At 39.8% G+C, this 70,358-nt stretch overlaps 8 protein-coding genes across 10 annotated transcripts; 7 read left to right on the forward strand and 1 right to left on the reverse strand.

The window, feature by feature from the left end:
- Positions 1–3,006: 3,006 nt before the first annotated feature.
- On the forward strand, positions 3,007–19,509 carry zgc:153184 (uncharacterized protein LOC751652 homolog). The gene is made up of 8 exons (XM_054606469.1): positions 3,007–3,036; positions 3,678–3,718; positions 4,104–4,224; positions 14,494–14,577; positions 14,737–14,805; positions 15,352–15,420; positions 16,407–16,622; positions 17,205–19,509. The coding sequence occupies exons 1-8, from the start codon at positions 3,007–3,009 to the stop codon at positions 17,586–17,588; spliced, it is 1,014 nt and encodes a 337-aa protein (XP_054462444.1). The 3' UTR covers positions 17,589–19,509.
- Positions 19,510–19,587: 78 nt separating this feature from the next.
- Positions 19,588–23,458, forward strand: LOC129092525 (TPA-induced transmembrane protein). Of its 2 annotated transcripts, XM_054600505.1 has the most exons (7): positions 19,588–19,940; positions 20,134–20,208; positions 20,479–20,565; positions 20,772–20,883; positions 21,197–21,357; positions 22,016–22,086; positions 22,207–23,458. In XM_054600505.1, exons 1-7 carry the CDS (start codon positions 19,872–19,874, stop codon positions 22,400–22,402), a joined length of 771 nt encoding a protein of 256 aa, XP_054456480.1. In that variant the 5' UTR covers positions 19,588–19,871; the 3' UTR covers positions 22,403–23,458. The 2 variants fall into 2 exon arrangements, with proteins under 2 accessions (XP_054456480.1, XP_054456489.1); XM_054600514.1 differs by lacking the exon at positions 20,479–20,565.
- A 3,403-nt stretch (positions 23,459–26,861) lies between these two features.
- Positions 26,862–28,637, forward strand: guca1c (guanylate cyclase activator 1C). Its single transcript, XM_054603517.1, has 4 exons — positions 26,862–27,056; positions 27,535–27,684; positions 28,175–28,262; positions 28,501–28,637. Exons 1-4 carry the CDS (start codon positions 26,862–26,864, stop codon positions 28,635–28,637), a joined length of 570 nt encoding a protein of 189 aa, XP_054459492.1.
- A 1,724-nt stretch (positions 28,638–30,361) lies between these two features.
- Positions 30,362–31,130, forward strand: thrsp (thyroid hormone responsive). Its single transcript, XM_054605355.1, has one exon. It carries the CDS (start codon positions 30,442–30,444, stop codon positions 30,859–30,861), a length of 420 nt encoding a protein of 139 aa, XP_054461330.1. The 5' UTR covers positions 30,362–30,441; the 3' UTR covers positions 30,862–31,130.
- A 50-nt stretch (positions 31,131–31,180) lies between these two features.
- ndufc2 (NADH:ubiquinone oxidoreductase subunit C2) lies at positions 31,181–32,919 on the reverse strand. Its single transcript, XM_054605357.1, has 3 exons — positions 32,671–32,919; positions 31,941–32,084; positions 31,181–31,379 (listed from the first exon to the last, which is right to left on the reverse strand). The coding sequence occupies exons 1-3, from the start codon at positions 32,807–32,809 to the stop codon at positions 31,330–31,332; spliced, it is 333 nt and encodes a 110-aa protein (XP_054461332.1). The 5' UTR covers positions 32,810–32,919; the 3' UTR covers positions 31,181–31,329.
- Positions 32,920–33,393: 474 nt separating this feature from the next.
- On the forward strand, positions 33,394–37,315 carry rab30 (RAB30, member RAS oncogene family). 2 transcript variants are annotated; one of them, XM_054605354.1, is made up of 5 exons: positions 33,394–33,520; positions 34,671–34,770; positions 34,862–34,945; positions 35,052–35,235; positions 35,659–37,315. In XM_054605354.1, the coding sequence occupies exons 2-5, from the start codon at positions 34,678–34,680 to the stop codon at positions 35,907–35,909; spliced, it is 612 nt and encodes a 203-aa protein (XP_054461329.1). In that variant the 5' UTR covers positions 33,394–33,520; positions 34,671–34,677; the 3' UTR covers positions 35,910–37,315. The 2 variants fall into 2 exon arrangements, with proteins under 2 accessions (XP_054461329.1, XP_054461328.1); XM_054605353.1 differs by having other exon boundaries at positions 33,394–33,467.
- Positions 37,316–38,025: 710 nt separating this feature from the next.
- Positions 38,026–49,071, forward strand: prcp (prolylcarboxypeptidase (angiotensinase C)). Its single transcript, XM_054605352.1, has 9 exons — positions 38,026–38,478; positions 41,541–41,681; positions 41,766–41,867; positions 42,108–42,289; positions 42,567–42,724; positions 44,359–44,531; positions 46,369–46,536; positions 46,644–46,831; positions 47,484–49,071. Exons 1-9 carry the CDS (start codon positions 38,314–38,316, stop codon positions 47,695–47,697), a joined length of 1,491 nt encoding a protein of 496 aa, XP_054461327.1. The 5' UTR covers positions 38,026–38,313; the 3' UTR covers positions 47,698–49,071.
- A 3,075-nt stretch (positions 49,072–52,146) lies between these two features.
- Positions 52,147–53,097, forward strand: LOC129096495 (protein FAM181B). The gene has a single exon (XM_054605300.1). The coding sequence runs from the start codon at positions 52,147–52,149 to the stop codon at positions 53,095–53,097; it is 951 nt and encodes a 316-aa protein (XP_054461275.1).
- Positions 53,098–70,358: the final 17,261 nt, after the last annotated feature.

The raw sequence follows: 70,358 nt of genomic DNA on the forward strand, positions 1-70,358 counted from the left end.
TGCCCATGAATCATCAGGCCTTGGTTTGCACAAATACAAAGAGACAAAGTTGCACTAGGCTGACTCATCCTCATGACACATTTTTTTTTCACTAAGTCATTCATCTCTGTTTGAAGCAGCGGGTAAAGGCTTATACAGACCATCCTGCCATCACCTGGGGAAAGATCAGCGAGCATCACAACTCCTCTGATGGTTATTTTCCTTACTGATAATGAAGAGAGGGTCTGTGAGCGGCTCTTCCAGAGCTGTCAACACCCCCTCAGGCCCTCTTCACACCACCTCAAATCATTCATCATTAGAAACATAGTTTGTTTGTTTGGATTCAACTTTTCAGGTCATGACTTCTTCTCCATCAGCAAACCTCTAACACAATGCACACTCCTCTTCCTCTTATCTTTAAGATCTGTAATATTTAGACAGTGATTTATTTGAAGAACAGAAATAATTGGGAATAATGGATCAAATGTGAATATATTTCCTGAGAAATGTATTACGTTCATGATGAGAAAAACACTGTTATTTCCAAACTGACAAGTAATCAAACAATTACTATAATGATATTATATTACTGCTGCTGTTTACTGTGTAATCAGTTTTGCCTTCAGTCCTGAGGCTGTTATTAAGCAAACGAAATTAAAGTATATTTGATTTTTATTCACAAACAAAACATATTTAAATTGATTTGCAAGCACATATTTCAGATGGCTTTATCTGCCCCAATTTAACATGCGGACAGTGTTTTATAATTGTTTTGGTATTATTAAAGAAAAATGCCAACCAGAGCCGGCCCTGACCAATTTGTGCGCTATAGGTATGATTTGAGCTAGGGCCCCTCGTGTTGCAGCCTTTTCCACTACCAATCATTGTGTTCAAGCACTCACACAAAAACTGCATAGCTTTATTTCTTTGAGATTAAGCTATGCAGCTCACACTGCACTGAAAAGCTGTGTTTCTCAAAGTTATATTGTAAAAACTTAATAGTCTTTCCAACTTCCCCTAATGAATTTAAGGTGGGAGCTATTAAATAAATTAGCAAAGGTTTCTATCATCCAGAGACCACAAACTCTAGTCTGCGCCAACAGTATCTACTATGTAGCACACTTAAAAGAAAAAGTGCATTTTTCAGGATTTAGTTGATATGGCAGTGATTCAGCAAAAAAAGTATTTTGTAGTAGTATTTTGAGATGCTAGTATTTAAATAGTATAAAAAAACATAAATTAGATTAATACAGACTTTTTTCCTGTCTCATTTGGTGGGCAACAATGGATGGATGAACCCCCCATAGCCTTCAGAGATAAAGAATCTTATCTAATACTAAACCAAAAACATCACAGGGGATTTGGGGATTTACTGAATCAGCAGCAACTACTGGAATGACATGCCACACTGCTTTGCAGTCTGTTTTTTTCTCATTTACGTTCATCTCCAAATTAAACGTGATGGTTTTCTGATACATTTGCACAGGCCAACATTACAGTGTAATGATCTTTTCCACCAGAGGGGGGAGCCAAAGGCTTCTGCTGTCAGGGGAGACAAACTGTATATGTACTATACAGTGGAAATGACTAATAACATCAATATCAAACATATTCTGGGATTAAGATCAGTCAAACATTGTTGTCAAACCACATCAACACTGCCCTTTAAGTTTAAAGTTTCTGGTTTTCTCTTCCCGCTGTAAGAAATCTTTATCAGTTTACCCTCTCAGCCCATTTCCACAAATTATCAGCCACACATATTCACTTCCTGTCTGGCTCCCTGTGCATGCTGGTCCATGCATGTGGCCTCAGGAAGCTGCACTAAAATGGAGTCTATTAAGGAGAAGGGTCTGCACGACAACTCTTTCTATAAAGTCTGCAGGGCTTCACTATCTTCCCTGCTGGTTTCTGTTCTCTTCATGGCCTCTGGTGTCATCGCTCTCTCTCTCTCCTCGACAAACCCAAAAGCTTTTCCCATCTAGGCCCGATTGTGCCAAATGTTTGCTGTGAAAGGATAATCCAGTTCATCCCTTTGGCAATCATGTCTCTCTGCCACAAAGAGCCAGGCGTGTGCCGGTGCCACCTTACTTTCATTCTGCGCTCTTGTTGTCACAGCTGGATGACATTAGGACAACAAACACAAACATGTCTTCAGCTTGTACAAACCATCAGGCACTCAGGCAGTGCATTCAAATGCCTTTAATGGCAGTAACAATGATAATAAGCTTAATTTATAAAGCACTAATCACCTCGTCTTCTAAAGCTTTTAGTAAACAGTTTCCGTTGTCTAATGAACCATGTCACACACAGAGGAGCCACTACTCTGTTTCCTTCTCTGAATTATAAGTAGACTTCCCTGCAATTTGGAGGCTAATTTGTGAAGTGTTTTCATGAACAGTGTTTGACATTAGGCCTAAGGAGAGACAAATGTAAACTCTAAACAACAGAACCTGTCTGTCTGAGAATTTCAAACCTGTGAAACCAGATCACAGCTTGCTTTTGACTATTTGAGTTACAAGTAAACAAAAAAACATGTCAAATAAACATTTTAGTCTTAGATGAGGATCAGAATACATTTTTCATGTGAGCAGATACAGAAGCTAATTCACCAAACTTAAGGACTGTAATGTTATTTCTCTCCATTATAACATATTGTAAAGAATATTATATACCAGCAGCAGGAGGAACGGTCTCTCCTGCAGCTGTGTGTCGTGTTGTTGGTGAGTTAGAAACCGATCCATTAGCTTAGATGGCTTCTCTACATTTCCACACCACAAACCGCTTAAGTGACTGACTGCCTTCCTCCTGGCCCCATGCAGGACAGCAGAGCTGCTCTCAGATATTTCATCCTTTCATGAAAACTCTAAATGAGAATAATTAACTAAAAAGCACCTGATAGTTATTTTCACATGCTTGCCAGCTGTAACTTGCATCATAGGAAACGCAGAGAGAACATGCAGATAGCAGTACATTCAGAGGAGAACAAGCAACATTAGAAATGTGCAACAGTGAAGACTAAATCTTGCAATGCACAGGATAAAGTTGTTACAGGTGGAGGTGAGACTTAAACTGAAGGCATTTTAGATATGCACATTTAGTAAGAAAAAACTCCTTTATATACAGATCTATTGTCAAAGCTGAGCGTCTGAACTTTGGTCTCCTGTTTTTTGCTTGTAGATGTTGAAGATTATATATTTTTTAAATTGGTGGATGTTTCTAATTCAATTTAAGATAAACCAAAGGAATGGTAAGGAAGTAATGAAAAACAGTCCAACCATTAGGTGCCACAAGAGCCTGAAGGAACAATAAAATAAATGTTTTATGTTTTATCAGGGTGAATGTACTGTGGGTAGAGGAACAGCTAAATAGTTACCCAATAGGTGACTTATGCACAGCAAAATGTCAAGACAGAGATAAACAGTTAGAAAATACTGCTTTCAAATTGCATGTATAAATATCTAAAAGCATGGAGGGTAATTCTAGCTATAAAATAGGTATCGTACATATACTATTTAGGTGAGTTTAAGGTTTGAAAGGGGTAAATAGAGAAGTTTGTTTGTTATCCACAAGTGACATTCGGTTGGAAAGCTGGTGGTGCACTGCTGCTCACCTGGCCACATTTCAGTGAATGATGTCACAGCAGGTGTTTTCCATCAGCTGGAAACCTGGCCACCAGTAAAAACGTACATGCTTGAAAGTTTTGGCTCTTAAAAAGCAGGCCTGTGGCTTGGATTGTTAGGTAAATTGATTGAAAACAAAGTTGTCGCCCCATTTGTCATGCAATTCTGTTTTCTGGTGTGCGCTGAACACTAAATATGGACTTTTAAAGTGTATGTACTGTCACTGTATCTAATGGTGAAATAATACCAATTGATCATTTACACTGTTTGGTTAAAAATGCCATCTCATTTCTAATTCAAGTTTGCATCAGCCTACCAACCTACCAACATTAAAAAAAAAAAAGAAATGTAGGCTATATGAAGGCAACAGTTCCAGTTTTCTTTTCATTTTATTTTGAAAGTCTGTTGCAGAAGTCGTGTTTTTCTTTAATCCTGACCGACTTGACAGCTCTGACGGAGCCAGCTGCGCGTAAAAGTTGTGCACTCCTCTTCCTCATGCATCAGATACAAACACAGAGCTGCTCTCCGTCTCCTCTCCACCAGCAGACACTTTGCTCCAACAGACCGAAAAACAGCAACCAAAGAGCAGGAGACAACGATCCCTGGCCCTTTCCTCAGGATGGAGGTAACACACCCTATGACTCTGTTCTAGCCTGCTCTTTTAGGCCACTTGAACAGATGTTTTTAAACATTTAATGTGGTTTTGTGCAGCCATGTGTGGAATTAAAACATTACATCACAGGAGCTCAGTGAGTAACTGAAGTATATTTAATGGTCTGAGTATTTACTGTGATATTTCTATAGGGACAGCCATCTAACAAATAATAATATTGCATTTGCCTTTAAGGTACTATGCACGTGTAGTTGTGTTTGCTACTCATTACTATAAAAGTTCCTAATCATTTTTTATTTTTTTTGACAGTATTTACCTTTTAACTCTGGCATTATATGTGATACTATGTTTTACTGATGACAAATATTTTATGTGAAAAGATGACTGCACTTTGCTTTCCTGAGGGTATAGCTGTTCTGTTAATAGTACACACACACACACACACACACACACACACACACACACACACACACACACACACACACACACACACACACCACCTCAACATAAACATGTATGTTTGAGCTTCAGGCTGATGGGGTTCAAAAGTAGGTTTGTGGTCAGGACTTCATAACACGTAACCACAAGGAGAGTGGAGGGGAAATGGAGCTGACCGAACAGAACATTTGTCTTGAGCCAGTGTTTGTGCGCTGTGATGAATGTGTGAAGTAAATTCCGTCTTCACCGCAAGTCTGCATTTAAGTCTGAACATCAGCAATTTCCCTCCCATCGAAGCCACAGCTTCTCTTCTCAAACCACCCTTCAACTGGAGCTAAAAAGGTGTTCTTCTTCATGGTTCAGGAGGACCGTCTAAGTCTGGTTTTTTTTCATGCAGGGTTTGCTTGCAGGTTTGAGGCCTCCTCCCTGCAAAACAAGCTGTTTCCTCTGACTTTTAACATCTTTCTCAAGTATTTAATGTCATGTGGCAAATAGGAAGAGAAACGCCCATTTTTTTCCCCCCACCAGCATGTGACGGAGCACATTAGTAATCTGCCACAGAAATACTCTCACATACTTGCACCACCCAACGTTGGGACTCAGATATGCTTTAGGCCAGTTCAGATTGGATCTAAAAAACGTTTGTGAAAATTGAGAGACAAGAATTTTAACTGGGAAAGAATGAAAAGTATTCAGATGGAGGGGAACATTTTTTCTGATATAGTTAAACTTTCTGTGAGATAACGCTGCACTGAGACAAAAAAAACCTTGTGCAAGCAGCGATCTGAACACTGAGATGAAGAAAGAAGGTTCAACTATTAGTGGTGAATCTCACAAGCTCAGTTTTAATAGTTGATGGTTTGGGTATAATGTAACACTTTCATGGTAGCCACTGGGATTTTAAACCTTGAAGTAAAAGCTGTGGACAGCCTACTGAGTCCTGTCATGTTAAGGTGTTAAATGTATTCAGACACGCATCTGTCACTGATGACACCCAAGCAATGCCTACTGAGTCTTGCCACAGTCATGAGTAAAGTGAAATCAGTCAGCTGGTTGTGTAATGGTATGTTGCTGCTGTTGATGATAAAATTGATGTGACTGAATTGATTTCTGTCACTTCTTCTTCTAGAATTCCAGCACAATAAACATTCGGAAAACCGGAAATGAGGGCTGGGCAATATGTCATTGCTATGCGACTAGATATCATCTTAGATTTTGGATATAGTAGTATGGCATAAGTGTTGTCGTTTCCTGCTTTACAGGGAAGAGATGTATTTTTCTTAACTTGCCACACTGTTCTATTATTTGCCTTTACCCACTATGTCCACATCACTGATGATTATTTATCTTAAATGTCATTGTGTTGATATTTTGTAAAAGCACCAATAGTCAACCCTACAATATGGTCACACAATCAATATTGAGGTGTTTGGTCCAAACTGTCGTGATATTGGATTTTCTCCATATTGCCTAGCTCGACCTGAAACTGAATCAGTTCTCTCAGATGTTAGCTGTTGGGAATAAGAAGCCTTCGTCTGCAGCAGCGTCTGTTTATGAGTCTTATAGGATTGTAGCCAGCTAGAGCTGTCCTTGACCAAAGAAATTCTTAGTCGACTAACAATCATACGATTTTGATGACTTTAAATCAAAATATCTTTAAACAAAAAAGAATCTTACAAAAGCAACACTGTAAACTTGTGTTTACTTGACTAGGGCTAGTGCTCATAAGTTTCTTGGAAATAAGTCATTCAGAATAAAAAAGCATAAAAAATGACGAATTGGCGAATAAAGTCTTAGTCGATGACGACAAAACCCCTAAAACAAGCGCCAAACTAGCCTGTAAAGTCAGTCTCACGCTCGCCTTCATTTTAACTGCTCAGCTCTTTGATGACATCACCTCTAAGTCTAAATTCTGCTGTGAGTTTCTAGCTTTAACTGCCTCGAGCAAGCCTTAAGGTGATTGACGCATGGAAATTCTTAAATTTTGTGTTTACAATGTTTCACAACCTATGAACAGGACAAACTGGAAGTTTTGTGCATTTGTGTGTGTTTGTGCATGCACCTGAGTATTTACTGCATGTGTGTGTCAGCTTTAGGCTAGGGATGGGTGGGGGGGTGGAGGTTTTCCTTTGATGGAAAAACAACACCACTGCTAGTGGAGTGAGTATTTGGGATTGCATTGCCAACCATATGGTGAGCACATTTATTATGTAATCCATAGTAAAGTTAAGAGTCCAGTAACAGAGGAGCTCAGTCTGTACCAGCCAGACGTTTGCTAATGAGTCCGTATTTTCCCTATTTTGCTTTACAACACTATGTCATTTACTTACTTAGTGTCACACTTTTATTACTGTTTTTCATGGACTGATACTTCTATGCCTACTTCATAATACTACAACTACTTCTAGAACCACAAAAAGCAGTCCAGTGTCACAGTAAATAAAACCTCCTTTTAAAGTTATTAAGTTCAGAGCTTGTCAGAACAGGACATTATCGTGACAGATGCAGCCTGAGGTGTGTATTAAGCTGTGTGTTTCAGGCCAGTATGATCGGTTCTGCATCAAGGAACCGCTACAAAACTTTACCACGTTCTCTACTTCAAGGTCTAGTTATGGTTGGATGTGTGTTCAGAGGATGTATAACATTTTCAGATGTAATCTGAGTTTATTAGCGTACACAATTAATTAAAGCACTTCAAAGCCATGATAAGTAGGATGATACAGTAGGTCAAACCTCCAGAATATCATGTGATTTCCTCTTTTTGAAACATCATGCAAAACACATCAGCTTTCTCTGAAATTGTCTCTCTAGCATGTTTTCTACCTTACGTCCACATGTTTTAACCCAATCGTCTTTTGAAACCAGCACTTTGCAAAGACAAATATATTACAATTGCAAAATCAGTTGGAAGAGAGAAGCAAACTGCAGAAGTGCAACGTTTCTGCAGGATATTCCTGTTTTTGTTGTAATTACTGCAGTTTGTCGTCACTGTTTCACAACATATTTAGTTTCCCTGGTGATAAAATTGAACTAGTTTTATGCAAAATGAACTTTCCATGTGAGCTAAGCTGCACTCAGCATAAAAGCAACTTAATACTGCACTGTGTGATACAACATTTCTGTTGACTGCTTTGTATACTCTGAAGGCAATAACATATGGTAAAGGCTGGAACTTTTCTAGCACGCTATTACAAACAGCAGATATAATTGCTTGAAAAAAGTAAGCATCTCTCTGTCTTTAGAGATCACAGTGTGCACAGACTTGTTGCCTGAAGTGTTTTAATTGTTTCCAGTAAATGTGTGATCGCCTGAAGTTAGTCCTAAATATCATTCTGAAAGGTCAAATTGGTTGTGATGTCATATGGGCAGGTTTCACCATCTGGTTTGATGCCTGTATTTTACATCTCCTTGCTGACTTGTCTTGTGGAAGCTTGGCTAGTTGGAGGATATGTGCACCTTTACGACCACTCAAATGCTCCATAAAGCCCCAAAATTCCAAAGCTGCTTTTTTATTGCAGAGCGGTTGTTGTTGTTATTATCTTAGACATTGTTATAATGTGTTGCCCTCACACTATACATGGTGCAGTGTGATTCCTGCTATCAGAGATGAGGTTGTGTCAGACCCTGCCCCTCCAGTGTGTGGGGCAGAGAGATAGACTGGGTGGGAACTACAGACAAGATAGCGAGTAGGAAACTGTGATCTGTAAAAGAATAACACACATGCTGTTGGCTTGCAAGGAAGTTACATCATGGATGGATACATGTAGACTGGGGTAGAGAGGCAGCCTGATTCAGGCTTTGAGCTGTCTCAGACATCTGCAGATTCTCAAATATGTAGAATTTTGTCAGTATCAAGTCTAAAAAATGTGTGATTAGTGCAGATGGGATTTGAGAGCAGTGAGCCAGACAGGAAGTGGAAACTGCAGAAAAAAACAAAACAGTATCATCATGACTTTATAACTTACTTTCAAATCTAGCCATGCTCTTTATTTCCTTTTTTGGGAGAAAGGAGTGCAAACACAGTGAGTGCTGCAAGCTGCTTGTACTTTGGAAGCGCCATTTTTTTGTTTCAAACCCAGATTTTGCATTTTGTGAAATATTGAGATTTGTAGGTTGGGTTTTCAGGTTTAGACCGCAGGTGCAGGTGCACGCTGCAAGTTTGAGCATAAACATTTGCTGCTGGCTGAGACCAAAGCAACTCAATATCAGAACAGAGACTATAGAGACCACAGTGTCAGAAAAGTGGCTTGGAAAGTGGACCTGACCTGTGACCTGTGATCTTTGCATAGGAAAGCCAAACTAACCACATACTTTACTCAAAGTTACTGCGATGAACTTTTAACGGATGCCTCATTATTACCTACATCAGTAAACAAACCATCAGCAAGAAGATTGTCTTTCTATATAGTTATTCTTAATGCTTGTCATCGGTGCCACCGGGTTGGATTCAGCAAAAATCAGATGAAATCATGTAGGTTTACCAGAAACTCCTTTTGGCTTAGACTCCAGCAGGGCCTCCAATCAGACCCAGATCCGGCTTTGCTACCGCACTCACCCTGCGGCCGGAATATTCGGCGAAAGGATGAGAGTGCGCTGGCGGTCCAACACCGACACCACGCTGATGGAGGCCCAGTCCGTATTATTAGGCCTGCTGGAGGGAAGGGAGAACCAGAACCAGAACCAGGACTGAGCAGAGCAGACTGTGAGACCCTGCTACAATAAAATTAGTTTTTTTTTCAAATTTAGGACTTCCACAACATTGTAGAGGAGAAGGTGCAGGGCTTCACTGAATGAAGTCATCCCAAGTCTGTTCTTCTCAGCCGCCCTCCACGACAACTATCTGATCCAATGTCCAGATGTTTTTTGTCTTTGTGATTGCTGGATCAGAGAGGATCAGAATACCAGAATACCATGTAGAATCCCCGACAGACGCTTGTATCACAGTTTTCTTGCTTAGCTTCAAACATGTGGAGGCTGACCGGCTGCTGTGAGCTGTTTACATTTGTTGATATCTTTTCTTACTCGGCATTCATTTTTCATAACCCTGCCCTTCTCGAGCAGGCTACTGTAGTTATCACATTGAAATATCACGGTGCATTCCACGAGCAAGCCCAGCTCTCTCATCTGTTCTCACATCTTCATAATTTTCCAGTCAAATTACAGTTAAACAGCATATCTCTAAATGGTTTCTTGTTGCATTTGTCACACTGAAGAAAAATACATATTTTCGTCTTTGGAATTATAATTTTGTCAGCAGGTTTCTGTACCCAGGTCATCTGGATTTATTTTCCCTCTCATTGGATGCTTATTATTTTATTACATATTTGTTTCCCCACCCTACAGTACTAGTCTGTGTCTGCAGCACCTCCCATTTCTTTTGAGGAAGGGGCAGCAATCTCTCGTAGATGAGGGTGTCCATTTACCTCATCCCTCTGATTGAGGGTTCTTTCTAGTGTACTTCTACACACACAACACATGAGAAAACATGGTTCCAGCGAGGGCAGCGGAAAAGTGAGATATTCAGTTGAGGTCCGGTCCAAAAACACATCATGTTTTCCTGGAAAGGCAGCGAGCAAGAAGGTGCCTTTCTGCTCTCTTACCACTTAACAAGTGCAGGCAGAAGGGAGGTGCACACTACGGTGTTTTTTTTTTTCCCCCCATGGCAGAACACGCTGACTTGTCAAAACAACGTCTGCAGACTCAAACCAAAGCCATTACGCTAGGTGATCTTATTGAACAAGTGCTTGCTCAACAGCTGCGCTTTGGTGGGCTTTATTTATCTTCACTTTCACAGATTCCCTCACCGCTGGTGCGCTTATGAGGATTAAGAGTTCCTAGAGAAGGGTTAAAGATCCCGAGCCAGACATCATCTTCATCAGCTCCGCGGTGGATTACGTGGCCTGTTGCTCTCTGACCACCGCTGTTATATCAAGCAGATATGTTTGGATTTACAGAGACTGCTATCATGTGCTTCTTCTCCCCTGCCTCTGGAAATAGGAATAACAGGAGCAGACAATAGCAGGCTTTGTGTGATCTGTTTGTCTCTGTGTTCTCTTTCCACATCTGCCGGTCATTCAGTAAACCTCGTGTCTCCATCCACAGCCTGGAAACTAAGACGCTGGTTGGGATTAACCTTTACTCGTCCAGATACTGGTCGCTGAGGATGCACGCAATTTTCACTCTGCTTCACATTCACACAGAAAACAACAGTCTTCTTTTCCGGTGTGGTCTTGTGCACTGTCAGCCATATTGAAATAAACCTTCTTCTTTTTTTACACAAATGGCTAAAAACGGCTGATCACATCTTTAAACCGTACTATTCAGTAGGGCTTGTTGGTATGGTTTTATACAGCATACCACATGAGATTTGTCCACCTGTTCCAAGGGGTCTATCCATGTAATATTTCTTATTGTATAAGGTCGGCAGCTTTGCTAATTAAACAGGTATTTAGACACTTCCTGTTTGAATTCCTGAAGGCAGCATTATTTTGTGATATTGTTGGGAATGATGCATGCACTGCTTTCTTCCACATTTTCCTTTTTGCAATGTATCCTCATAACAAAGAATCATATGAGATACCACCACCACAGGGCCACTCAGCATCTCCACTGCATTTGCAAATTCAATAGTATGAATGTGGTGGTAACATTGTCCACAGGGCTGGAGACTGTCCATGGCAACTACAGGGGCTTCATGAGATTCCATGGAGAGAAAACAAGCCAAGAAAAAGATCTATATAGACATAGGCATTGACAGAATAAATCAACTTTTTTGCATGCCATTAAATAACAGAAAAGCTCCTGATTATTCAAACTAAAAATGTTTTTAAGAACAGTCCATTAAGTGTTGTACTGTATGTGTAACTGTAAGGAAGCAACATCTGAAGGATCTATTTCCATGAAAGTCAGAGTTCAGAAATGGCTTGTTTCTTTTTAGTGACACAGGCCTGTTATTGGAAAACTTGAATCACATGGGTAAGGCACTGCTTTTAAGAAGCCTTTTTTCTTCTCTAGTAGTTCCTTGTTTAGACATGCTCAATTTCTCTGTACGCTAGATTACAGCATGTTTTATATGTGGCCTAGCATATCCAGGGACGCTCTCTCTTAGGAGCTGAGGGGGTTACAGAGCAGAGCTGTGATCCAGGCTGCCTGCACAGCTCTGGGGTTTTTCCCAGGCCTCGAGGCCCTGAAATAGAGCTCGCCCTGCTCTCTCCTGCAGTGAACCAAAGTTTCCCACTCTTTCACAGAGCTCGGGGTCCCAGCTGAGTTAAACATGTGCAATACTGATAACCAGCCGAAGGCCTTGTATGGCTCATTGGAATAATGTGTCTCTTTTATCATCTCAGGGAATTAATATTAATATGGTTTATTTTGCATAAGGCTGCTGACAATGCCTCTCTAGAAGTTATATTTAAATCATAGGAGATAAAAAGCTTGCAACAAACTATGCTAGACTGAATTTCTGAACTAACAGTATAAGTTTTGATACTTGTAATACATTCCTTCAATATTTGCATATATCATCTTTCTATATTGTAAGCGTGGTCAGTGTATTTTAAGTCAACGAGGTATTTGCATTTAGTCTGACATTGGGTTTTTTTACGCATGAAGAAGCTCATTAAAGATAGGGCTGGCTTTGAAAAGACGTATGGAAGGATATTAATGGATCTCAAATGACTTCCTCTAAGACTAGAGAGTTGTTAAATATAGTTATAAACGGCAGAATTCTTTTTCATTTCCATATAGCTCTCCAATTTCAATCTAGTCACTTTTGCAAGTAACAGATCATTTCTAAAATAATCCAAAAAATACATATGCTATATCTTGCTGTATATGACCAAATCGCGTTCCCAAAATTAAAAGTAAAATGATGTAGAAATTACATTTCCCCATTGAAAATTACTTTACTATTAAATCATATGACTGCATATGAATTAACTCAAAGTAAATATTGATGGTATGTTTGAGGGGCTGGTAGACCTCCTGTGTGTCATTTAAATAAAGTAAGTAACCATAATTTTTCTTATCGCCCAAAACACCTGAGCAGCGTTTTAAACAAAGGCCCCGCTTCCTTTGCGTGCACTGTTGTGTTTTTCGCTCTGAAGGAGGCATTCGTTTTTGAAGGACAGGAAAGGGTTAAACAATTGGAGGTTACAAAATACTGGTGCGGTGGGTGGGTGGTCCCTGGTGATTACTATTTATCACGGATGAGAAAAGGGAGAACTCAGGAAAAGGGCTGGGATGTGGATTAGGACACAGAGAAGCCACAACAGAGGCGCTGCGAGGCTAGCTGATGCTGTAATACGTTTGGGTGGAGCGAGCAAGGTGGTGAGGTCATGTTGAGAAAAAGAGGGAGAAGGAAAACAAATCTCGTGATTAAAATGTGGAATGTGTGAATCTGTGAAGCTTTGGAGATCCATGGGCTTACGGCTCAAACTGTGCAGGGAGGGAGGGAACCCAGAGTGCACACACCCAGGAAATGTGACAGAATTGGCAGCTATGAGGAGAGGCATGAGCTTTTTAGTGGTCAATTAAAGTAGGATGGAAATGTGATGTGGCATCAAAGCAGGAAAGAGAAAGGGAAAAGCACCACAAGCAGTGACTGTGCAATGCAAATCATGACATGGCAACATGATGCATGAGAATCTGCACAGTCCTGGCACACCTCGGGCTGCTATTCACCTGCCATTCACAGTCCAAATCCAACTAGAACTTGGAAAACAGAGTTGTTTTCAAGGCTCACGTCGGTGCACGTTACAGCATGCAGCCTTCGCCGACTTATCACTTAGGCCACAGATATGTGGAGTGAGTCAATGGTCATGAAAGGGCAGCGCGGAGGAGGGAAGTTTAGCAATCAGCTGGGGAATAGTGGGGGAGGCGGAGAGTAAAGGGACCGAGAAGTGATAAGAGTGTGAGACTTCAAGGACAGGACCCTGCTGTCACAGGCTGCGGCCTGATGTTGAACAGCTGTGCAGAGAGAGAGAGAGAGAGAGGGGCTCACTTCCTGTGTCCAAAACTACAAAAAAAGTAGAGGAGAGGAGACGAGTTCCCTGAAGGACAGCGTTGAACCCAGCACTCTGATGGAGTTTGCAAGTTCACCCTCTCTTCTGTTTTTTTCCTGCCGAGAAGACGGAAGTGAGACTTGTTCTTTATCTTAGAACATCTCTTTGTTCAGCTGAAAAATGGCTCACTGCACATGACCTGCTTATAGAGGCGCGGCACATTTAAACATGTTTGTTTATGACTGTACTTTGATAAAACTCATCAGTGCTGGTGTTAATGCTGACATTTCTTATCAAAGTTTTAAAATTGGCATTTCATGGGTTGTAAATTGGATCAAATTGTCATCTACTGTTTCAAATCAGCCCTGAATCTTGCAAGGCCAATCCTGAAAGAGAGTCGATTTGGACTTATCTATTTCATGTTTATATTTAAGAAAAAGAATGTTAATGCTGTCTAATCAGTCACTGTGCAACTCCAGTCTCAAACACCCCCCGCCCCCCTCTTTTTTGCGTTTTTTCAAGATGATGCAGTGGTTGGAGTTAGGCTCAGACCTGGGGGTAAACTTACACTTTAAGAGAATGTATTGTTTTTTGTTTTTTTTTACCTGTCTTTGTTCAGAAAGTCTCTGCCCAAAAAGGGTTTGTTGTGCCTCTTCTTACAGGGCAAAGACATGCTATGCATATATTCTTAACATTCATTGAAACCAGTATTTGATTGAAAGTGATAACCTTTACTCTCAACTCATGGGAGGCAGTACCTCATTTTAAAATGTAACAAACAATATGTCAAAACATAAAGTGTTGTTCAGTTGTTAGATTGAATGTTTTTATTTTCCAATAGGATTCTCCATCCAAGCCATCTGTGGCTGAGCTGGCTGGAAGGTTCAAAGGTCACATTCTACCCATGCCCACCTCAAATGGCGAGGTACTGTATTCATGTATTGTAGGTTACAGCATCCATGCAAAAATCTACAAAAAAAATGCCCAGGAACTTAAATAGAGTACTTGGTGAATGCTTATGGTCTGCTTGTGATTATAGATTTATTTATTTATATTTACAATTCCTCCTCCTTTTTGTTTATAGTTGCCGTTTCGAAGAAGACCCCCATGTTCCCTAAAGTTGCAGAACCAAAAAGATGATAATGAATCAGATGTAAGTAATTTGATTATTTTACTGACCAATGTGCAACAAATGTTACTTCTTGATATACAAAGAAAGTGTCCAAAAAACAGGCTTGGATTTGTTTACTGTACATTTTCATTCCAACACAGTAGCCTGAGAACTGTTGCCAAATGGACATTTTATCTATTTTCTTTTTTTTTTCTGCTGTCCAAACATTGGGAAATTTGTGCTGCTGTTTTTCTTTCAAGTGAAATAACAAAACAAACATTGACATGACCAAACAAACCATACAAACTCATCTTTGCATTATAACAGTCAAAAGCACAATAGTGCAAACATGTATAATTCACAAGCATGTACAGCAGAAAACATTTGTATTGATTTCATACTAGTCCGTCTTACTTATCTGGACGTGCTTGTATGGCCCAATATATTCTACAATGACAGTACACATTCTAAGCAAAGTGGAAGTATCACAAAAGATATTGGCATTCCATGTTTTTAAATGGGGGTAGGGATGATTTTGCGCATTTTTTTCCTTTTAATTAATTCTGGTCTGACTCTGTTCTCTTGCAGAAAGCTATCGTCTCACCAAACCCCTTTAAAATCAAGATGAAGAACTCCCCCATCATTGAGAAACTCCAGGTAGATGCTTCATTCAACATTTTAATATTTTGTGAGGGAAGTAGGAAACAAAACCAATGCTAGCCTCACCACTGATGTGTTGAGGCGTAGTGGAGCAAGGTTGTCCCCAACCACAAGGTTGGTGGTTCAAACCCCTCTACGGCAACATGCCGAGGTGTCCTTGAGCAAGACACCCCCCAAGTTGCTCCCCACTGTCAGAAGGCTTTGCAGCCCACTCGGTGTGGACTGATGAATGTTAGTTAGAGTCTGATGGTGGCACCTTGCATGGTAGACCTTGTCATAACAGTGGTCAAATGCAGAACATGATATGTAATATCACCCATTGTGTAAGTCCACTTTGGGATAAATGCAGAGACTGCCCATATCTGACTGTAATGTATTATTATTATTATTATCACAGGATGTAGTAAACAGGCAGAAGTAGTCAGGGTGTATCTTCAGGAGATGTGAAGCATTACTGCCACCTAGTGTTCAGTTGACACTGGTGCCTGAGCTGTGAGCATGCTGAGAAAAAGGGGAGGGCTTGTCCCTGATGCCACAATCGGCTCAGATTAATGAGCTAATTGGATCACTGGCCTCTCAGCCTCGTTCAAACTCTCCACCATCGTTCCTTTAGTTAGCGATTCACACGGTGGGCAGCCATGGGACAAAAGGGCTGCCGCTTCTCCCTCTTCCTCTTCTCCCCTGTGCAGGTAGGATACTCTGCTCTAAACCTGAACAGTGGTTTGGGTATTTACTCCAGATTTGAGCTGCTTTAGTTGTTAGACTGAATATGACCGGTGTTTGTGACACGTAAAGGGGAATTTCTGGCTGTGCTTTTAGCAGACGAGTTTTCAAAGTAGGAGGCAGAGCCATGTTCTTTGTAAAAAAAAAAAAAAAGTGCTGTTTAAATACATTTAATGAAAGCCATTGTTTTACAATTAGGTTTTATCATAACACGATGCACTAAGGAGATTATAGTTTCCGGATCTTCCTTTCCCCTGTAGGCCAATCTCTCTCTGTCACCCACTGCTCTGCTGCCTTCACCCAACAAGAGTCCTGAGGTGAAGCTCCAGCCAGCTCCGTTGTCCCCGATCACACCCTGCAGCCCGCAGAGGCCCCTGAGCCCCACCCTGAGGCCCTCGCGCCTGTCCAGTGAAGAGGAGGATGCCGTCAGCTTCGACAGCCCTCCTGAAGGCACCCCGCTGCCGAGCATCAACAAGGTAATCACATGGAGCAGTTTTGAGGTATTACTGTAGGTATTATGTTGAAGAAGACCCTATATGAAATCCAAAGCGTTTTTGAGTAGTTTGTACTCATGTGTTTCTTATGTTTGCATGGGTTTTTGCACAAGTTCTGAGTCACTAAAAGGCAAATGTGAGCTACTCTCACATTGAGGCCCCTGAAGTGTTTCTCATGCTATTCGCTGACTGAGCTGTGACGTCACAGCCGGACACATGCTCCCTTTCCCTGTTGACGTGTTTCTCAGCGGGCGCTCTGCATCTTCTGTTTAAGCAGGCCGTGGATAAGCTGGGGCAAGATGCTCCTGCAGTGCATGAGTGCAGCTGCAAGGGGGATTGAAGATGTAATCCCCTTAGCCTAGTTAGAGTCCCTAGGTACCATTTTGTGCAGTGCTCGCATGCATATGCTAATACTTGGATAGGTGACAGAAATGATTTGATGATAGGAAAGATCTGACACTGCTTATGCATTTTAAGCTGTCTTGTAGATCCAAGTTGCCCTGATTTTTGTTTAGAAACATGATTTTAATTCCCTGATGGTTGTTACTCATCTTTTCCAAACAGACTCGTGCGCGGCTATCGTTCACAAGGCGCCCGCCCACGAGACAGCACAGGAGGTCAGCTGGAGAGGAGGCGGGAGCCTTCGGGAGCGCTCTCTCCCCGTGTGAACTGTACTGCCCAGAAGAGAATGGGAACACAGACCTGGTTTTTGAATACGGACAGCCGGCAAGTCTGAAAGAAGCTGAAGAGATGGACAGGGACTGTGAAAACACAGAGGATGGGGTAGCTGAGAGTGACCCAGATGACGGGGGAGATCCGGGGGTGGAGCAGGAAGCAGACCAAGCCCAGAACATGGAGGCTTTAGAGGAGCAACAGCAGCCTTCAGAGCCTTGCCAAGCAGATAGGGAAGGAGGAGATGCCTCCAAGGGAGCCCCAAGAAGGAAATGACATGGTGTGAACTGTGAATGTTTACTTTAAGAAAAAAAAAATATATATAAATATATGTATACACACACACACATCTTTTGCTGAATAAGTTATTCAGTGCTTTGATTAAGAGAACTCTTTAAATACTCTTCAGAGAAAATTAATCTGTTTTAAATTTATTTTTAAGTTCCTCTGTCGCCCTCTCCTGGCTGTCTACAGAACAGGTCTATAAACACTGGAGAGTTAAGAGAAGCAGCTGTTCTCTGTAGAAGGAAGCCTCAAAGTTGATACTGTATCAATTATCAGGAAATGTGTGTCATATACTTTATGTCTGCATAGCCAGACCTGTTTTTCATCTTTATTTTTTTGAAATTTAAAGACATTATTAACAGAAGTCAGAAGTATCTGTCATTTATACAAGACTTTGGAAATACTGAATGCTGGGTTGACAAAAGGCAAAATGTAATTAGACTTCAGATATTTAGCAGGTATATATAAAACGTTATGACATCGATGGATATGTTGATATCAAATCCCTATCACTTTAGGTTCTTTGCTCATCTAGTTCTCTGTTGTTTGTTTTATTTTGTACTCTGCAAAATATCTAAATCCCAGTGCTACTGTGGAGTGGCTCGGATCCTCAGCAATTATGCACAGAAATGTTAAGACAATAAATAGCTCCCTTCCTCTATGAGAAAAAAGTTGAAATTGCGTGTGTATGGTCAACGATTTGTTGGGTTTTAAGACTCATTGAGTCAAAATGATCAATGTTGATGAACATCTTAATTCTGGTTGGCCAGTCAGTAAATACTTAATGCTGAGTATCATCTCCTGAGACACTAACTAGACGGTGTTAAGTCAGGTCAAACAATGTATGATTTACAGTTAGAGGTTGCTGATGACGACAGATAGATCTGCTTTCAATCTGAGGATTGAAAGCTTGTGCACACCCACGGAACAATCACACGTGATTTAAATTAATTCCCCTGGATAGCCCTGCCCTCTTCTCCGGGTTGTCTCTATGTGCACAAACTGTTAGTATGAACTGTGCATTAACAGCTCTTATTGAATCTGTTAAGGAAGGACAATTTACACTTTGATCATCTTATTGGTACGTGGAGCCACATCATTTCCCACTGTACTCTGCCCGTTTTTAACCTGAGCAGAGGTTTAATCAGAACATCTGTGTGTAACTGTGAAAATCAAAGTATTTATAAAATCAAATCACACTTTGATATATCAACAAATGATCTGCCCTTTTATGACAAAACGTTCCCGGCCCTTCCTGAGGGCATCATGGTATGAAAAGCTGGTAACAAACAAAACAATTGTCGACCGTTGTTTAGAATTGCAGCAGTGTCAATAGGGGTCAAATGTCTCTCTGTTCCTATGGCACCCCGTCATCTTCAACTTTACACAAAATGTGCACTTTAATTTGGATGTGTATCTCGTATCAAGTGTTATTTTGACTGAAAGTCCTTTTTAAACCCTTTTATAGCGTAGCAGCAAGTGAGCACCTGTGCACTGTAAAAACACGCCTTACTTTAAAAGCTATAGGACTCACCTGTTTCAATGATTTGACAGGTGCGGTCTGGGCCTATGTAATCACCTCAATGCAAACTAAAATGATTGATATCATCAAAGTCCTCTTGACTGAAGACTTGAATTTGACTAATAGGTTACAGCAAGATAACGTTACGTAAGCTTACGTAAGCTATTATTTGGTTACGCAAATAAACATCCTCAAAGCCACCTGGGGAAACAACAACAACAACAACTGGATCACGTTGTGTGCTTACTTCAAATCCATAAAGATATACCTACAGTACGAATAAGTGTCCGTGTTATTGACTTGTATTGAAGCTGGTTGTGAGTCGTAGTAACAGACCCTGAATTCCAAGGAATGTCGGATGTGTGTCATGTCCCGTAACTTTAAGTTTCCTCCCACCAATATGTTTTTTTTTTTTTTTTTTTTTTTTTCTTTTCTTCTTTTCTTGTCAACGCCTTCCGACGTCAGCTGCGCCGAAACTTGAAGGAACTCACCTGGCTGGTTAAAGGACGAGCAGTAGAACAGACACGTCCACGTCAGGAGAAAAAAGAAAAAGAAAAAGAAAACAAACTTCAAACAATGTGACAACAACGACCTGTTGTCTTTGAGGAATTGTCTTTTTTTAACCCGCATCTGGGACGTTGGACAGTGCGTTTTTATTATCAAAAGTTATAGTTTATAGGCATTTCCGGGTTTGAAATTCTCCCAGGATTACACCACTCCTATTAGGCACTGGGAGTTGGAAGCAAACCAGCATGGACATTGAGCTCCAGCCCATCGGGGAGAATGGGAACGATGGAGCAGCATATTCTTTTAATGAACGGGTGAGTTAATAATGGAGTAAACCAGTTTATGTTGAGAGTGATGATGATAGTAATGGTGGTAGTTGTAATAGTAGTATTAGTAATATCATATAATAATAAAAAAAAAAAAAGTGATATTATGCATACCACTTCTGTATGTATTGTTACTTTTATTTATTCCATTGTATTAACCCCCATATCTGCCTGCTCCTAGGCCAGGGCAGGTAATGGAGATGGTCCCTACAGGATCCCTGATGCAACAGAGAGCGACGGGTTGCTTTCTGCACAGGTGAGCTTCCATCAAAGCCTGTGCTCCTTTGTTCAGATTTACAGGCCGTTCAAGATATTAGAATAACACATATATTCAGTTTAGTATGAATTTTCCCATTTCTATGTAAGAGACAAAACAAAAAGCAGCTCTCATTTCTGTTGCAACAACTTCTCACATTTTCTCAGAACTCCTTGATGTGAATAAATCAGCACACTGTATCCTAGATGACCTGTTTCATTTCTAGTAAAAGGAGGGAAGTAACGTAGGTTTGATGTGTCCTTTTGTCAGACTACCAGTAGTAATGGGGAGAAGGTGCCCTTTGGTCATGGAGCTGAAACTCAAAGGACTCTGGGAAACACATCCATTACTCAAGTGGTATAGAGACTTTAAATCAAAATAAATGTTATGTTTTCTTTCCCTCCTAAACCGGGAGTAAAGGCAGTGTTACTTTCTGTTATCATGCCTCATGTTATAATTGACTGAGTTATATACCCATTCAACCTGTTATCTATTTATAACATCAAACTTGAACCAACATAGGCTGTGGCCCTATTGACAAAGCATTTCCATTACGCCTTTAGATAAGCTCGGTGTGCAAGATAAGAAGAAAGAGGCTCAGACTATGGGGGATCATCGTCCTTATCGTTCTCCTCATCATTGCTGTGGTTTTCATTTCACTGGCTGTGTGCGCAGGTAAGGTTTCACTTTGAGTGTGATGTATATTGGTGTGAGATGATGCTACAGTTAATGATTAATACGTGCATCATCGAAGTGAGAAATCGGGTAGGAATTTCAATGTTTGTTAATATACTTTGAGCTGTACCAAGGCAATTTATCAAACTTAAGAGCGCGAATGTTACAAGGTCATGGCCAGCTGACAACTGACAGTTATTATGTTGCTCATGCAAGATCACAACATCAACGTCCTCAGAAGTTTAAAACAATGTGAAACTAATGATAACATAATGTTATGTTGCTGGTGCTGATCATTTTCTTCTTTGAGCAGCGGTCCATAAGGACGTGGATGAGAACTTCGACAGTTCCTTGTTCAAAGTTCCTCGGTCTTTCAATGGGAGCTTCCAAATGCCCAATCAGGTCTTCACAGAGGAACTATTCTCAATTTCCTCCAATGAAAGCCAAGAACTCGCTGCTAACCTTACAGAAAAGGTTTGTACCAATAATGAGCTGAATTTAAAATAAAAAAATGCATATTAATTGATTGTATTCATAACTCAGTATATAGCAGCAAACATACAAACTTTGGAATACGCTGTTATTCTTTCATTTTGCTATCAATTAATTAAAGGTAAAAGAAGAAGTGAATAGTTATGCTATTTAGGGAAAGGAAGGTAATTGTATTTACAGTATACAAATAGCACATTCATTACAAGTTATATCAATATGCGTTATATTTAAACAGAAGATGAATGTGTAAAATAACATAAGATGATGCAACAAAAAATATTTGAAAAAGATGTAAAGGGTGTATTTGCTTCCTTTGCAGATTCGTTAAAACTTTACCTAGCCAGAGTTGTAATCACACTGTAATCACATTTCAAACTATAGGTTTATTTTGTTTATTAAGCGAGAGAGCTGCATAGCTGACTTCATCCACACCTCACAATGACAGCTGTATAGTATATAAATGTAACTTCCATCACTTCCAAGTAACGAACACCTTCTAAACTGAGACTGTAATTCCACAAGCTTGGCAAAACAAAAGCCTGCTCATAGCTGCTGGTTCTGAACTCCTTCTAAAGTGAAAGTAGTTCAGTATCCGCTCTCTTATTGTTTGCCTCTGCATGTGTTTTCCTGCCCCACCCAGCTGGCTGACCTCTACAGATCCTCTCCTGCTCTGGGACGATACTTCTCCAAAGCTGAGATACAAGCTTTCAGGTGAACAAGCATTACCCTCAGAGGCAGTGTTTAAGAACTACATTTATTTCACCTCTGCTACATGATTTAGCCAATTGTAGTTTGTAAAATGTATGAACTTCTGTTTTATTCTCCCCACAGGAACGGGTCAGTCATCGCTGATTACCAGCTGACATTTCTCATGCCTGAAGAGCAGCAGGATCAGCTGAGAAACACAACCCTGAGCAGGGAGATGGTGTTCAACGTGTTCAGACAGTTCCTATACGACCAGGAGGGGGATGAGTCGGGGCAGACCTACATTGATCCAGTTTCCTTAAACATGTTTTTAAGACACTAGGAAAACTGGTGTATCTTGCTTTCTTTCTCACTGAAGTGAGACACTCCTACAGCGAGGGGGTTGTTTGTGTCAGACTGCATGTGTGATTCTCCCACGAGTCTGCAGAAATTTTGCATTGTGATGCATCTTTACCACAGGAACCCACAGTCACACAAAAGTCATTGTGGTTACAGGTCATATGGACGATCTCATTGTGTATTCTATTTAATAAGCTTTTAAGACTGTTCATAATTCAATCAGTCAACAGTGACCTCTCAGGACTCAAAATGGACATATACTGGATTTACTCACCATAGTGTCAACAAAAATAAGGAAGGAAATACATTTTTCCATATTGCATTTGAGTTTTTATTACTGTGCCTTGTTTAACTTCCACTGTAAATGTCGGTGCTGTAAATATTTATTCATTCCCTGACTATCACTGCCATTTCATGTATGATCACTTTTACACAACTGTCTGAAATTGTTATTTTTAAATACAAATACAAGTGTTTATATTTGCATATCTGTGCCAATATTTCCCATCACCAGACATTATTTGCAAACCAAAGCTGTGGAACATTTGCCTATCGGGCAACAAACACTGCAGAGAACTGTACAGGAAAATGAGCCTGCTGGTGAGATCATTTTGTAAGTGAAGGTTAAACACGGCCATAATAAAACGCTGTATTTTGGATGCTCTTTGTGGTTGAAAAGTAGAGTGAGTGCATGTGAAACATGCTAGTTACGATTTCCTTTTTTGTCTCTCTGGTTGTTGCAACACTGGTGACTTATCACATGTACAGTACAGAGCTGTGTGTCAGTATGAGATCGCAGTCTGTTTACGGGCAGCGATCATGTCAACATGTCCTTCTAATGAGATTACAGCTGTCATTAATGTTTGTGGCAGAGTATCTGGTCTCACACAGACATTCTTCACATGCAATAGAGGGTTATTATAGACCTTCCCTCAGCTGTTTTTTATTCTCCATACAAGACTTCATCGAAACAGCTTAGGTTTGAGTAAACTTTTTTTCTCACTTCATTTTTATGGTAAAAACTCACCTGGTTAAGGTTTGATTAAAATAACCATGTAAGATACAATGTATAAAGCCTTTTATTTATTAAATACAGATTATTTTTATTTTATATTTTTTCACAGCTGAAATTGTGCAGTTAATGTGAAGCTCAAAAGTAAGAGTTACTACAGTCATTCAGTTACAGTATAACTTCAGAGTTAGTTAATCTTTTTTACAATGGATATATCAAGATATGGTTGGCAAATAATTTATATTTGAATATACATTTAGGGGTTCTGAATAGCAAATCATCAACAATCAGACAGCAGTGCACGTAAAATAAAATTTACCACCACACAGAACCAGCTGAGTTTTTTTTGAGGATCTTATATTTGCTATTCTAAAAAGGCACAATTAGAATTTAAAAATATTATTGTGTATGACATAAATTCCTAATAGTGTTGAGCATATTGTCCCCGGGGCCACCTTTTCCTGAAGGGGTAAATGTATTTACACATGCAGTTCTCAAACCTCCTGGCTGCATGATAGTCACATGCCGGTCAAAAGATCAAGTTTAAACAGCATTGCATCAGTAAAATCAAAGAGATTTCAACAGCTTATTACTGTACATGAAACCACATCACTCCACCTGCTCTTTGAAACCTTCAAATCGTGTTGGGATAAACAACATAAACCTGCACATTTCTGTTAAGACTGGATTTATTGATTTTAACTGGACAACTTGAATTGACTTAAGATGCTTAAGGTATTCAGGGTTTAGTAGGGTTTCTGCATGTGTCCATTTCTGTTCTGTTAAAGTAAACACTTTTCTTTATCTGTCGGCAGCAGTGAGAGATCATGTGCCATGGCACAGAGCAGCAGCATGCATCCTGGTTGAGTATACCTTATAGGCTAATCGTTGCTAGCTGTCTGCATTGCGTGTGCTCACTGGTGGTCCATCTCGAAAATCCTATTTTGAGAATTGTTAATCGTCTAAAGACAGATTTACTATAATAAGCCCTGTGAGCTTCGATAGCCTGGTTGGCTTAAACATCACCACTGTGTATCCTTTATCGAACCCATTATCCTCTGAGATTGGTCATGCAAAGCCACTCGGTCAGCCTGGGTCACCAGTGCTGGTTAAACATGTATGTATCCATGCTTATGTGTGCAGGGTTGTTATATGTTCTATGGACTCCAAGTCTGCCACAGATCATATGTATTCTATTAAAATAATAAAAGCTGATTTTTATCATCAGGCTTGAGTTACTGTCATTAGATTGATGAGTATATACCGTATCTTGAGAAATTATTTTATAACCTTAATCTCTTTGTTTTTTAAGGGTCAGTTGTAAAAATGATTGTTTAAGCATAGTACCTTTTTTTGGCTTGTCACTGAGAGGAAACAATTACAACATATGAGCCTCGGCCCCCCTACATGTTGATATCGCACAGAAGATGAGTCATTTGACCTGATTGTGGGACCTAAGGCTAGATCGGGTAATATTTGGTTTAATTCTTGGCAAAAACTGTGAGGCAAGGCAAATCCATTTAATTCATATAGAACATTTCATTACAGGTGAACTCAATTTGCCTTTCATCAAAGTGCATACAGCAAAAAATGATATGATAGTTAAAGCTGCAAGCAGGGATGGACTGGTCCTCGCCCATAGTGCACATCAGCAATACAGGCATAACTTCCAGCCTGGACTTTCATCCAGCTTGTGACATTTGGGGCGTATTGGACAATTTGAAGTCACTACAGATTCCTGTGACATGGTGAAACATGCAAATTGCCCAACTCGCTACAGCGATGCCGTTCCACAAAAACCATACCACTTTGCCTCCGCAGACATGTGTTCGTAAACTGAAAATCAGCATACAAATCCAAAATTCAGGAATGTCAAAGGAACTTTGACATGTCTTGGGGAGCTATGGAGCCCACTGACTCCTAAGTCCCTTAAAAATGCAATTGTGCAGCAGAAAAATTATAATAATCTTTTCAATTATAATAGGTTCCTCTCAATTCCAAAGCCAGGGACTGTTTTAGAGCTTTTAAGTGCTAAATAAGATACCAAAGCAACAACAACCCTGCAAAAGACAAACCACACACACACACACACACACACACACACACACACACACACACACACACACACACACACACACACACACACACACACACACACACACACACACACACCACTCACACCACTTCTGTGTGACCTTGTAAATTTGTCATACCCACATCGATGTATTTTTCTGTCTCACAGTTGATAATGAAATAAATCCATGGTTTAGTGCATCTGACATGGCTCTTGCTTACACTGTTCCTACTTTATTAACATACCAGGAAAAAAATTGGTTCAACATGCTCAGAGTATACTTTAATTGGAATCTTTACTTCAGTGAAAAGTATCAAACTTTTTATGTAATCTCTTGTGTCCCAAACATATGGGACAATAATGTTGCACTCTCCTGCAGTATCCCTCAATGATGTAAGCACCTTAAGTGCCAGGCCTTTTCTCTCCTGACCTAAAATCATAATTAAGCATTATTGAGCCATCAGAATTATAACCCTATTGTTCCTTTCCATTTTGATTTTGCTTTTGTTCATCGTATCTTTAAAAACAGGGCAATAAAAGACCCTAGAAAGGAAAAGCATCCAATGCAAATAAGCACACAATTAAAAAACTTATGACTAGCTTTTGAAAAAAAAGCACATGCATATGCATGTTTCTCGTTTAATGTAAAATACCCAGTATGACCATTTGATCACGAGTATAAATAACTTTTATGTAATCTTTCATAAGAGGCTTAATGTTTGTTTTGTCGGCCAGACATATCCCCCAGTCTGTTCATGTTTGCAAAGAGGATGAGTTAGTTCCAAGAGGAATTCCCTCAGTTTATCCCTGAGAAATCCCAGAGGTGTTATACAACCTTTGAGAGTGAACCTTTAGATCATTTATTTGCATGCATTAAGACATGTGGCTATGCAGGTGAGAATACAAAATAACAGTATGAACATAACTCACTGAATGGCAATGTAAAACTGCAAAAAAATGAAGAAAAAAAATGTATATAGAAAAGATATTAAAAACGAAATGACACTTTGTCCCACAGCTCCATGGCTGAAGTCTTCAATTCAACTCAACCCTGTATTTGACAGGGTCTCTGACAGCTTTCCTTTTTACACATAAGAGTCCCACCTCCTTGTACATTGGTAACCAAGCCCACTTCATATAGGATACAATCTCCTGAGGTTCTAGGAAGCCGTCTACAGTTATCCCATTAAAGGGTTATCTCTGTGGCAAGACTTAAAGATTAAGGTGGTCGTTGCATGTGATCACAGCCAGACCTCAGTGCTGCCGATGCTCAGTAGGAACACTGTCCTCTGTCGCCTCGATCTCACCACTGGCTTTCTGCAGGGTTCCGGACCAAATCACACCTCTGGAGGAATAATGGGCTCCCACAACTCCAGCATCGATGATATCATGGAGCAGGACATGCACCACTGGTACACCAAATTCATGAAGGAGTCTCCCTCGGGACTCATAACGCTTTTTGAGCTCAAGACAATGCTCGAGATGAACGGTATGACAGAGGAGGCCAGCAGCTATGTGGACCAGGTGTTCTTCACCTTTGACATGGATGGGGTAAGGGAACACCTGCAGCAGATCTCTTATTCCCTATTCCCTAAAATGGATTGTGGGATTCCCTTTAAAGTCTGGTCATTCTGGTAACAATTTGCCAATTGATGAGACAGTGGCTTGGTGAAATCCTGATGCACAAAGTAATAATGGTTTCAGGAATTCTATGCAGTGGAAAATAAGAGGCTCCCTGCATTATTTTAAAAAGTTTAACGTGAACAGCATGACATTTCAAAGGGACTGTTCAGAGAATGCAGAGGTCCCTGGATCTTACTGTATACTGTATCTGTAAATATCTGCTATAGTTTCATCTGAACTGCCTTGACCCCATAGCCCTTGCATAGAATCACAAAACGCTAAGTGATAAAAAAATATATTTATTTAAAAAAAAAAAATCTAATCGAAATACATTTTTATATTGATTTGCAAGCAGTTGAGTTCAATGTCATCCCCCTAACTGTATATTTCATGTGTCCCTTTGCAGGATGGCTACATAGACTTTGTGGAATACATTGCAGCAATAAGTTTGTTACTGAAAGGAGAAATTAACCAGAAACTAAAATGGTACTTCAAGCTCTTTGATCAAGATGGAAATGGCAAAATTGACAAGCAGGAACTGGAGACCATATTCAAGGTACAGTATATTTTCTGGGAATGTTGCATGTATAAGGAAGTGAGCAGCTCAATGTTTCCTGGATCCCAAAGCTAAGAAGCTCTACTCTGAAAGAGAAAATGTGCCATGAACTAGACATGACACATAATCCAGGTGGGCTTCCTATCTTACCCCAAGTCTAAATTTGGCCATGCCTATAACCTAATTCAGTCACGCAAGCAAACAGTAATCACCCTACAGATTACATAGCAACTCTTCTCCTTTGTACCATTCTATTAATATACATAAATAATTGAATGCCATAGTCGTAGAAGTAGTAGTAGTACTTTTAGAATCCGTACTATGTGTTAAAGATCCAATATACTGTTAAATTATCATTAGTTTAAAATATTACTCACTTATTAAGTGCATTCAGCAGCAGTTTGAAGAAAGGCACATTGTTATGTTTAAATGTTAGGCCTTTGCAAGAGTCCATTTAACAAACAGTTAACTGTGTAAACTCTTCTATCAGGCCATTCAAGACATCACCAGAAATTACGACGTGCCTCCAGAAGAGATTGTAACTCTCATATATGAGAAGATTGATGTCCACGGAGAAGGTAAGGGATATTTTACTGTCAAGTCAGGACCTATGAAGCGACTGTTAATCATTTATTATCTGTGTTCGTGGTTTAAGCTATAAAGTCACCATTATCAGCCCAGATCAGTGAAATACTGCATGAATATGATGCATCAATTAACCCTTTAGTAGTAAATTTCCTTACATATGATCATTGTAAAATAACAATCCCCTAATGTTTGTAATGCGTTGATGTCATTTCCATCTTTTCTGCTCAGGTGAGCTGACACTGGAGGAGTTTATCAGCGGGGCCAGGGATCATCCCGACATCATGGATATGCTCACCAAGATGATGGATCTTACCAACGTTCTTGAAATCATCCTTGGAGGTCTACAGAAGGATCCTGTAAACTGAATCCGTGGTCAGCGAGATGGATTGTGTGGAGAACTGAGTTTGATTGATTTTCAGAATGCAGCAGTGTGAAGGAAAGATTGCATGTGCTTGATTGATGAGGAGCCTGAACTGAGAACCCCACACAGTTATGATCTCTCTGTACGTCGCCTGAGGGAGGCTGAGAATTTGGTCCCCCACCCCATCTGCTTGTGCTCTCACACTTCCTGGACGATGGCTGTTCAGTTCAGTCATGTTTGAAAACATTTTAACAGGACCGTGTTAGGAGGGTCTCAGTGACGGGCGGACCTTGGACTTTCAGGTTCCCATCAAGGTTTCAGTAGACGCTGCAAAGCACGGTGAATGACTTTGAATTAGTTTATTAAGACCCTATTGAGCCGAAACTCTTGTATGGGACTCTTGGTTTACAGAACTGTCAGACACAAGAAGTCAGCTGACAAACTCTTTGGGATTTTCTGCCATCTGTGAGATAATTACAGCATATGGGTGTTAAAATGTTAACATTGTAAACTAAAATCTAACACTCACGTGTTCTTTGTTTTGTGTTATTGCTGATGTGAGATCTGCATGAAAACTACACTGTTGCTTGTTTAAAATCTGGATAACTGAATATTGATAGTGACTGAATGTAAAAATATTTGACATGTAATGTTTTACTTTATTTTGCAATAATTAAGGTTTCAATGTTGCCTTAAAATTTAATAAATTTGTTTTGTAAAAAGAAAAACTTTTTTCTTGTGCAGGTCACAGAGATAGGGACTGGAGTTAAACTAATATTTCACACACCTTCTTTATTGAGGCTTTATAGCTGTGTTTTATTACTATATCAACTTATGGTCCAAAGAGATGGAAAGCATGCTTCTGTTAAGCAGACCTGATTGTTGAAAGTATACAGGGTTTGTAATTAAGGGAGTCTATAAATTCTGGCCAAATCAATCACTCTTATCAGCTCAATTATTTGCTAAATCCAAAGTGCAAACTTACTGTAGGTCACTGCATGGACATATATCTTTAAATACTACCTGATCCCAAGGGCAACTAGAATATTCTAAAAATTATATGCTTTGTCATTTTATGTGCCACAAACTGGTTTGATGTGTTCAAGGTGTTACTTGGCTCCTCTTCTGATCAAGTCTGCCAATAAACAGACTGTCTTCCATTACCATTTGTGCAGAAAATGCTAGAGTTCTTCTCACACATGAGAGAACCTTATCATCTATCGCCATTTAGTTTTCAGGGGAACCAGACCTACAAACATAAGACTGCATCCAGGCCCACCTGGGTCCTTCCTTCATTATAATGATTATATTAGGGCCATAATAAAGGTTCATTTTCTTTTGAAGACTAATCATAAGTTCTCTCTTCTTTTTGTAATATTATGTGAAAACAGACGACAGAAGAACCATGAGTTCAGGCCTCTTGGATGACCTGCAAATGTAAACACCGCTGTTCTTGGTTTAACACCAAGGATCTATTTGCCTGCATACTGAGGCAATCAAAAATCATGGTCTGCACAGTTAATGATTTGACAGAGATAGATTTTAGTGCACACTGGTCAGACATTATTATGACCTCAGAGAAATTGCAGGTTGTGTAAAACAAATAAAGATAAGAGTTTGACTCCACAAAGCCCTCAAAGTGTCCCTAAATGTATCGGGTGATGCAATTACATAACCGCACTGATCAACCCACCTCTACTCATCGTATAAATTCCCCAGCATCTGCTCTCGAGGCTTTGCGCTGCACACTGCTTCCTACTGTAAGCCACCACAGCACTAGGAGCAGCCGACCACATCCAACTGGAACCATGCAGTCTGCCGAGGCCAAATTTATCAAAAACAGCCTGCACTTGGCTCTGACAGGGTACAGCTCAGCTGTTAGTGACATGGAGCAGACCATTCTCCTGCCGAGCCTGCTGCGAGATGTGCCCTCTGATGAGGCGTGGGACTGTGAAGCTACAGAAGAGTCCTGCAGAGACCTGCATAGCAACTACCTGATGCTCAAGGCCATAAGAAACACAGTGGAGAGCAGCCTGGTTTTCCTGGATGACCACAAGGTCAAGAGCAACATGGCGCTCAACAAGACCCTGGAGCCTCTCCTGGACAGCGATCCTGAAGCTCTCTTCCGCTTCCACCTGAGAGGACTGTTTTATGTGATGAGTGACCTCACCAAGAAGACTCAGAGCCTCACTGTGAAATATATGGACATCATTGGAGTGGCAAATTAGAAAGCATGTACGATTTGTGGACTTTAAGCAACAACAAAAACATATGGCGTTTGTAAAAGCGCTGCATATGTAGCAAAGTCACCTGAAGATGTCAAATGTCTGAAATGTGTACATTCTGTGACCCAATGCTCCCAACTTAATAGATATGGAACAAATGTGCATTGTGAATACTGATCTTTTCTATCTCTTCACAACTGTAATATTACCTTGGAAACTATGGTTAGGAGATATGACAAAATGTCTATTGATTAAATGATCATGAAACAAGAGAGCAGTGTTCTATCCCTGATTTATGTTCAAACACCCAAACGCATCATGCTTATTGTTGAATTCAGGTATTTGTTTTATTTACATAACTACGCGTCACACAATAAATGACGGACAGATTTCACAAAAAGACCACTCAAGACAGAGGATAGTCTACAAGTGTTTCCTCTCTCCCTCTTCCATCTCACAAACCTCCGACACTTAGCGCACAGGATGGAAAGGCTCGACGATCTCTGCAAAGGTCTTTTTTTCTGGTGGGATAAAAGAAACGGAGAGAAACCCTTTGGTTACACAAATACAAGTTTTTAAAATTCTATGTGAAGACTTTGAATGTGGGATTGTTCTTGAAACACTACATAAAGTATGGCACAAACTACACAGCTTGATGCTTCATACACTCATATTCAACCCTTTTTAAAAATCCAGTCTGTTGTCAGCATATGACGTGATAACATATATAAAAAATATACTGAGGCCCAGAGGATAATGTGCAATGAAACAATAAAGGAAAAGGCTTAGGAAAATGTATCCATAGAGAGCACTGCCTGCTTCCATCAATAAATGTAAAGATAACGCCTTCTCTGACCTATCGTATCCCCTGTTTAATTAAAGTCCACCTGACAACTATCATGCCACAAATATTCATCAAAAACCTATCAGTGTTGTCCAATAGAATTTGCCCAACTGCACAAACTGGGTGAAAGAGTGAGGCTAATCAATGTCCCTCCCAAGTTTTATATAATAACTAAATATGAAGAAAGCTGTATTGTTGGATTATTGTGTTTTATGTTAGACACTGAAAATTCACTTACCCTTTGCCGCAAATTCTTGTGGGTGGAGTCTGATATACTCGTTCATATCTCGGTCAAGTCTGGCGAAAGTGTAATTTTCATATTTTGTAACGTAGTAGCCGACGAACCAACCAATGGTTGCCAATAAGACCTGTCGGTGAACACCTAAAAAAGGCAAAGAGGATCGATGATATGATTGCATTTTAAGCACACAACGTGACAATATTATAATAGGAACTTTGCACTGAAAACACACATTAAAGCTTTCATTGTGCTTACGTGAAACCTCAGGCTTGCACCTTATACTTTTCAAAATAAGAAGGTATACCAGACTGGTACTGAAATTAAGCAAAATTCAAGACTATAGAAAAGAAATAAACAAAGCATAAGTAGACTATATCAGATTGAAAATACAGTTTGGTATCTTGTGAAATATGATCACTATAAAAACGTAAATATATAAGTATATATATATATATATAAAAATATATTTTTTTAGTTTTTGTTTTCTTACATTTGAGACGAGAAGAAATGAAAATGGTTAACCTTATACTCCCAGCTACCATAATGAAGGTGTCATAAGAAGTTACTGCTCTTTTATAAAAAAAAAAAAAAACCCACACCAGGTCTACATTTTGCTTAAATGCACCATTTTTAATGATTTCTATTAAATGTCGCACACACTTGAGAGGAAAGTGCCACACCATAGACATGGTAAAGCCCTGACAACACAGCTAACAAACATGCTAACCTGATTTTAGCGGTGGCCTGTGGTTAATGGCATTATGAAGCACCGCGGAGCACCAGCCTACGCCAGCGAGCCACACCGAGTTCCTGTTGGCGATCGTCGGAGGAGGGAGACCCTTCCCCTGGTCTGGAATGAACCCCATGGTGTGAAGTCCCCCTTCAATTCAGATATTCAAGTGACCTCCCAGCGGCCTGCGTTTACTTTTCGGCTATCACCTCTCGGAGGAAGTCAAGGGCATGCTGCGCAACCACAACAGACGTCCGGGCACAACAAACGAGAGCCGCTTCAGTTCCGCCTATTCTTGTTTCCTAGCAACCAACGCCGGAAGATAGATACTTTTACATTTTTTAGCAATAATTACTTTTATAATAATAATATAAAATAACACACATACACATAACACTCCCAGTGTTTAAGGATAAACTACAAAAGCTGCAAAAACACCGGAAACCTGAAAAAGCTGCTGCTTGACGTGTGTGTCTTTGTATCTGGTCTAATAAGTTATATATATACTATATATACTATACTATATATATACTATATCAAGTTATGAGCCGTTTCTCATCAGCGTTACAGAATAAAAACAGTATTTCCTGCATTAAAAAAACAGTAGAAATACACAAGTGAAAGCTCCACAGAAGTGATGAGTTACTGTGAACTGATGACATCATTGAGTGCAGTCCTCCTCCTCCTCCTCCACCTCCTCCTCCTCCTCCACCACAGACTGCTGCTGAGCTGCTGAGGATACACAGCCAGAGGAATAATGCCCTGCCAAGCAGCGGCTTTGCCCATTTGATGAGGTGACCTATGCATACCAAGTAGTTATAAGTCCGGGGATCTCCCCGTGTTTTTGGTAAGTGGAAACTCTCTCCAGACTTGCCTCTCAGGCCGGACTTGCATTGCTCTCTGCTACATCTGATGGTGCCAAAATGGCTAGAGTCACACGGTAGCTGCTTGCTGCTAGCTTCGCCCTGACGGCAGTCTACTCAGACTGCAAATGAAGCATGAAATGGATGAAATGTAGCCTCTGTGTGTGCAGAAATGCTGCAATGTTACTTTCCATTACAGAATAAGACAGAAAGGGTCGAAGAAGGAAATGCGACACAGGGAGCAATTTATATGCATTTTTTTTTTTTTTTTTTTTTTTTTATTGTATCCAGGTTGGCATCCAATGCATTATGTTGTCTTGCAAGCAACAGCTTCTCTCTTTTTTTTTTTTTCTTTTACAACGACATATTTAGTTTTCACGCCCTGTTTGCTGGGATGGGATCAGATGTAACACTGCAGAGGATTCTAGAACCGGAGCTTGTTGTGTTGTGTGTTCAGACAGGAGAAAGAGGGATCCGTCAGCTTCACATCTGTGTTAATGTTTCAGAGGATTCGCTCATTATCCATTATCCAGCAAAACTACAATGTGCACATATATCACATGATGTCAAAATGGGAGTAAAGCAGCAGAGAAGTGAAATAGGAACATTTTATTGTTGTAATTATGTACTGTTCTCAAAGTCTGGTCAGTGTTCAAGTCTTTCATGATGGCGCATCGATTACAAAATACAATTTAATAAAATATGTTGGCCTATTTGTTGTATGAGTAGCATTATCAACCATTTTATGGAACTGAGATTTGATGAATAGACACGATTGTTTTAAGAAAATGGACATTTATTTGTATCATACTGTTCCCAGTGTTGTCAGTCTATTTGTGCAAATGAGCTAGTTCTGAATTGATCTTTAAACACTGAAGATACGACCCAAGGCATATATTACTCACAATTCCTTTGAGTTGTGTTAAGGGAGGTTAGTTAGGTCAGATGTCAGCTGGGCATTCTGGCCTTTACACAAATTTCACAACAGTTTGGTAGTTTCCTCAGCGTCTTCACTGTCTGTCTTTAGTACTTTTCAGAATCTGCTAGAGACAAATGTCATGGCTTTGGTCAAATGCAGTGATTTAATGTTAAATGTATTTACTTATTATTGCTTTGTTCCTTTATTTTTCACAGTTTGAGCATGAGCATGGAAGATTATGACTACCTGTTCAAAATAGTTCTGATAGGAAATGCTGGAGTTGGGAAGACATGTCTTGTCCGGCGCTTTACTCAGGTTTGTATCAATCTGTGCTTCTGAGTTTGGAGTTATTGAAATACAGAGAATTCGAGTATCCGAAACAAAAGTATTTCTGTTTTTGTTTCAGGGCCTTTTCCCACCTGGACAAGGGGCTACAATCGGAGTAGATTTCATGATTAAAACCGTGGAAATCAAAGGGGAGAAGGTCAAGGTACACAAAGTTTTGAAATTTGTTTTTAAAATGTTTAATCAGATGCCCTAATGTTTTGTTATAATTTTGATGAGAAGTTGCTAATTCCATGTATTATATTTTCCAGCTGCAGATATGGGACACAGCTGGACAGGAGAGATTTCGCTCCATTACTCAGAGTTATTACCGTAGTGCCAACGCCCTTATTCTTACGTATGACATTACCTGTGAGGACTCCTTCAGGTGCCTTCCCGAGTGGCTGAGGGAGATTGAGCAGTATGCCAACAACCAGGTGGTGACTATATTAGTCGGTAAGAAGCTTTGCTTTGCACTTAAATAACCGATGGACCTCTTTTATCATCAGGCTCATTGTTCATTTTGAGAACACTGAATAATAGTGTGCGCTATATTTTACTGGAACTGGCCTTGTTTTTCGGAGCCCACGTAAATGGGAGTGTGAGTGAGCAGTTTCTGAATAGATTTGCCAAAGTCAAAGCCAGTTTTGTTAACATACATGTTATTTCTCCTCTCAGGAAAGAGATCTGGAACAAAAAGTTAACATATACTGTCTTTGTTTTTATTCATCCCACACATGCATGCCCACTCGAACTACTCCATTTCCGTCTCTCTCATCCAAACACACAACTGCTAAGAAAGACAGTCTGTGTCGTGATGCAAGAAGCCACATTCTTACTTGTTTGTGTATTGACAGATGAATGTCATATGTCTTACAGGTAATAAAATCGATCTGGCAGAGAAGAGAGAGGTTCTCCGACAGAGGGCGGAAGACTTCGCTGAGTCTCAGAGCATGCTGTATCTGGAGACCTCGGCTAAAGAGTCCGACAATGTTGAGAAACTTTTCCTCGACCTGGCCTGCGAACTCATTCGCGAGGCCAAGCAGAACAAGCTGGATAACAATGACACTGCCCCGATGCCCGGTGAGGGTAAAACCATCAGTTACTTGACCTGCTGCAACCTCAATTAGAGACAGCTCAAACTTATGGCCATCTTAACTCTGTAGCCATTGAGTGTAGAGGGCAGATGGTCGAGCCCCGATGCCTCCGTCCCTCTAAAATGGCACAAAGCCACTTCTTAGTCCAGCCATTTCTAGTCCCATGCCTTTTTAAAGCTGTACAAGGGAGTTAGTCAACTTTAGTTTGGCCTTCCAGAAACAAGCATTTTAGATGCTGCCAGTATTGAGAACTTTGTCCTCAATGCAACAGGATGTAAAGTATGTCTGCCTAATGCATCCAGGGATCCGAGTAGGGCTCCACTTTGTCCTCTTCATGGGGAAATGGCCGAATTTTCCTGTTTGGGCTTTAAGATTCATTTTCATTAAGCATCAGTATTCACCAGCAGTGTTACTTGAGTAAAAAGTTCTACCAGGTATTTTGTTACAGATTCCGCAGAGCTGACAACAAGTGTCATGATCACTGGAGTTTATCAGTAAATGATATCTATACGTTTACATACAGTACATTTTTAGATTACCAAGTCTGATCCAGTTGCAAATTTTTTTTTTTGCAACCTTACCCTAAAATCTGTTGCACAATCAGTTATTCCCACTAAGTAATTTGCTCTTAACATTGCATACAACTTTATCAGCCTTTCATGATCTCATTTCTGTGTGATTACACAGGTCATTACAAACTGTGAAGTATTTGTTCAGAATAGAAGAATTTTACTTGCTGCTAAAATATGTTTTTGTGTCAGATCCCATAAACTGAAACACACATATAAATACTAAATTGAAACATTGTTCTGTGACGCCATTTTTTTAATTATTTTGCCGTATACTTGCAGTGCTTGCGATTAGTCGGTTGATATAGTATGAAGCAGTTGGAAAGGCCTCAGATATTGTCAGTCATCAGTAGAAATTATTAACAGTTTAATCAATTCATTTTTGTATTTGACTGTCAGCTGTTGTTTTTATCCATAGACGTAAATATTTCTGCCTTTGTTGCTGCCTAGCCATGAAATTGTATCACTTCTTATTTGTTTGAAGGGGTATGTTCATGTAGTTTCGTATATGACTTGTTGTACTTCATATGCTTTTATTGTGAAATTCCTTGATTGTCCAGCATGTTTTGCCATAATTTCTAGTGTCTAACTTTTTCTTTCATATATTTGCCATAACTGTAATGTACTGTATTGCACAATGCCATATACTGCACACTTATTATTTTTATTGTAACATTTTGTCTTTTTTGTTGTACAGACTTGTAGTACTTCTTGGCACTTTGCTTTTATACGTTTTATTTTCAGTAATCCCTTTGTACAACGGGCGAGCATTTTGTTTTGCCTTTTACCTTAGATTTAACAGCAGTGACCTATTGTTAATCCCTTGCATCTTCTTGTCAACACAATATGGGAAATACAAAAGAAAACACTACTGGGATTCTGTGCTTCTTTTCCTTTGTGTACAAAATAATTCCTAAAAAAAAAGAATACATGGCCACTAGAGGGCAGCAAACACACGTGGTTTTAAATACACCGATCAACATAAAGGTGGAACATACACTTTGATATAGAACAATATAGATCAGCACATCATGTAACACTACATTCACCAGAAGAGTAAGTTTGTTAGCATGACTTGATACATTTAATATTGCAGTAATTCACTGAGAGCAGCTGCAACGTTTAATATATATATATATATATATATATATATATATATATTTTTTTATATATATATATATATATTTATATATATATATATATATATATATATATATATATATATATATATATATATAATATATATATATTTTATATATATATATATATATAATATATTTATATATATATATATATACATATATATTTATTTATATATATATACATATATTTATATATATATATATATATATATATATATATATATATATTTATCATTCAGGTAATATAAATTAAATTTTAAAATGCATGTTAAGTCATTTGTTTAACCTGATACCTAAAAAAAAAAAAAATCTAATAAACACACTAGTTGCTTACTTACACGTTTTTTAAAAGTTCCGGTATATACTTTCAAAACAAGAGAATAGCATCAATGTCGGGTTGATTCTGCTGGTTTAGCATCAACAACGTGGACACATGGAGCTTCAAACTCCCATCAACCCTTGCGAGATTTACTGTAGGAACCATCTGCGTTCTGCTTGCTAACACACTGCCAGCCGGCTACAGATACATCAAAGTTGTCCAAAATGTTGTGAAGACATTGAACCCGATGCTTCCTGTTCCTAAATATAGGTCACATGCTGGATTTGCTGACAGGCTAAGTCTCACTTCCTTTACTTTGTACGGGACAGGTCTCCTCTGGATCACGAGATCCTGCTATCATGTGCTGAAGACCAGTCTGCTGTGATCCGGGTCTGACAGCAGCAGAGATGAGGTCTGGGGTCGGGAGAGCTGCAGCTACCTGCCTCCTAACGCTCTGCCTCGGCTGTTTACATGTGATCGCCCTCAAATCACAGCTGTTCACCAGGGTTGGTGGGTCATCCTGCTCCACTGAGACCCCCATCAGCTATGAAACGTTTTATTTTGACCAGAAGGTGAGTTTTGAAAATTCATTCATTCTCTAGAATCTATTTGAAGTTATTTGTTTTTATGAAAACTATATTTGCAGTGGTGTTTTACACTGGATTCTTCCTCCTTTACTTGTTTCTGTTTCACTTCACTTTTAACATGTTTGGTGGACTGAATTTAGTGGTGTAGAAAAAAAGTAATGATTCAAATGAATAAATACAATCCCCAATAAAATAAAACAGTTAATATGATCATACTGGTGTAATACTATCATTATATATATTTTTTTCTGAAAATGAAATTGATTGTATCATTTGATGATATACTGGCTCGTTATAGTTTGCTCACATTTTTATTTCGTACATTGGACTCATCGTTTGCTGTTGACTAATATCTAACACTTGCTCTTTCTAAAAATGTTAATGCACTTATTCCGTAGAAGTTGTGCCTTTGTTGTGTCTGCAGACAATAGGTGTTTCCTGTAGTGAAGGGAACACTATCACAATTGGTTCTGTTCCTGCCAGCAGAACTGTAACTATCCCTCCTGGCTTACTGCCTAAAAAGGTCTCCGGGGCCCAGTGAATGTGTAACCCTTTATCTAATGGGGGGTTTCAGAGATCTTCATTCAAGCCTTTACATTTTCCATTTGCTGTTACTTCATGGAGAATCAGATTGCATGTTGATGGTATGTAACACAGCGTGTCACTTAGTGACTTGTGAACCTGACTCATACCCACAGTCACAAGACTGTTCATGTGTCTAAATGACTCTGTTGTTCCTGCAATCAGGGATGCTGTGAAAGGTAAACTCATCTTAACTCACATTTAAAGACTGAACATGTTTAGTCAAACCTCATAGTCACGCTATCTGTCTGTATTTACCTTCTAACTTTCAACTCTGTTGGACATTTAGGCCTGTTTCCCTGCAACATGGACATTGGACAGCTTTGCAAGCACTTTCCAAGATCTATACATGTAGCTACTGAAAAAACAATCCAGTCCATAAGAAAGTAAATACAAACAATCCCTGATGCTGTTTCAACCACCGTCTAGAGGATTAAAAAACAGGTTAGAATAATACACCGATTATTTTAAAGCTTCTATTACCAAAGCACAGAATATCGAGTTTTTAGAGCTTCAGTGATTTGTTGATAATTGATTAATCATTCAAGTCAGTTTGATGGTTCACGATGGTTGTCAAATGAGAGGATTTGCTGATTTTGATTCTGTCAACTTTGGCTCCAGGAAATTGTAAAAACTATTTTCTGATGTTGTATAGACCAGGCGTTTGGTTTCATTTAGTAATTGAAAAGGAAAATTGTTGTTAGCTGCAGTCCTGAGCATAATATTAACAAACTGCTGATAATGTGTATACACAAGCCAGAATTTAGCTTATGGGACAATGCTCCACACCTGGTCCAGCCCACGACATCCTGCCCAATCAGCCACGCTGACAAGAAGATAAAGAGCGTTTCCTCCCTCCTGACGTCCATTGTCTTGTCTGATGTGCTTTCTTTGGCAATCAACAACAAATTATATGCTTCTTCTCGACAAGTACACCAAATAAAATCCCTGTTATCCACTTTGCAGTTGCAGGAGCAAGTCTGCTGTTTTTGTTTTGTTTTTTGTTACAAAAGAATCATCAATCATGCTGCCTTTTTCTACTCTCACTGTGGGACGAGCTGCTGTGTGGAGAGCACCAAGTGATCTAGAAGAGGAAATCCTCCTGACTGCATTTTGCCTCCAGACAATGAATGGAAGTGTCCTTTAGCATCCTCCCAATTAACTGTTGTAGTTTACTGGAGCTTGCGCCTTGCTCGTTTCCCCTCATGTCTTCATTTGCTAGACTGTAACACAACAGACACAGACTCTTCTCCTGTTGAATAGTCAAAGTTCTGGTCCAGTGGACGTCCAGTACGCGAGTTGAATTTTAATTGGAACAAAGTGCTGCCTGCAGTAACCACATGGTGGCACTACTCATCAGGGTGTGGATCTGTTATGAAACCCGTCTCGTGGGTTTTGTGATGTGCATACTGAGTAAGTGCAAATGTACTCACCGGGGGGGAGGGGCTTAATGTATTCAGCCACTTTAGTTTGGCATTTAGATCATTATTCAAAGGAATATATCTGTTTGCATTGCAACAGAATTTTTGCTTTCAATAAAAGTGTTTCACTCCCAAAATCTACCATTTCAAAAGCCTGTTAAGAGTAAAAAAATAACGGATAACACGAAATGAAAACATCATTTAAAAAAACTTTTTTAATGACATACAACAACTTAAATGTTCAGGAAATTCTAACGTTACTCTTGGATAACCGACACCACTGAAACCTATTTCGCTGCCAAACTGCCAAACTTTTCTTTTAAACTGTCTCATGGTCCCCTCACACTTAAAAGCATTGCCAAGCGCTAAGGAGTCGAGGCTTGAATGAACACATTGAGGCCTCAGAATCTTTTTGGTGTCACTGGCTCATAAAATTGCTGCCTCCTTTGTGTCCACTGAGGAGGGAAGTGAGCGAGGAGGAGGGGGGTGGGGAATAAAATAAAACAAAAACATTTTGTGTTAAGTGTTGGTGCTGTTTCAAGGGGTTGTACAACTCGGCGGCCTCATGGGGCCGTCGTCTCTGTGAAGTTGTTGGTTTCTCTCTGCTTTTGTTTCATAAAGAATACAGAAAAAAAATGTTGAAAGGGGAAGATTCCCCCAGAATCCCTGAGTTTGGATGAAAGGATATCTCTGAGCTCATCTAAAGTGGAACTAATGCGGCATCCCTCAAACTGGCCCAAACATATTTTAATACAAATTGGGGCTAATTACTCCAGAATCCAACCTCGGCACTGTCATTTCACAAGTTGGCACAGGGCCAAGTAGCCACTGATCCCATCCAACTCAGGGCACTTTATGTGCGCTGGACTGAAACCTGGTAGATTTTAACATCAGTAAATTATTGCCACATTGGGTTTTCTGTCAACGATTGAGGCCGACGCACAAGATACTTTTCAATTTTGACCTTTAGATATTGTTGATCAGTTTGCGTAGAGTACACACATTTAAGATTATGCACTAATTTCAATGTTTTATGTGTCACAGATTGATCATTTCGGTTTCCTAGAGGATGGCACCTTCAAGCAGAGATACCTTGTGGCCAACAAACACTGGCAGAAGCCCGGAGGACCCGTTCTGTTCTACACCGGCAATGAAGGAGACATCACCTGGTTCTGCAACAACACTGTGAATATCCCACCTGTGACCTTGTATTTATGCCGCACATAATCCGCACTCTTAATTCAGCACCTGTCATTGTTTACTCCGTAGGGCTTCATGTGGGAAATTGCTGAGGAGTTGGGTGCCATGCTGGTTTTTGCAGAACATCGTTACTATGGAGAGTCCCTGCCATTTGGACAAGACTCTTACAGTGTAAGTGAAGATGCATTTACACTCTGAGTACAGCTAAATCTGATTCAAATCTGCTTTAATATGTTTGATTACATGTTTTGCTCCTTTTCTGGGTCAGTAAGAAATGAATAGTACTTACAAAATCATGCCATATATATTTATTACAAAAGAGTGTGTGTTTCACTTCCAGTGCCAGTAAATCATTTTACGTGTATGTATGTTTTTCTTATTTTTACAACGATACTTGTAACCTGCTTCCAGGACAACAAGCACCTGAACTACCTGACCTCGGAGCAAGCCCTGGCAGATTTCGCAGTGCTGATTCAGAACCTGAAGAGCACTTTACCTGGAGCTCAACACAGCCCTGTCATCGCTGTCGGAGGTTCCTATGGAGGGATGCTCGCCGCCTGGTTCAGGATGAAATACCCAAATATAGTTGTTGGGTAAGACATTAGTGTAGGTCTGGGGGCCTTTAGGTTGGTGTCCCCCAAAGATTTAGCGAGCATGTTTGCAGGTGTTTAGCTCCAATCAGTCCCAAAAGGTAAAGCAAAGGTGCTCCTTGCTCAAAGGCATGGCAGAAGTATGAGACTTTAGATTTCTTCAATTCCTTTGTACATGTTACACAAATGATGTAAAGATTACCTAGTATAATGGATGTGCAGCTTGTGTCATTTTGAGGGAAAATAAGTGGAAATGCTTTTGTTTCTTATTTTATTTCAGAGCTCTGGCAGCATCTGCACCAATATGGCAGTTTACCGATATAGTGCCATGTGGAGACTTCTACAAAATAGTCACACAGGACTTTGCCAGGAGCGGGTATAACTGTGATGCAAACATCAGAAAGTCTTGGAAGGCCATTAACAATGTCTCTTCCACTGGTAAGTCCTACAGACCAGATGGGTTGATTTATCCTATCAGACATATTGTAGGGAATATGACTAATTTGAATCATTCAGAATGATACATTAACCATGTTTTATCTTATATATGAGGAAGCCTCCTCTATTTTAAGAGTTTATGCACGTTTGTCCATATCGTCTACATTTGTGGGTTTGATTCATTGTCTGCTAAAGCCTGAATCCAGACAGCTGTTCCTAAAACTTGTTATATAAAGTGGGTATAAAGTCTGGAGCCTCTCCACAGCACAGAGAACAGATTGTTATGTGTGGATCCATAAAATTTACAACCTGCATAACTCAGACTACCTCGGTCCTCTAGTGTTCAGCTCAGATCAGAATAAGAGAGTTTGCCCATAGGATCCCCTGGTACATTTTACATTTTCACATTCCTAAACTGTAGGAATAAGCTTTATTGCATTGCCTGGTAGTTTTTTATTCTTGTCACACCATTATAGTGGTAATAGTGCACCAATAAAAAGGTTAACACCACTTTTTAGCAAAGCGCCCCTTTTAATAAAGTGTAATTAATGGCTTGGTGTGTTATTAAATCATGTTCCAATGTTTTACATAACAGGTATTAGCTATTAATAAGAATGACCTTCAGGTTGTCAGGTTAGAGAAAATATTCACCCAACATAACACTTTAGAATTACTTAATACATTAACTTAATAAGGTAAAAAGATAAAGAAAGTTTCACATAGAAGAGGATAGTCATCAACCTGGCAACCACAAAGGTGCTCATATTAATGGCTTATAACTGTTCTATAAAGCACCAGTAAATGAAGAACATAAAATAGTAAAGCCATTTGCCACAGCTTATTAATTCACTATAAAGGGTGCCTTATTAGAAAGTGGTAGTAATATCTATCCCACTGCTTTCATCAAATGTTTTCAAAATTAAGTTTGATAATATCCCGAACAGGATGTCAAAACCAAGAGAATAAATTATCCACGTGCTGTAAGTGATGTGTAATAATGATGTAATCAGTTGTGTAGAGAAAATATGACTCCACTCAGAGGTCAAGCATTTGTTGGAGCCAGGGCACACAGAAGCTGCATTGAGACTTCACAGCAATCTTAAAGAGTACCATCACATTACAGTACTAGTATACAAGTACTGTAATAGCTTGGTATTTGTCATTATCAGCCAAAATACAATTACACATTGAAACCATCTGGGTGATGGTACTTTTTAGCCCATCACTGTGACCCAGAAGCTTCACATAGATGGATGATAGTCGTTAACTTGAGTGTATGTTGGCTGTTTCCTGGTTGCATCTGTCCCAAAACTTAGAGATTCTGAGTACTGAGTGTTTCAATTTATAATGAGAAAGAAGATGTTATAGTCAGAGAACCAATCAGAGAGCCGGCCACCATTGTTTGTCACCACGCTTGTCTAAAAAGACGAGACATGATACCGACGTTTTCCGTGCATAAATTAAATGAGTAATTGCTTCTTAACTTCGAGCACCCTGTCACGTTAACAATCATAACATAATGTTTCTTTTACAAGAATTTTGCAGCTAAACCTATCATGAGGTTCTGATATCATACCTGTGAAGACCCATGGGAGCTGTAGTCGTTTAATCATTTTGTGCTCTCTTTTGACAAGCTTCTGGTCTTCAGTGGCTGTCAGAAGAATTCAGTCTATGCACCCCTCTGAAAAACGAGAACGATGCTTTCGGCTTCAAGAGCTGGCTTCAGGAGACTTGGGTGAATCTGGCTATGGTGGACTACCCCTACGAAGCTAATTTTCTGCAGCCACTTCCTCGCTGGCCGATCCAGGTACAAATGTTCACTAGTAAAATAGTAGTATCTGAGATTCAGAAAAGTATTTGGCATCAAAAAATGATCCAATAAAATGTTTAGCTCAAATGTATTTACTGTCAAAGGTTTTTACATTATTGGTACATAACATTTTGTTTGCCTTTGGTTAAGCGCCTGCTTTGGCCTGACAGCCTGTCCTTAATTGAAGTGAATGTTTGATTCAGCCGATTGTGTCACAAGTGTTTGTTGTGGTCTTCCAAGCTTTTGTTGACAACAGCTGTCAATTAACTTCATCAATATTCATAAGGATCTCATTTCTTTTAGATTTTAAGTATTCTTTAGATGAGCAGTTACAAGTAAGCCACCGTTCCTTTCTTTCTCTGGTACCAATGGTCCTTTCATTTGCACACTCCCTCAGATCTCTGAGGTGTTCCTCTTGGGACGCTCACATGGCACTACAGAAAGAGGACATTTGCCCAGAGCAGCTCATGAGGCCGTTAAAACAAAAGTCCCCCACTCTTGATTCAATGAGACTGTAACAAATACTTCACTAGACACTTGTGAAATTGAAAAAATTATCGCATAACGTGCCAAAATTCCAAAAAATACATATGATGTGGCAAATTGTTTAAACTCTCCCCATTACAAAACGTCCTTTGTTTTCATTTTAAAGAGCTTGGGACAGTATAGCATCTGTTTGGCTGCGGCTGATTGACTTGGATGCAGTGTATTCTACCAGTCACCTTGACATGCCACGTGCATAAACCAAGCGCTGCTATTGACCCCCAACTCTCTATTCGGTGATTCAACACCCCTCCGAGCACCCAGTACAGCAGACTCGCTTTAAAACATTTACCAGTGTGATACATTTTTTTTGTCTGCTTATTTATTTATCATTAAGGCAGTGAATAGATTCAGGAGCGTCACGTCAGTGGAAATAAACACTAAATGGTCATTATGAGTTTTTTGGCTCCTTGCCTTTAATGTATGCGACCCCTATGGGTGGTTTAAGCGGTTTAGGCAGTGGGTGCAAAGAGGAGCTTTTTTAATGACAAAGCTAATGTGATTATCTGAGTGAGTGTGAGAACGGGGTATTGAGGGCTTAGAGGAGGGAAATCTGTTGGCAGAGATGAATGTATAAGCCTAATCCTATCTGAAAAGTAAGGAGAAGATGCTTTGGAGCAATTGCAGTGTTTTTTTTTGTTTTTTTTCACGGTATAAATCTTTGGTTGGACATGTCTGTGGCCCTCCTCATCCATCGACCACCAACTCCTCCCCAACCCGCAGACAAAAGCCTTAGTAACAGACTCCACACTAGCGCAGCTCCCCTCCAACCTCAGGACAAGAAAGCCCGGTTTGTCTGCCTCACAAAGAGTGCAGAACAACAGCGACAGCCAACTCCGCTGCTGCAACCATAACAACACACAGTGATTTTAAACAGAGGCTGAAACTCAAATATTTATCATCCACGCTATTAATTCTGAGAAATCAACCGTGGTCAAACGGAATAGTGTTTAGGAGAGCAACATTTAGATCATTTAGATCATTGACTATAAGTGCGCTTTTTCCACCCCGTGCCAAGATTACAGCGATAAATTCAAGTTCATTCCAGGGAATTTCACATGCAAATCAGGCGCCACCACTTTCTATGTGGAAAAACACTTTATGGGCCACAAGAAAGCAAACTTCAGTCTTGTAAACAACTCGGATATAAGGAAATTAGATATTTGTATTTTTCACTTTAGTGCGATTTAAAAAGGAAATGCATGAACCTGTTAATGGCTTCAACAGCTTGCCTTAACTGTAATGTAAGCACAAACTTCATTTTTTTATATTTTGTGTTATACTTTTCAAGGTGGTGTGCAAGTATCTGGCTTTCGATGCCGCTGTGTCCGACTACCAGCTGCTGCACGGCATCTCCCAAGCAGCTAAGGTCTACTACAACTACACCGGAGGCTCCTCCTGCCTCAACACATCTCAGACGGCAACCGGCAGCCTGGGCCTCCTCGGCTGGTTTTACCAGGTGCGGTGACACGGAGCGTGTCATGCTGAATAAAAATCGCAGCAAACGTGTGTCAGTCGGCAGCTTTACCTGTCACGATGAATACCTGTTCAATCCTTCATCCTCAGGCCTGCACAGAGATGGTGATGCCCATGTGCACAGACGGCGTCCAGGACATGTTTGAACCTGAGGAGTGGAACTTCAAGGCCTTCTCTGACGAGTGCAACGCCATGTTTGGGGTCAGGCCGCGAGAGGACTGGGCAGGCGTGGTCTACGGGGGGAAAGACATCGCCTCGCACAGCAACATCATCTTCAGGTAAACGGGGCTTGTAAAATGCCAGGGTGAGGCAGAAGGTTCTCTGTGTTTTCTGGGTTTGTCTAGTGCCATTTAAAGATTTAGACTGGCTTTTATGCAGACTAATAAAGAGTAGCAACAGGAGGTAGACAGAAGTATGAATCCAATGTGGCTCAATCATAAACACTTATTCTGTTGAATACCAGTTTGGCACCTTTGTCAAACTATAAAAAGCTTTTATAATATGTGAGTTTTCAAAGATAAATTATTACAATAAATTGTCATAACATATCTCGAATATTAAAGACGGCACAAAAAAAAAGGACCAGCAGCCCATGTAGGAGGTTGACAGATACTGACACACAACCTGTGTGGACCCACGTTTGTAGCAGTGTTGCTTTAGTCAGTTAGAATAAAAGTATTTTATTATTTTATTATTGTTTTTTTCCCTCTTAAATCCGTATTTATGTCCGTTGCCTTATATTTATTGGATAGTTCTGGTGGTAAAAGTTGCTTTAATGAATAATGAGGGATTTTACTCTTTTCACTTAATACTTTGTACAAAAAATTCTACAAAAAGGCACTAATGATGCTACATGTAAAATACCTTAAACGAACCCCCTTATATGTGGCACACAAGTGTCTGATCGACGCCTCTGCTGTTGCATTTCAGTAACGGAGGACTCGACCCGTGGTCATCCGGTGGAGTGACCTCCAACATAACAGATTCTCTGGTTTCGGTTGTGATCCCTGACGGAGCCCATCACTTGGACCTCCGCTACAGCAATGAGCATGACCCACCTTCAGTCCGCGCAGCCCGGGCGTTAGAGGTGATGTACTTTCGAGAGTGGATCAAGCAGGCTAAAGAGACACCCCAAACCCCTTAGTCCCTAAAAAGCAGTACAATGTCACCCGACCCAGTTCGCCTAGCTTTAATTTACGTGAGAGTATTTCACAAGGTGCTCCTTGCATCAGTCTGCCAAAGTTTGTGCCCTTTTTTTATTAATGTGTGGACAATTCTTTTTTTTACAATTGAATGATGACGTTTTTATTTAAAAATTGCAACACAACTGATCTTAATAACAAAGTCATTAATCACGTGTTTTTTAATCATAAGTGTTTTTTAATCATAAGTGTTTTTTAGACTTAAATTTTCTTTGGCCTAATGAGACAGAATCCATTTATTTATGCCAAACTATACTTTTCCAAGGGCTTAGATAGGCACTCCATTATGAGAAATACAAGAGATCGACTTGTCACTTTCTTTGTCAATATATGTAATCACATTATTGTCATCGAAAGACTGAATCATCTTCATTTGTGTAAGTAATGTTAGCCAAAAACCCATTAAGGCCTCTCTGCCTAGAAGCTTGTATTTTGTTGTTGTCAGTCAATGGTACAATCAGGGATATGTTTAGTTATTACCATCTTCAATTTCAATTTTGTCTATAGCTTCCTCATTACAATTTGACACCCCATAGTCTTGTCGATTAGCCATTGTTGTCACTCAGGTGTATTTCTTCTTTCAAAGTAAACCTTTAATCTGATTTTTTTTACTCTCTAAGAAGTCTCAGGAGAAAAGTTTGGCACCAAATGTAAAAAGAAATAAAAAAAATGTAAGTTTTTTTTATATGTTCTGCACAGGGTGTAATATTAAACTTGACGTGTTGTTGTTCACAGTGCCTTCGTTGTTCTTTGAGTTTTCTATTTATGTCTTATACCACCTTTATTTAATATGCTGTCATTCCCAAGAAACAAGTCTCACGGTGAAACCGATTAAAAAGCTACTGATGATTTTGTCATATAATCTTTCTAATTGTCTTTTGATCATATAAGGATGTACTGTTGCTCTGTCAAGCCCACTCTTTGTCATGTCTTAGAGAGAATGGGGCTTTCAAGTTACTTCCACCTAGCAGGAACAATTGCATGGGCCTGAGATTTAATAAAAACCCAATCGGAGGAGGCCAATAAAGTCAGTGGTGGGAGATTATTGCAGCTCCGCCTGCTGACCTCTCCCCTGTGGACCAACCTGTGGGATTCCCCCTGACACGCATTCATTCACAGGCTGCCATTAAAGCTCTAAATTGCGGCACCAAGGCAGCTCATAGACCAGAGTTTGTTCCCCCCTGCTAGTAATATTATTAATACAACTCCTGGGGTGCCAGAGAGGTTGAGGAGGGTTGATGGAAGGTTAAGAGTGAACCGGGAATCGACAGGGACCAAGAAGCCTTTTGTAGTTCACCATGAGGCCGTTTCTTTTTTTTCTATTTTTTTTCAGACTCAAAGTCTCAAATGTCATGAAAATACTAAGACTAAAACAAATGACTGCCAATGAAATCATGTCTTGTGGATTTTTTATTTCCTTTGAGCTATTCTGGCCCAATTATTTTTCTCCCCCTCCTCCTTTTAAAGCAGAAGTTCCTGACATGCCATGACTTTGTGAGGCAGATGGGGGAACATGTCCTGCACTGGTATGTGGGTTGATTTTCTACAGGGAGACACAAAGCCTGAACATTTTGTCACAGGCTTGACTGGACTTCAGACACCCCAGTAGAAAGACATATAGCTAAACATGGGGGAGGACAGGGTCTCTGCCACTAAATGCCGTCCTTAAAACTTTTTCTCAGGACTTTGAGAGGTCATTAATTTAGCCAGCCCTTTCTTATTCTCTGACACTGGCCATCAATCAAAGGTGTTATTAGTATTCTCCCAACCCCAAACCCCGAGTATGTCCCTGCTCAGACAGGGACCACACACTAGTAGGAAGAGATTAAGCCTGTGGGTGTCACATCACGTTGGACCGAGAACCCCGCTCCAGAAGGAGTAGGGTGCTGCTGAATAAGTAAATTCTCAGGCACAGAGGGCGTGGTAGCAGTGTTTAAGAAAATCTCAACAATATGGATCTGTGTACTTAACAATTTGGTTGTGGAGAAACGTCACAGCAGTTGATTTTCTCCAAATTAAAATCGCCCAAAGCTTCAAACATAATGAGCTTTTGAAAATTCAATCTATAGCTTGACCTCTGTGATGAACACTTAAACAAACGCACGCTGGTTATAGTACATTTTAAAAAATAGTTTTACAATTAACCTCACACTTGAGAGTAGAAACAAGTCAAAAGCTCTCGGTTCATATCTTTTTTTTCTCCGAGCTGCTCTGCCTCAGCCCAACCCCTCTTGCCCTCGCAGCCTTTATGCAACAATAGAAACTTGTTTCCGGGATCTGTGCGTCAGGCTCTGTGATGTGAATGACCCACCAGCACAAAAGCCAAAGCCCCTTGACTGGGGGAGAAAAAAAGAGAGGGATATAGCTGCCACAACTGTGATGATGTCACTTTGCCAAAACGTTGCTGCTAGCAAAGACAGGGAGGCAGAATCACTTTGTCCAGGCGTTAAAAGCTCAGCACTCCTACACTGAATTCATGAGATGTTGTGGTATGGCATTACTGCGATGAACTTAACGTTTTGAATTTACAAATAAATGCTAGATGGTATGAACTGGATATGCAAATTCTATTTTTTTTCTAGGTAATATCAGCTCTTTCATGGCCAGCTGTATAAACAGAAAGATATACTTTATTTTGTTACCATTTGTTGCTCATAGATTTGAGTTTTTCTACTTTCCTTTTCAGCTACAGACTTGTGTTGGGCTACGGATAATTAGATCAGTGCTATCACTTTCACTGTCCCCTTTTCTCCCCAGGAATTAACATAAGAAAGATTTTTTTTTTAACGGCCTCACTCCCTCGCTGCTTCAGACTTTTCTTTTCATCCCTCCAACTCTTAAATGAGTCACTGCCTCACCTCAACATGCACTTTTGTAAGAGGAGGGATCGTCTTTCAATAATTCAGCTGCAGGGTTTTTGAATTGAAAAGAGAATAATACATGAAGGCTTTAATGTGATCAGATTGAGACTTTTGCATTTTCTGGTGAACAAATAGAAAATATGTGCAAAGTGTGGCTGCAAGTTACACATTTTTATTGTATAGTTAAACTATGCCTGATAGTCCATACACTTAGAATTCAGTGGAAATTCCACTTAAATTGGGATGATTGCTGGCAACATTACAATCTGGCTCTTGGACACATCCTCCGTTGTATTCACGGCTGGCCAAGAAACTTCCTGTAAATGCGTTATTGTTTACAACAGAAGTTTCATACCCAGGATTTCTTAAGGTCAACATTTCTTCTGGCACACTGAGCCTGAACTGCACTTTATTCCCCTTTAATTTAACAGCTCCGGCAGCTTTTCTAGTTAAATCGACTGTTCATTATTGAGACCCATTTTACGAAGGGGCTGTGAGGTGCAATTTAATGAATCTCTGGCACAAAGCTCCCTTTCAGTGCCGGGCGAAGAATAGAGGCTATTTAGACCCTGTAGGGCTTTATGTCAAAGGCAGCCCATAATAGTTGTCAGGCCAGGGCAGAAATTCCCACTGGCCTGGGAATGCACTAGAAATCAACTTTTGCCATGAGCAGATTAAGACACAAGCGAGCAGTTGGGAAGATTCTCCCAAATAGTGGCATCTGTTTGTGCACAGAGATTTTCCCACAGAAAAGAAGCCTTTTCTCACTACTGTATAGCCTCGATCTGATAGTTTGATAGTTTGTTTCAGTGCCTAAAATGAACAGTAATTAGATTACAAATTAACTTTCACTTAATCCAGACAGGAAACAGAGAAGTAGGCGTGATAATTGAATAGTGTTTATAATGTTTTAAAAAGCAAGCAGGAATCTTAGGAATAATGGCACTCATTAGTTTAGTAATTTTATGGGATATTTAACTTCAACCCCCCAAAAATTGGTTTCAATGTGGTTTGTTTATTAATGATGCATAAAATAGGATATTTACTTCTAAGCTTTAAAGAGAGATTTTTTCAATTATACAGTTCTATCCAGCATAACTACCATTCTTTTCTCCTCACTGTTACAGTAATATCCTCCAGTTTCATGCTAGCCTTTTTGGTTGAATGCACACACAAACAGTTAAACTGAAGGGGGAGAGTCCTGACGGAGGCTATTGTCTTCAACTCGGCAGGGAATTTCAGACAAATCCCTCTTAGATGCAGGTGGTCAGGCACAAGCAAAGAGTTAAGTCCTCCGCTCTCTTTGCCCCTCCTCTTTGATGTTCTGACATCATTAGTCCAGCCCCCCGAAAGATCTCCTTGCTTCCCTCTGAGCCCGTCACTTCTACTCTGGAATGTTTACAGGAACTTCATGAGCAGCATCAGGACCGAGGGTTTGTCAGGGGTAAAAAAAAGACATGCTCTGAAGAAACTTTTGGTTTTGGGAACACAGCAGATGCCACAGGTGTAGCCGCTGGGCTCAGCAGAGTAATGGCTGTTCAGACTGCAATCATGAACCCTCAGTTCATGAATTTCTGCTTCCCCGGCTCTGTGATGGAGTACGACGTGGAGAAGAGTCTGGATGGGAGTCTCCTCTGTGAGGCGGAAAATGACGAGGACTACAGAGAGACCACCAGGGACTTGCTGAGCTTCATAGACTCAGCCTCCAGCAACATCAAGCTGGCTCTGGACAAGCCGGTGAAATCCAAGAGGAAAGTCAACCACCGGAAGTATCTGCAGAAGCAGATCAAAAGGTGCACAGGCATCATAACGCCAGGAAACGTAGCAGAGGCCCCGGTCAAAAGACACGGTTCCCCCGTGGCTCAGCCCTTGCAGAGCAAAACTCCGCCTAAACGCGATATGGTCCAGGCCAGCTTACAGAGCAAGAGCTTGGCAGCCCTCTTCAGCCCTGTGAAGGATATAAGGGGTGAAAAAGCCAAGAAACCACCCCTGAGGCATCGCAATCTGCCCCCCTCTTTTTTCACCGAGCCTGCCAACTGCTCCAAAGTCAGCTCCACATCTGGGATGACGCTGAAGGACTTGGAGCGAGGCAATCCTGAGGCCGCAGAGTTCTTCGAGCTATTGGGGCCTGATTACAGCAACATGGTCAGTGAACAGGACCTTTATCAAACTGTCCGGGTACAGCCAGAGATGGGAGGGCCGGATCCCACTTCCTACGATGCTCAGCATTTAGTTGGTGGTCTCCTCTACTCGGAGCCCTGGACTAGCTGCTCAGGACCCTCTAAAAAAGTAGGGGAAAGCCTGCGTACAGGCCTGACGCAGCCTCCTGTCTACTGTCCCTCTGAGGCCGCTTCTGGGTCCATAGAGGACAACGCACTGTGCACTTTGGCCTTCCCAAACTTCTTCACAGACTGCTCCATACCTCAGGCCACTTATGATTTAAGTGGTGGTTATAACAGAGCTAATTATTCATCTCTATGAGAAAGTGACAATTCTGTTTTTAGAAGTGCTGGAAAAAAGCAGATTAAACTGCTGTGAAAAGTTTAACACTAGCCTAATAGAGTTTTATATTAGTGTGTCATATTTGTTTATCTGCTACTGAAGTAATATTGCAACTGGATTTTAACATTTTGTGCCATTCCCCTCTCAAGATCATCAACGACACTGCTTATCTCTTATAAGGAACTAAAAATTGCTGACTGTCATTAAAAATGTCCAAAGTTTTTCAAGTAACTGGATACAATGTACTTTACAACATCCCAGTTTCATTTACTGCACTGTTCTGTTAAATGTTTAAAAGTTTCTTGCATGGATGTTGATTTTATTATCTCAGGCAATTTATAATGACATTCGGAATGAAAATACAACCAATACGGGGTAAGCCTCAGCTTTGTCAGTCAAGTGTATGAGTCAGTTCATTAGGATGTACCTTATCAATCTAGGAATCTGTTAAAGACATTTCTTTCTAACATGTTCATGTTTTTCAGAAAGACAACATAAAAGCTACAGTAATAGTTGTCTGTTTAGTCCACTAAAAGCCACCTGTCGCTAGGAAACGGTATTATCAGACTCACATTCGACAAAACATGCTGAAACAATCGTCCCTGTTGGTAACTGTTCTGTGGAGAGGGGAAAACTCATTTTGTTTAAATGACTTTTACAACAATGTGTGATGCCATGTTTGTTTTCCAACATTTTACAGCTCAGAAATGAGCTGGCAGAGTGACCACTTGTATCCATTTTGTTGGAAAAGCCTTAAATGTATCTAGCTACTGCAAGAGGACAAAATAAAGCTGGTCTTTATTACCGTGACAACAGTGTCTGTGTTTGTGTTCATTGCTGATCATGGATGTTGTGATTATCAGAATACAAAAGGCTACAAGGCAAAACACTGCATGGAATAAGGTGTGTGTCTCTAAAATACATTTATACAGTTTTGAACAGAGTTGAAGAGTGTTAAGTGATGAAAAAAATGTTGCATTATGTAAATAGATAAATATAGATAGAAACTTTGGGGGTCAGATCAACAAACTTTGTTGACTGTTTTGATCTCATCTTGGAGCCTTTTTACTAGATCTTCCTTGCCCTGATTTTGTTCTTTCTTGTTACATTATATTTGTTAATTTTAGCTGGTTTGTTGTATTTATTTATTGAGGCAGTCTGTAACCCTGTGTGTTCTTTATAGATTAACTTTTATTCACTAACTATTTGATTACAATGTGATACATCTGTCTTGTGATAAGACTGATAGAGTTGAGTCAACACACAAAACAATATAGAAAAAACTAAATAGTTTAAATAGTATTTACTTCAGCGCTGACATCTCACAAAGGTGTTTCTAATTGTCACAGAGTTTATTTAAAGCAATATAACAATATAAAATTAACTCTAATATGTATACTTGTATATGTTGCTTGTAAATGCAATGCTGATTGCACACTGTACCAACATTATTTTTTGGCTTGTCCAATAAATCATATTTCCAGTCCCTTTTGTTGAGACAGAAATAAAGAATTCTGAGCTGCATGATTAATTTTACATTTCTGCAGGGACTGAGCTGGCTGGCAAAACCCCTGTGCAACATAAACACCTCAAAGTGTTGTGAGATTAGAATAATGAAAGTTCATGTAAATGTTAAACCCCTTCACATCATTGCCCTTAATTAACTCCTCTACATTTACACAAACATGTCCTTATCCCCGCTAATGAGTAAAGATGGAGGATTTGTAACATTTGTTTCAATTAAATTCACACACCAATGCACTGGTCCATTTGGCAGCTAAATGTTTGAATGTGGGGATTGTTGAGGATCCGTTTATTTCCTGTATTTTTACATGAAGTTGACTGGGGGTTTAAACTCCCACAGTATAACCTCCTCACAGGAAATCTCTCCCAGGACATTAAAATTCCATTAACCCACAAAAACATATTATCACCCTCTGCTGTCTGTTTGAGGTTACTAACTAAACTAAAGTACGTCTAAATCTGCATGTTATGGGTCTGAAAACCTGAGTCCATTTTGTGGAAAAGCAAGGACAACATCCTGGTTGTTATTAGAAATATAAGGGAGACATTTAAACACAAATGTTATTGTACTTTTTTTTCTGATAGCACAAACAGACTTTTTATCTTGATGTCCAGCAACTACAGAGGAGGGATGTCAAATCAAGGTCAAGTCCTCAAACTCACTGTTTATAATTCTTTTTCTAAAATGTTCAGTAATATTTTCAGCTCTTCAGATGACTAAACATGCACTACCTGGCCCAGAGCCGTATTCCTTGGCATTACAGTGTACACACATTCACACTGACCAGCGGTCTTACAGTTGTATACTTGGCAGCTCAGATGAAGTTTACCGGGGGTTGGTTAAGTGCCTTGGCTTGTTGTTGAAAAGGGAATTGCAATTTTCAGTTTTTCTTCTCAGGATTTATTGACCGGTAGCTCAATCCCTTCCTCAAATTTCAATCAAAAAACAATATAAAATGGCAAAGCTCCACATATCTGTCCATCAGTGCTGCATCCTAAGGTCTGCAAGCAGCTGCTCAACAAAAGCACTAGGTGGCAATAATGCTCCATTAAAAAACAACGTCCACCCCTCCCAGTCAGACGGAAAAGCTTGTATCTGATGTACGAGATTATGTATGAAATTGTAGCCTTGTGTGGTAAAAACTGAGTGCCTTCTCAGATGTCTCTCCATAAAATGAACCTGTCCTGAATTTAGTACGTTGGACAGGCATGCATGCTTGTAAACTACGATTTTTTATCTTTTTTTTTAGAGTTGGTTTAAATGGATTTCCACTCACTAGTGTTAAGATGCTTACTCCTGTAAGCGTATTATATGATGGTGTACATCTTCATTGTATTATATATGCTCTACTTTGAAACACTCGTCTGCCAGTTTTTTTCCTCACCTCCTGCCAGCTGGCTTTGTTTGCAGATTGGTCAACACTACCCTGTCATATGCAGGACACAATAATATCTGGCAATTTGCAATGCAGCAAACTATTCACACACAAGGCATATGGATTTTCTGTCCCTGAATTGACACTGGCTGATACATTCAGATTAGACCCTACTGATGGAGCCACAACTGTATCCTGCTTTGATTTATGGCACACTGGAGATGCTATGTTTGTCAAAGCGATTAACAAGATCTGTGTTGGCGCAGACCTGAATAACAAGACACAGATATCTAGGTAAACTAGATAGTATTCCGAAGATTTTCCCTGGCATGGTATGTGATGTCCTATGATGCAAAATAAATAAATGTGTACACACATGTGATTTAATGGTTTGTATGTGCACACACATTTAACAAATGAAAACACAGGAGCGGGGTTAAAAATACAACCAATACTGACTTGAACTTTCATTTCAGAGTTGTTTGCTTCATAGTGCTACACTGGAAATTGAGTATCCGTCCGCATTTGCCCTCTCACTGACCTTTCTCAGCTTGTCCTCCTCATGTCTTGTCAACGCTACCGGGGTGGAAGTACGGCGCCAGATGATATCCGCAAGCCTTCGTAGCCTCTCTCAATGACATGCTACTTTTGTACCAAAGCTCAAGTCAAAGAATAAGTTTTCATGTTTCTTCCATGGAGGGAACATTAATACCATGATAGAAAGAAATTATTCACATGTTGGCTATCGAAGCATGGCGTTGCCATTATCTTTAATTAATGCTTTGCAGGGAAAACCTCACATGCTGTGAGTATCATGGTATCTGCTGAGTATACGTTATCTGCTTTTAAAGATTACATTAATTGTTTTCATATTATAATATATCTGTCCTAGCCAAATCTAAGCCATCATAACCCCTGTGCTTTAATATCCAAAAAGTGAATTTTCTATTATAAGCCAGCGCAGCAATTGATGTCTTCCTTTGGTTCTTCCTACGTCCGCCAAAAGATTTTCTATCAAAGTCTTCAAGATAGGTGGCTCCATATTAAACTTTAAAACCTCAACTCAAGAAACGTTATTTCATCACAGAGGGTGTTGGTGGCTGCTTCCCACATTTCAAGGACCTCCTCCTACAAGGTTGCAAATAAAGGCAGTGCAGAGAGATACGACTTCACCCTGTATTGCGAGGCCTCAACCAGTGATAGCAGTTAGCATCTTTGGACATTCATTTTGAATTAGTAATGTATCCCTCCTGATCCTTTTCTTGTCGATGGTAGTGAGATTACCCCAAAAATACATTTGCTCACAGCACAATATATTCCTTCCCCCATGTATTTCATGTCTCACTGCTTTCCATTTAAGTCTGCATTCATTTTCAGCAGCTATGATGCACTGCTTCCCTCCTCAGGGTGTTGTGGGTATGCTTGCTTACATCTGTGTGTTTTTGTCAGTGTGATAACAATTGAAAACTGCGCAGAAGACAAAAGTCTTGGGTAGATTAAAGACAATACTGCTGGAGCTCTTTCATCTCCAGCAGATGCCACCCATATTGAAAGACACAACTCTCTCAAGCAAATCATATGAATAAATATAAATTCTTAAAGCCATTTCCCACTCAGATGACAGCCTTTAATAGGTGGAGTCGCTCCTGTTACTACTTTAAGAAAAAACAACCTTTTATTTTAGCGTGATTAAATGGACAAGCTATCAAAGAGGTCTAAGGAAGTAAAATGTCACTATAGTAAATAGAATCTGATGTTTTAAAGGTGCAATATACAGGATTCAGTGCTTTGATATAGAAGCAAACACCTAATAGCTATGTTAAGATATAGTGAAGTGATGTCTACCTGAGCAGTGAATGAAGTCGCACTACTTCTGTGTGTGTTGTTATCCAAGCTCATTCTCACTGAGCTCATACGCCAGTTACAGCTGAAAACACCATCCCGACCGACGTTGTTGCCATGGAGGCATAGCACCCAGCCTCCGCTTCCCCCTCATGCAGACACGGTTAGATCTGTCCGCACTTTTGCTATAACTTTCCCTGTTAGCCCTGTTAGCACTGTTAGCTGCAAGCCGTCAGCTCAGCTGTTATCAAAGCTGTTAGAAATGTTCCCAGTTTAGTAATAAGCACCTTTAAATTCGATCGAATGCTGTTGTTTGGGATGCTGAAACAATAGATTAACAATAACATTGTTTTAGGCTACTAAGCACATTAAAGAGATTTTGCATATAATAAATATTCTACCCAAGCAGCCTCCTCTGGTTCCTCTCCTCATAATTGGTCATGCTCCACGAGAGCCACTGCTAGAAACTTTGGACCCCCTATCAACAGCTAAACAGAATCTTTAAAACCCTGAATGTCTAATATCTCTAAACACATCCTGTCAAGCTCTGGACCCCTTGAATTATTCAAGGTTCCCCCATCAATTAGTGTCTCTGTGCACCTCCAAGGAGAGGTGACTATGGCTTCCTACCAAGGTCAACTCTTATTGATGACCCCCTCATCCTGTCAATTTCTGCCATTTGTCACTGCCATGTAGTTGCTATTCAGAGCACGTGACCACAGGTGAAGGTCATGAAAAAGACCAGCTGGAAAATCAAGAGCTTTGCATTGTGCTTCCTTATAATGTCCCCAATACAGTGTTCATATTGCTATTGCTAATGTTTCAAAATAGCAGTCAAACTCCAAAACACACGTCTTACCCTTGTCATTGTCAACTTTTGAGTTCACAATAATGTTGTTGGTTAACATTAGAAGGATGACATCGTCTGCTAAACAACGCCATCAGCACATGCTGCTCATGTGCATCAATTTCCTTTCTTAATTGTCTGTCTTTGGATATACCAAAGACGAATGGGAACAGGGTGAAACTGTTGGTGATCTCACCCCAACATACACCTGCAGCACCTCATTGCATTAGCATTTTCCAAATCCTCCAAAAACATGCAGACAGGATTTACATATTCTCTTAAGCTCCCAGTTATCTCTGTGACTGTAAAAAGTGTGTCATATTCCAGAAGCAAGGCAGAAATCTAAAGTTTAGTCTTTTTCCCACAACTTTGGCATTGGCCCTCTGTGGATAAAGCAACAGTGCCTGGTTCTAAACTAAGCAGGTGACAGCAGCTAGCACAAAGAGCATTTCAAACATACTAACAATTAGCAATGTCTCTTTCAGTCCGGGCAACTGAGTGCTTACAGATAAAACAAACTGTGGACTGCTAGTTTATTTACGTTTGTTTCCTGTCTCTGCTGTGCGGCAGTGGTTGATGTTAATTGTTAACTGCATGAAAATTTATTTGGGCTGCACGCCCATTGGCTCAGTGAGCCAAGTTTCCATCCTTCCAACAACAACATGAGTTGTTGGAATTAACTTTACGGACGTTGTTTAGGTGACATCTTCTGCAGGTGCTGTTGCACACCCTGGGCCCCCCGGTAAAGAAAAAACATGCCATGACATAATAATTTGAAAGATACATTTGCCTCCTTAATTATCGCCCTTTGATACATTTTTAAATGTAGGAACGAAAACTCATTGACAAAAGAATATGTACATAGCATGCAGAACTGTCACACTCTGCCTCTCTGTCCATTGATCTCACAACCTTTACTGCTATTCTCCACCTGTCCACCAGATGCCCTCAGACTTCTCCACCTGTCCCAGTCCCCCATCTCTCACATCCAGCCACTCCCTCTTGCCCTGCAGTAAACCCTCTCCAGCCATCACCTGAGCTTCCCCGCCCACCTGCTCACCTGTTTCCACTTTCCATCATCAGCCCTGCAGAAAATATTCTAGTCCCTTTTCCCCAATCAGATGCCATATTGCATCTTTGCTTTCCAGTCATCTGACCCAGAACCCTGAACCTGCAACCTGAACCCTCTACCTTGAAATCTGGAACCTGTACCAGTCTGCCTGTAAGCTTCTGCACGTTCTTTTTCTTGTTTACTATCAACACCTGCCTGACAGATAAATATGACCTAATCATGATTACGATTATAAAGTTATTTGATGGTACCAGGTAATTCACACTGTACTCTTCCCCAGTGCCCTCATTATAAGTCTTCTCAGCAATGAAAAGAGCCCTCATTATAATTGCCAATGCCAAACAAAATTAGCAGGGACACTTTGGCCCAATCGTTCCTACAAAGTCCACAAGGGCTTATGGCCGTCCTACTGTCAAATTATCAAATGCATGAGGGCACACTACATGAACACTTTCCATAAGTATGCATTTCTGCTGCAACTACCCTTAAAAAGTCTGAATTGTTGCATGCATTATGCATTCTGTTGCTAAATATGCCTACTACTTTGACATAAAATTGCACCATGAACTTTGACCCTCTTGCTCAAACATCCGATGCACAAAGGATTGTGGGTCCAATAGAAAGAAAAGCATACTGGCATACATACTGCAAAATTCCACCGGATGCAGTAGAACATCCTAGTATTTTTGGCAAACTGCATTTGACATACTAAATCTTTTTTTCCTGCAGGATTTACCCACATGTCATGACATTGTGACGTTAAATAAGGTGTTACCCAGGTGGCACACCCCTGTTCTGAAAAGTCAAGCCAATGTTGAAGTGCCTTAAACTTGCATTCTTTCTAATAGCCGTCGAGGGGCAGCTCCTCTGGTTGGAAAAATAATTCAGATTGTATGAAAGTCAATGAGAAAATGACTTCTCATTTGATTTAATACCATAGTAAACATTGTGAACATGAATTTATTGTCTTAATCTCTAGTTTCAAGTCTTCTTCAATACAACATGATGATTTCGTAAATTATAGTCCCATTTAGAGGCACATAGACCATAAAACAGGATATGGTTGCCCATGTATATGTTTTTACAGCTTTAACCCTTTCACGATGTTTAGTGTTTTATTGTACTTAGCTCGCTTTCTCTAGTCACTTATGATTGCAAAAACCAAGATTGAGACGTACAAAAACTATGGTGGCATCAGCCGTTGTCCCAGAATTGAAGCTTCAAAACTGTCGTCCACAAACCAATTGTTGACATAACTGTGACCACGTCCACCAGTAAACACCACTGACAGTAAACAAAGAGGACTGCCATGTGGGTGTTCAGCCTGGCAACACTGCATTAAGAAGGATTAAGATGGCACATAAAAACACATGGAATCAATTCAATTTATTTGTATAGCCTAAAAATTACAAATTTGCCACAGAGTGCTTTACAATCTGTACAGCGTACGACATCCTCTGTCCCAGGAAGCTTGCATCGGAAATAGAAAGGACTCCCCAAAAGAAACCTTTAACAGGAAAAAAGGAACAAACTGTACGGAGAGAGCCAGAGGAGGGATCCCTCTCCCAGGATGGGCAGAAGTGCAATAGATGTCATGTGTACGGAATGAACAACATAATAGAATTACAACACAGTCAATGAATATGATATAAAAGATCCATATAATGAGAGAGTAGTAAAATAATGATGGAAAGAATTACGACTTCTAATAACAGCAGCAGTGGATTTATTATAGAATAATAATGTTAATAAAAGCATTAATAGTAGCAGAAATGTGACCTATAATCACGCTGTGGGTAAGAGGAATGCAAGACTATATTACACACTTAGTTTATTTATCAACCATTTCTTTTCATATTTGCTTACTGTTTTGCCGGTGTCATGGTAACAATTCATATTGCAAAGTGCTGTCCCATTCCTGTTTATACCATATCGAGCCCTTGCACCCTCTCACACTCGAGGACTTAGGTGATGTCAATTAAGTCCCTGAGGGTTCAGGACATAGGGTTTAACTCTTACCATGAAGACATTTTCAGTTTAGAGTCATAAATACATTCCATCTTTAGTTGTGTCCAATACCTTAGAGTAGTCAACACAATACAATAAACAGAATTTCATTTCCATTATCATCACTCACCGGCTTTAGGTAGAAACAGACTTGAGAAACAAAATTGTTGCACAACACCTTTGCTGAGGGCTGGATATGTATAGCCTGTCTGTGGTAATTTTATGCTGCCAAGTCTGCCACTGCAAACGGCACGATAACACTTCTTTATGTGAATTCTGCTTGTCTTCATGCAAAGTGGGAATGTTACATTCTCACCTTAAAATAGATGTTACTTTGGGAAAATCATCAACATTGTCTGCCAACACGGCACACAGAGCTGTGCTGTATTTGAAGCAATTATCTCTATTGAATGTCTTGATTTATGGCTCATAACAACCTGTAAAATAAATTTTCTCCCTGGCTACTGTAGTATGCAAATGTTCACGGATGTTAGGATGGAGGTACGTTGTGAAGCATCTCTGTCTTTGTATCACAAAGGGCAGGATCTGATCCAGAGATATAAATGATGTGCCCATCATCTGAAGGAGAGGAAGTTGTATTATACCACCTGCACATCCCTTGAGAAGCATAATAATCTTTAAAAGCAGGAGAAAATCCCATTACCTGTCAGAGATTTCTTCCCTCATAATTGCTGGAGCCTCCCCTTTGGGAGGGATGGGGGGGGGGGGGGGTGAAGGACACCAGACGCACTGATATCAGACTATCTTCAGGAAAAATCTAGGGGACATCTATTTTCATCCCGTCATTCCCATAGCAAGGTTTGGCCTTTCTCACCGTTGAAAAAGAGCTTTGATATAAAACAGTCCTGCAATGACACCACTCCTCCATCATTTGATGCTGAAGACCTACAAATCTTTAGGTGGTGCACTAACGACTACCATTTGTTCAAAGGTGTGAACAAGTGGGAAATATTGATTTGCTAATATTTGTCTTTGATTTCTAATTATTGTATTTGCCAGTTGCTGTGCATATTTCTGTAATTTGTATGTCCAAAAATTTAACATTGAATACTGGTCATTTAAAGAGCCACTTACACAAAATGAGTTTCGTCTGTGACTTTTTTCCCTTCTTTTATTGGAAAAAAAAATCATTGTTATATTTAAGAAGGGAATAGTCTAATTGAAGGGAACACATTAGAGAGGGACTTTGCCACTGACACGCTGTTGACTGATGCATCCATCCATTCTTTCTTCTCTGGATCCAGGTCCTGTTGGAGAGCAAGCTCGGAATAGACAACTTCTTTCAGGGCACTCCTGGGCGTTCCCAGGCCAGGTGAGATACATTTCCTTGTATCACATCAATTGTGATTGTCTAAGGTATTCCAGGTATATTTTCCAAGATATTTGAGGTACCTGCACAGGGAGACTTCAAGAAAGCACCTGATCAAATCTTTGAACCACCTCAAATGGCTCAATGTGAAGGAGCATAGGTTCTCCTTGTTACCCTTCTAACCATTACTTTTAGCCCATTTACCCTATGAAAGCTGTGTGTATCTACAATCTCACTCTTTTGGTCAACTATTATAGGTGACCTTGTGGTACAATGTCACTGACACTCAAGAGACACAACCATTAGCATACTCCGAGTCCATAAAGTACTGGATGGGCCTGCCAACTCCTAGTGCTGTGAGGACTGGTAAGCCCACATCTACTGTATTTGGTACAGGCCCACGTCTCACCTTGCATGGCAGCTGGATTCTCCCGATATCACAATATCACAAACACGCTAGAAACCAAAAACCCAACTTTCAGGCTACAAGCATTGCGTTTGGACCAATCAGCGTCCTGTGAGGAGCTACTGACAGCTACGGGTGTGGTTTGGGTGCCCCCCCGACTGGCTTCATTAAGCGTTTGATTGACAGATTGTTCAGCCAATTACCTGCCACATATATTTTTGAAAGTGCAAGCCCTTTCCCAAACCCTTTCCATTGACAGCTTCTCAAACTGTTCTGTGTCACAAACCTTCTGGCGGGTCACATTAGCAAACCCAACACATCACAAAATATTCCACCATGTCCTGCCAAACAAGGTGATGTTGGTTCACAAAGACCTGAGGAGCAACACAAACCCTGTGCCTCTGTGAGCTGACTGACATGAGAGAACTAATGTCGTACTCTCTGTCACCAAAGATCACACGGCCCAAACAGTCCTTTGTTCGGCTCCCACAGCTCCATTTGTTCAGCTTCACATCTAAGTCAACCCAATTACAGAGTATTGAAATACCTAGGGTCTTCTTGTCCACTAAATGGCTCCGGGTTTTTTTTTTCTCCCCCAGACAATACAATAAACAAGATCTGGTTGAAATTCAACAGGAATGAAATAAATATTTATCTTGTGCAAACTGGATGTATTCTTCTGCAAGTTATGTAAGAATCCTAAGCCACAAATGATTGCAGACATTATATAAGCCTCAGTCTCTTCACATGAATACAAATGTATTAAATGAACAGTATATCAAGCTGCTAAAAAATCTAAATATGGTTGTAGCATAATTCATATTTGAGCATCTTATTCTTCTTTCATGCAACAGCACGGCCTTATTTTTTCAGGGTTTCTTTGTCCTCTGCTGGAGCACATTTCTGTTGTGTTTCTGGCTTTCATTTCTTAATCCTCTCGGCTGTTTAGATGATTTGACTTGTGTCCAAGACATTCTTCTGTCCAGGTGTAACATTTCTTTGTTTGCCTCATTGTTTCTTCTGCATCGTGGTGCAGGTTGAGCGGAGCGACTCTGTGAATGATGGCATGCCCCCATTTTTAATGAACTGTTTATCTTGTCTCTGTTTCTTCTGTCAACATTTGATGTTTGCTCATGGAGAGAAAGAGAGAGAGAAAGAAAACCCTGCTTGTGACATTTTGTTTTGTCTCATTTGAAATGTAGATTTCTGTACACTTTTAAAAGAGCATTGAAAGATAAAAGGAGGAGTGATCTCAAATAATTTATAGGATTCTGACTATCAGAGACGTCAACTCTGAGGGTATAAAGTTGTGGTTTAGATTATTTTGTGATCTCCCTTGTAAGTAAGGTAATCTATCAATGTGATACTGCACAGGTTCTTCAGGATGAGATAATAAGAAAAAATAAAGTTTACTGATACTTAAGAAGGAATTGAGCAATTGCAGCAACAGAAAATATGGCATACTTACAGTCCAGTGATGAAGAACATAATTTGTACCATTGAGTACCTTTTAAGAAATTCAAGCAATTTAATACAAGAATTTAGGAACAAACTTAATAGACTCTGCCTCCAGTAATGAGTTCTAATGTGTTCTTATAAAGTGTGCATTTCTAATGCCTGCAGAAAAAACTCCACTGTCTTGACCTTTTCGAGTAAATATTTAAAAAAAACAGTTTAAAAGTTATTTAAATACAAACAAGTAATTATTATATCAACAGAATTTCACTGGCTATAATTCAATCTGGTGCCGGCTTTTAAACGCTGTTGAAGTAATGGCTATATGTGACCTACATCGGACGACTTTGACTTTTCCACCAAATTTGACCAAATGACCAATGTTAAGGGTATTTGTTCTTAGGCGATATTCTGGTAATCTAATTAAACAAAAGCCATAGCTCCTTCTAAATAAAGAAAAATAAAATAAAAAAAGTTGTCCAGTCACATTGACTCAATCACTATTTCCATCCTGAGTTAAAGCAATGAAGTTATAAAGACACGGTGCCTCTTCATGTCCTTGTTCGTTTTTGTGATATGCTAATGTATGCAGATTAGGGGACCATTAGCATCTCTGTCCCGGGAGATGTCTGCATGTACTGATTGTATTTCTAGGAACAAAAAACTCACATAGGCCAGCCAAGTTTTTTTTTTTTCCTCATCTGGTAAATTGTTCCATTAGCCTTCCTCTGAAAAATATAATTCTAGGCTTTCCAAATAACCAGACAGCCTATTCTCCAGCAATATCAATAATTATTACTAGTTTCCGACAACACAATTACTTGTTGGAAAGATATGCTTCATAAGTGCTCAGTGCTGTGGAATACAATTCGCAAAAGAATCTATTTCCTCTATGAGGTGTGTGTAAAAAAGAAAAAAGTGTGTGGGGGGGAGAAACCATTCTTAATCATTTCTCTTTCTAACAGCCATTTACCAAGTAGAATTCCCTCAAGCAGAAATCTGTGCCTGATGACATCCAATCATAACTTTGCATATATCTCAAACTCTTTCACAGAAAGTGACATGCTAGCTAACAAAGTGCAAGTGCAAACCGACTTCAAAGCAGATGTGTGTAGGTGAAATCGTCCCGAGCAGCTGCATTCAATACTGGTCCATTGACCATACAAAGACAAATGACTAACAGCTGTGTTACTGGCAGCAGCCACATTCTCACTAGGTGCACTACCTTCTATTACTGTATCCATTCTCTGTATACAGTACTATACATTCTGCTATCTAACACTGTCACACCAAGCACACTCACGAAACACACAAACCGAAAAACTGCATTGTACCTTGTTATCATTCAATAGAAGCATAGAACCACACTGGAAATTACATGGCAGAGCCTCATGTAAGTAGAATATAGAACTTCACAAAAGGTGAATACTTTAGAATTTTTGAAACTTCAAGATCAAACATCATTAACAGATTTTTTTCAGTGGCTAGGAAGAGTAACAAGGCATATCAAAATGCTGTTTATCCACCAAGACAGTTTCCTGATATAGGGCGGCACCTCACACAGTTTATGTTGTTATTGTTTTGTGCTAACTCATCATAGATTGCAGTCAGAACTAGTGCTGGAAATCATCTTAGAAAAGACAAGTGGGCAGTTGTGTCTGTGAGTCAGTGTTTTATAAAGAGTCACCAAATCTTTTCTTATTGAAAACGTGTTGTATTAAAGTATTGCTTAATTACTTTCACAGGACTAACAGCATCGATGGTGATAACCTGTAATTCCATTATCTGGCTATTTTAAGTTGCGTCAGTCTGACAAGTCTAATGATGTTTGTATCTGCAGTGTAGGGTGGGTGACTTTAAAACCGAGGCGCAAGGTTATGGGCGGGCTTTGGGACCATATTGTGCTGCCTTCGGCGCAATAGTAGAAATTGTAGAAACACAAACGTGGTACGTATATCTGTAGTACGTATATCTGTAGTATGTAGTAAATAGTAGTTATGCGCCTTAGCAGCCACTGTTGCAGTGATTGTATTGGAAATTAGACTAGTTTCTCATCTGGTTGTGCATTTTTTTTACCTATTCCTATTCTGCTCTCACTGTTATGACACAAACACATCTAACAGAAGTCTGTGGATAAAGGGTGCAGTCACATAAAAAGAAGCACAGCTTTGTCCCCAAAGCCGAAGGGGTTCAAGGTGTGTTGAATATATAAAAAATGGCAGCAAGGACTCAAACAAGGACTTTATTTAGATGCACAACAAAAACATTACTTACTCATCAATAAACCTTCATCCCACACCAGTAAATCTGTCAAACGCCTAATCAAATAAGATCTCAAACCAACAGCATCTGATCCTCAACATGAGGGCGCATTAATGTGTTCTATTGACATTAACATAGAAGTGCAAATCTGCATACAAATGATGCCAAATTAAGCTGGTTCACTCCGGGCCTACAGGACTCAAGCGAAACATTCACACGCAATCTGCTCCATTTCAAGAACAGTTACAAAATAATATTTTCTGCCATAAAAGCTGACCTCATTATAGTACATAGTTGAATTGACAGCCTAACTAAGACTCTAAGTCAATAATAGTAGCTCTTTTTAGGGAAAACATAATCTTTTCTCATTAAATAATAACTGGAAAACATTTTAGCTTCATGTGTAACTACAGCTCCAATCCCATCAATCAGGATCATTAGTATGAGTGTAGTCCTCTGTGACCTTTTCAGATCGCATTATGATAGTGAACACAGTGAGAAGGTCAGACAGTGTCCTCTCTGTAACAAAGAGGGGGACGGCACAATCTGAGCTGCTCCGATTTAGATATTACAGGAAGAGCCGAGGAACATGCTGATGAGGAGAGGCCCATAAAGAAAGCACATGCAGCTGACACTCCACAGAAGCTTATGTTTGTTATTTGAGACGGTCCTTTTAACCTGTTACATGCCAGTTAGCAAAGTCATACAGATACAAATGGGCATGAATTATAAATGTTAAAGCAGGCATTACCTTGTAGTGTTTTGTTTGATCTCCTGACAGACTGCATAAAGTAATCATCTTAATAAGTCATTAGTCTTATATGCAGCTTGCATGACTTATTTGTGTGACCGTAATGATGACTTTAAATTTATTACTATTATTGTTCTTTTTTGTTTGAACGAAAAAACAAATCTGCCAAATAAATCTTGCAAATTCTGTTGGAGTGTTATATTTTAATATTTCAGGAATTCCAATAAACTAGTGTTAAGACTGCACAAGTCAAATCAACTCACTGACAGTTTGTTTTCCCTCTTTCTTTGGATTTTATGACTCATTAATAGGCTTAAAACTTAATGAAACCAACTGTCAGCTTCTTGCCTTACAAATACCTTTAATGTTTGCCAGCGGCACCTTCTGCTATGGAGAAAACTGAGAGCTCTGACTCACCTCAGCCACTTAATTCTGGTCAGGTAAGGCTGAACTCGAAACAACCCCATCTTTGACCTTATTAATTAATTTCTCTGGGACTTTCTATTGATTGCAAACAGAGGCTGTATAGGCTGCTGGTTTGGGCAAATATAACAAATATGAAAAGAAAAAAACCTGGGCTGGTGAAATGTGTTATAGTGACATACTCGAAAGTGGTGCAGCAGCTTGTATGTATAAATTAGACCTAAGAGGACTATGTGATGAGACTTATTTTACAAACATCCAACCATTAGCTATACATGATAATTCTATGTTATGATCTATGATCCCAGAACATCCTACTCACCCATGGGCCCTTGAGTTTCTAATTCAACAACAGTCACCAGCATGTCTTTAGCTGGTGAGAAGAAACCATTTAGAGGTGAGGAGCATCCAAAAACCGACAGAAAGCCTATTGGGCTGGGCTCAAACCCAAGACCTTCTTGTAATACATCATTTTTTTTATCGAAAATGTCTCTATACTGAATCTCTAGCGTGTAATAACCAAGTTTGTAGTGGCTCATCATGTGTGGTCACAATTTGGCTCTATGTTTTTGTGTGAAGACTGGACTTTGCTGCAATTTTGAAGATCTTTTGTGTTTTGGGTCTTCTGTTTTCTTTTTCCATGTTTAATGTTTTTCATTCAGGGTTTAGTGTTTCATGCTTTTGAAGTTAACTCCTCATGTGTCTTGCTTTATTTCCTGCCTTTGTTTGATTTCCCACCTTTGTGATTGTCTGACCCACCCTTATTAGTTTCACCTGTCTGTCCTCAGCCCTGTAGTCACATGTACTCCTGCTCACCTGTTCCCACTTCATCGTTACTCAGTCCCTATTTATAACAGCAAAGATGTTTTTTTTCGTCAATTTGTCTTCAATTGTGTTTGGGGTTTTGTGCTAGTTTGCCTTTGTCCTTGCCGCCTGTTTCCTGCGTGTAATGTTGCATTGGTTCTGCTGCTTACTCATCTTTGTCTGTTTGGGTCCTTCCAGTTGCCTGCTCTCAATCATGACAGCTCTAGCCAACTGTAAAGCACTACTGATGAAGAAAAAACGTATCTTCATCTTCAGTTTGAGCTACATGTCGAAAAGGATTTCCAAAGTCGGAAATTACTTTTTCTGTTATTTCAATATTTGTTTCCAATAAAGAAAGAACTCCGGAGAATTGTTCGCACTGTTCCCTAACTATTGCTGAGAATTTTAGTTTCTGACGTTAGGCAGTATTGCGGCTAGCCTCAAAAGCCTCCTGCTCAATATTTGTATCATCAACACTGAAATTAACACTACAGTCAGATATGATATGACTCTGTTTGAAGATGTAATCATTGGCCATTCTTACTCAGCCAAGAAAAGCAATTACAGAGCAAACATTACTGAAAAATGCAGCCATACATCACCACTATCATTACACCATATGCAATGGGAGGCCATCTATTGTGCCAATAGTTGGTTAACAGTTTGTCTTCAGTGATGTGTCATATTCGTAACACCTGCACTTGCCTTTTGTAACAGCATGAGTCACGTTTTCTGTCACCATTCAGTGGGTTTGCATAAATGATTCATGTTCTTTGGGAATATTCACACATAACGCCTAAATGCAAAATGTTACATTCATGTAGCATTGATTAGTGAACCTGCAAAAAAAGCTCAATAAGTATCTGACATCCGTGAGCAAAATGATTAACTGCACTGTGATGACTGTATCCTGACACAGACACAGGTGTTATGGGAGACTTATTCTGCTATTATTGATTTCATTTTGAGCAGTTTTGTCTGAGCCTGAGACTGCCTTTTAAGCTAAGCTAAGTGTTTTAATTGTATAAAATGATTTAGAGATAAGATGATAAGATTTTGTTGGTAAAATGTCAACCGCATTAAAATAATGTTCTCCTACAACAGTAGGGAATCATTTGTTGAGGTTTGTCCTGTGCTTGAA

Source organism: Anoplopoma fimbria, chromosome 1, assembly GCF_027596085.1.
Source record: "Anoplopoma fimbria isolate UVic2021 breed Golden Eagle Sablefish chromosome 1, Afim_UVic_2022, whole genome shotgun sequence".
NCBI classification, from domain to species: Eukaryota; Metazoa; Chordata; class Actinopteri; order Perciformes; family Anoplopomatidae; genus Anoplopoma; species Anoplopoma fimbria.

Coding starts and splice junctions, on each gene's coding strand:
- zgc:153184 (XM_054606469.1), top strand. CDS start 3,007: ATGCACAGGATAAAGTTGTTACAGGTGGAG. Junction 14,578..14,736: donor TGCCCACCTCAAATGGCGAG/GTACTGTATTCA, acceptor TTTTGTTTATAG/TTGCCGTTTCGAAGAAGACC. Junction 15,421..16,406: donor CCATCATTGAGAAACTCCAG/GTAGATGCTTCA, acceptor TTTCCCCTGTAG/GCCAATCTCTCTCTGTCACC.
- LOC129092525 (XM_054600505.1), top strand. CDS start 19,872: ATGGACATTGAGCTCCAGCCCATCGGGGAGAATGGGAACGATGGAGCA. Junction 20,209..20,478: donor ACGGGTTGCTTTCTGCACAG/GTGAGCTTCCAT, acceptor TCCTTTTGTCAG/ACTACCAGTAGTAATGGGGA. Junction 20,884..21,196: donor TTCACTGGCTGTGTGCGCAG/GTAAGGTTTCAC, acceptor TTCTTTGAGCAG/CGGTCCATAAGGACGTGGAT.
- guca1c (XM_054603517.1), top strand. CDS start 26,862: ATGGGCTCCCACAACTCCAGCATCGATGATATCATGGAGCAGGACATG. Junction 27,057..27,534: donor TCACCTTTGACATGGATGGG/GTAAGGGAACAC, acceptor GTCCCTTTGCAG/GATGGCTACATAGACTTTGT. Junction 28,263..28,500: donor GATTGATGTCCACGGAGAAG/GTAAGGGATATT, acceptor TTTTCTGCTCAG/GTGAGCTGACACTGGAGGAG.
- thrsp (XM_054605355.1), top strand. CDS start 30,442: ATGCAGTCTGCCGAGGCCAAATTTATCAAAAACAGCCTGCACTTGGCT.
- ndufc2 (XM_054605357.1), bottom strand. CDS start 32,809: ATGGGGTTCATTCCAGACCAGGGGAAGGGTCTCCCTCCTCCGACGATC. Junction 32,085..32,670: donor CAGGCCACCGCTAAAATCAG/GTTAGCATGTTT, acceptor TGCCTTTTTTAG/GTGTTCACCGACAGGTCTTA. Junction 31,380..31,940: donor ACAAGAATTTGCGGCAAAGG/GTAAGTGAATTT, acceptor TTATCCCACCAG/AAAAAAAGACCTTTGCAGAG.
- rab30 (XM_054605353.1), top strand. Junction 34,771..34,861: donor TTGTCCGGCGCTTTACTCAG/GTTTGTATCAAT, acceptor TTTTTGTTTCAG/GGCCTTTTCCCACCTGGACA. Junction 35,236..35,658: donor GGTGGTGACTATATTAGTCG/GTAAGAAGCTTT, acceptor TATGTCTTACAG/GTAATAAAATCGATCTGGCA.
- prcp (XM_054605352.1), top strand. CDS start 38,314: ATGAGGTCTGGGGTCGGGAGAGCTGCAGCTACCTGCCTCCTAACGCTC. Junction 41,682..41,765: donor CCTGGTTCTGCAACAACACT/GTGAATATCCCA, acceptor TTTACTCCGTAG/GGCTTCATGTGGGAAATTGC. Junction 42,290..42,566: donor TACCCAAATATAGTTGTTGG/GTAAGACATTAG, acceptor ATTTTATTTCAG/AGCTCTGGCAGCATCTGCAC.
- LOC129096495 (XM_054605300.1), top strand. CDS start 52,147: ATGGCTGTTCAGACTGCAATCATGAACCCTCAGTTCATGAATTTCTGC.